Source organism: Thermobia domestica, chromosome 2, assembly GCF_964235325.1.
Source record: "Thermobia domestica chromosome 2, izTheDome1.hap1.1, whole genome shotgun sequence".
Lineage (NCBI taxonomy): Eukaryota > Metazoa > Arthropoda > Insecta > Zygentoma > Lepismatidae > Thermobia > Thermobia domestica.
This window is the reverse complement of record NC_137455.1, coordinates 79,834,284-79,906,372: the sequence shown is the minus strand read 5'-3', so window position 1 is coordinate 79,906,372 and position 72,089 is coordinate 79,834,284. Positions and strand designations below refer to the sequence as shown.

General features: G+C 33.5%; 1 protein-coding gene across 1 annotated transcript; it reads left to right on the top strand.

Annotated features, from left to right (window-relative positions):
• Nucleotides 1–22,011: 22,011 nt before the first annotated feature.
• On the top strand, nt 22,012–71,255 carry Miga (mitoguardin). Its single transcript, XM_081742864.1, has 7 exons — nt 22,012–22,201; nt 31,844–31,963; nt 43,518–43,630; nt 51,112–51,280; nt 59,435–59,668; nt 62,128–62,298; nt 65,022–71,255. The coding sequence occupies exons 1-7, from the start codon at nt 22,016–22,018 to the stop codon at nt 65,163–65,165; spliced, it is 1,137 nt and encodes a 378-aa protein (XP_081598990.1). The 5' UTR covers nt 22,012–22,015; the 3' UTR covers nt 65,166–71,255.
• Nucleotides 71,256–72,089: the final 834 nt, after the last annotated feature.

Below are 72,089 nucleotides of genomic sequence, written 5' to 3'. Positions count from 1 at the left end.
CGCAAAAGTGACTGCAAAAGAAGCAAAGAAAAAGTAAAAAAAATTAAAAAAATAAAGTAAGAAAACCCCTGTTGTATTTTATCAAATGACGAATGACGAAGACAATCAGTAATTTTCGTCTCGAAGAACTTATAACGAAATAAGTCACAAACCTTTAAGTACTTTGGAACTTCAAAACAGTTATTATTATTATAACATTTTGCGACTATCATTGGCGAAGATGAAGTCCATTTTCAGCACTGAGGATATTTGAGACGTACAATCCGAGCCACATGTACTCATACTGGATATCAAATTCGAATCTTTCATTGAAAGTCGAGAACGAAAATCATAATCACGATCATGATCCTGCTGTCATTTAAAAGTACGAAAAAGGTCCTATATGAAAAGCATGAAATACGTCAAAATATTTATTTGGATCAAGATATGCTTCATATAATCCATTGTTATATGTTAAACACGATAATTGTAGAAATTATACTTTTACTGCAGTTACGTTGTTATTCTAAATGAAAGTAATAAAAGTGCGCTAGAAAGTGTATCACTGAGTTGTGTAAGTGCATGCATCGATGATGTGAAGTAATTCTACTGTATCAAATATTACACTTTAGCAAAAATTGTTCCAAGAGCATAAATTAACACATCTCAAATTGTTGCAGAGAAGTTTTTGTATGTGATGTTTCCAATTCATATTTCCTTTATTCTAATTAAGTAGCAAATTTCTTAAACAAAATTATCTTTTGTGTGAAGTATCTCCTTACAGGAATTAAAGGTAATGTCACATTTATACAGATAAATTGATGAGGTGCGACTCAGTCCAGTCCACATTTTCAGTCCATTTTCTTTAGCAAAACTGAACTTGGCATCGCATTAATATGACACGACCCCTAGTAGACTCTTTAGGTTTTCAATGCTTATTTTGTAACAGTAGTTATGTTAATGTACAGTATATGCGAATAATTTCCGTATTTTCTGTAGTAAGTGGAATAACTTGTTGAATGTACAGATGGGATAGGATACGTGTTCTGCGGTGCTTACAATACATTGTATTGAGCTATTTTTTTCTAAAACTGTTGCCATACAGAAACTTCTTTTACTTTGCTTACTTTTCTTTTGTTAAGTTGACCGAGATCTCTGTTACTGATAAAAGAAATAGTAATATATTGTCTTCTGAGATGTTACTTCGTAGATATTCTGACATTTGTGGGCGGAGGCTTCAATGTCGAACGTTCACAAAAGCAGATTATGATGTAATCGGGGGTCATTGATGGTCTTGACTGTAAGCACACAAGTACCGCACATTCTCTATACTAATGTCCTTAGGGAATTGTTCATAATTTTAGTTTCGTATATCTGAAATGACCGTTTCAGCCCACTAACCTCAATATCTTGTAGGAATTGTTAATTCTCCAATGCTTCTCCTGACCTCTTTTTCGGAGCTTTTTTTTTCGGGGTTTGATTAATTTTTGGAAACACCAAGTGATATATGATATCTGGATAGTTAGAAACTTGTGCTTGTCCTGTCATGTTCATTTTCAATATCTGTAGGACATACCGAGTTCTTTTGTGGCGAACTTTTTAACTAGTATAATTATAATACTGAATCACCTATCAAAGTTGCAATACCAATGGTAACTATAAACAAAGTTAACTATAACCAATGGTAACTATAACTATTAACCTACAGGCCTCGTCGGAAATGGCTAAACATAATTTATTTGTTCTTTTTACATTTTAGTTACAACTACAACATTTTCATAAAAATGTAATATATTTGGGTTAAATATGCATTGGGTATTATTTGGATTGAAGATATTTACTTATCAAGTTATTAATGTTCGTGACCATGTCTGGTGAGCTGAAATTGGCTTGGGAGCGAATCCTCGAGGAATTTCTGAAACATTGCTAGAACGTCAGTCAAGAAGACTATACTTCGAACAATGTTTCCCTATCTTAATTAAACAGTTATTATACAGGATGGCCCAAAAGTAGATACACAGACCAGCATCGATCAAGTATGACATTTTACTGTATTTGCTTCGATTTTTTCCGAGCTTAAGATGCAAGTGAAAATAAATTAAGAACAGATAAGGAAGAAACTAAGTCAGTACCTATATGAATATCAATAAGTAAATGATATAAAATATCATGACCGATCAGTATGGGACTGTATACCTACTTTTGGGCCACTCTATATAAGTATAGTGTAATTTAGTTACATCTTGAGACGAAGCATTTGATTTCTGTCTCTGAAGGCATACAAATGAAAGAATAGACTTAATGATTCACACGGTGTGGTTTCATACAGACCAAATAAGGCATGTTTCATAAGGCAATAATTGAAATAACTATAATGAACACTGACAGTAAGAAAGGCGTTGCTTGTACCAGGTGTTTCGAAAAGAAAGAACATATATCAAGAATGTTTTTCATACTCCAAATGTGAATATATTTTTCAAGGAAACATTGAAAATTTACACTAAAAATCTGGTTTTTACTTTACAATTGTCATATATTTTACCATAAAAAGTCCTGTAGTTTGTAGACTGTATTTTGGTCGTAGAGATAGCCTGCCTGTTTACTCTGAAATAAATATATGGTATTCGGGGACTCAGGATATCGTTGTAAATGTTTAGTTTTTAACATCATTTAAATACTAATGATTTTACAGGAAGTTTTTAAACTGTATCAATTGAATTTATGTTATATTTAGTTTAACGTCCACGTTTATACACTAAAGCTAAAGGAGATAGTGATGAAATGGATGATAATGGTGGAACGATGAAAGAGGGAGGAAACGGGTAAACCCTAAGAAAACCTATGCACACGGTGTTTGTTCACCACAGATTCCTCTTGGTGGGAGCTTTAATCGAACTAGGTATCCGACGCTCCAGAGCTGAGCGCTGTATCCCGTAATAAGCCACCACGACCTTTGTAGAGAGTATCAGTTCCCGTGTATTATAACAGGTCGTATTTACGTCTCTCCTCGTCTTCACAAATACATAATCTTCATGAACCCTCTTTCAGATCTACGACCTATAACATAATTCAACAGTGGTGATTCAAGAGGTGGCTCAAGGAAAAATTCCCCCTCGAAGCTATGAAATCATCCCCGAGCTATATATCATGTTGTACTCAATGTTTTCCCATGGGGATACCTTCCGAAATCATCACGTTCAAAAATATAAATTAACTTTGAGTATATAAACACTAGTAGATTATTAAAATGAATCGTAAGTTAAATGTGTTAGGTTTCATAATAATCAAAACATTCTAGCGAAATAGTCTAACGGGATTGTTCAGACGTAGAAACACAATTACTTAGTTTGTATTTAAAACCCTGCAGGCTTTCAATGACAAGGTTACTTGTCAGTGTATGCATATTGAAATGTAGATTTCGAGAAGTGGAAACTGACAGCTTTTATGACAGTCAAATAATGAAGTTTTCTGCAAATGTTCTACTTATGACCGTTAGTATGAAGGTGAATTGAGGGAACGTCCAGATAAGCAATTTCTAATATTCTGTTGGGGTTGCTGAGTAGCACGAGCAGTTACAATGAAATGTTTATGTTAGTTACAAAACTGGGTCACCAGTTGCAAGGCCTTCTTTGAACAGCACGAGCGGAACATAAATAATGACGTAATTTTTCTTCTTTATGTCCAAAATTGTTGGACCCCTACCTCTCATTCCTATATTTTCAGCAGTGCAGTATTTTTCTCATTCTCATTTTCTCTCTCTCTCTCTCTCTCTCTAAGTTAAGATGCTATATATTGATTAATTATAGCATAAACAAACACTGTTGTTACTTTCATACATTCTGTGAAATGTCTAATTTACAGTACAAACTATTGTAACGCATAAACATCATCATCATCATAGGTATTCTGCCTTTATTGGCAGGTCACTTGCCGCAGCTGAGAAGCTTCCATGCTCCACGGTCCTCCGCTAACCTTTTCGTCTTCGCGTATGATCTTTCTGTTTTAATATCATCCATTAATTGTAGTCTCCTTCGCCCCCTCCCTCTCTTTCCAGCCACCATACCCTCTAGGACGTCCCTCATGATACAATCTCTTCTTAGGCAATGTCCCAACTAGTTTCTCTTCCTCTTCCTAATAATATCTAGAAGTGTTCTTTTCTCACCCACCATTTCTAACACTCTCTCATGCGTTTTCCGCTCGACCCAACTAATTCTTTCCATTCTTCTCCACACCCACATTTCGAAGGCTTCCAGTCGATTTTCGTCACCTTTACGTAATGTCCACGTTTCCGCCCCATACAGTACAACACTCCACACGAAGCATTTTATGAGTCTTTTTCTCAACTCTTTGTTCAAGGTCCCACAAAACAGACTTTTCTTTCTTTTAAAGGCTTCTTTCGCCATTCCTATCCTTGCTTTTATTTCACGTTCGCATTTCATGTCATTACTAAGAATACTACCCAGGTATCGAAAACTATTCACTTGTTCTATTTTCTCCTCTCCTACTTTTATATTTGACACAGACCCCTTCGTTCCAATCACCATGGCTTTTGTCTTTCTAACATTTATTTTCATCCCATATTCTTCAAAGCCCTTTCTCATTTTTTCTAACATTTTATTGATTTTCTTTTCAGATTCTGCAACAAGCGCCATATCGTCTGCAAATCTTATACATCTAATCATTCTACCTCCTACTGAAATGCCATCATCATCATATAGGCTCTTTTTCACTATCTCTTCTAGATTGACATTAAATAGTGTTGGCGAGAGGCAGCATCCTTGTCGAACTCCCCTTCCAATTGCACTCTCTTCCGTCAGTTCTTCCCCTATCCTAACACTTACTTCTTGGTTCATGTATAAGTTTCTTATTAGTCTTCTATCTTTCCATTCCAACCCTATCTTTGTTAGAACTCCCAACAACAATTCCCAATTCACGCGGTCAAAAGCCTTTTCTAGATCAATAAATACAACATACACCTCTTTGCCTTTTTCTATAAATCTTTCACCGATCACCCTTAATAATCCAATAGCATCTCTTGTGCCCTTGCCTCTTCTGAACCCGAACTGCTCTTCCTCCACATCTTTATTTGTTCTTCCATATAACCTTCTGTTCAGTATTCGGAGCAGAATTTTAGCTGCATGAGATATGAGACTAATAGTTCTATAATCCTCACATCTCTTTGGGTTCGATTTCTTAGCCATCGGTATCATGATCGTTTTCAGAAAGTCTCTTGGCCATTCTCCTGTTTCATATATTTCATTGCATAGTCGCCACAATTCTTTCTTTCCCTTGTCTCCTATATTTTTAATGAATTCGATTGGTATGTTATCTATTCCTGTTGCCTTTCCATTCCTAATCTCGGATATAGCCTTTTCAAACTCATCCCGAAGAATACTAAATCCTTTATCATCCTCGCCTACTTCATTTTCCACTTCAACTTTTAGGCTACACGGTCTATCCCTACTCTCATATAAGTCTTCAACGTATTCTTTCCACCTTCCTATGACCTCATTTCTCTCGCTGACTACCTTCCCATTCTTATTTTCTACTGCCATTATAATATTCCCTTGTTTCCTCCGAAATTCCATAGATTTCACCTCCTTGTACATTTCCTCATATTTTCCAACTCTTTCTAATTCTTCTATGTCCTCGCATTTTCTTTTGTAAAACTCTTCCCTCGCTCTGTCGGTTTCTCTTCGTAATTCATTATTTAACTTTCTGTACATCTTTCTGCCCTCTTCTGTATCAACCTGTTTCCACATCTTCCTCTCCCTCATTTTCTGCAACATCTGCTCTGTAACCCATGGTTTCTTAGCAGTTTTGTGTTCACGGTAACCTACTGCTTCTTCTGCAGCCTGCTGTAAGCAACGTTTAATATATTCCCACCGTGCGTTACTACCTGCGCCTATCCTTTCCTCGTTTGAACATTTTTCTTCGAATTTTTCAGCGAAAAGATTTCTTATTTCCTCGTTTTTCAACTTTTCAGTATTCAACACTTTGTTACCTACTTTTCTTCTGCCTACATTTTTCAGTTGAATATCTACTTCGGCCAGCACAAGATTATGATCAGAGAAAATATCAGCCCCGGGAAGGGTCTTCGCGTTCTTTAAGCTATTCCGATACCTGTCCTGAATCATAACGTAGTCTATCTGATATCTTCCGCCGTCTATTGGTGATTTCCATGTATATCTTCTTCTCTTGTGCTGATTGAACCAAGTGTTCCCAATTACTAGTGAATTCTGTCTACAGAAATTCACCAGTCCCTCTCCCCTTTCATTTCTTTCGCCTAAACCATATTTGCCTACGATACTACCTTCCTGTTTTTCTCCCACAACTGCATTGAAATCTCCCATTAGAATTATGCATGCACCCTTCTTCTCCCTATCTATAATTTCTTCTATTTTCTCATAATTTTCCTCAACTTCTTCATTTGCATGCGAAGTCGTCGGTCATATCTCCTCATATCTCCTTATAAACATTTAACAATAAAAAATTATATTACACTGCCATTTTTATGAGGGGTATCTAATAAGAGACCCGATTATTTGTCTAATATTAAAAGAGTTGTTTTATTAATACACCATTCAACACTGTCTTTAAGCCAAATCCTGTGATGGCTCAAAAATATAAAACGTTAAACTTTCAATCTAACTTACTTTCTTCAATTTTAAAATATACACGTTGTAAAAGTTTACACTTTTTGTGCGCATAAACTGCAACGATTTTTGATCACTTCTTTTAATGTTCAAATATGTACCAAATGAGAAGGAATGTGTCCAAAATGACAGTACAATGCCAACGATATCACTGGCTCTTTTACTGTGACTAAGTCTAAGAGACTACTTTGTGAATACAGAAATGTCGATACAAATGAGCTCCTAATATAAGACCCAATATTACTATACGGGTCACATTATGAGACCGATCTCATATATTGAACCCGTTAAGGGTCTCATAATAAGATATTCGACCGATAAACAAATGACTAACGTCATCTCAAATATAAGTGGAAGAAAATCGGTAACTGATTACATGTTACAATACGCATATTCACTGGTATAAAAGAAAGTAAAGATAGAATAAATATCAATTTACCTTCTCCATTTTCAGCGTCTGATGTGTGCACGTTAAGAAAACTTTATATGGCACAATTTCTTCTAGCCTCCACTAGGTGGTGAGCTATTTCCTCTTTTTTTAACTTGCTTCCACTAGATTGCAGCTCTTGCTTCCCGAGATAGATAGGGGTCTCCATTTAGGTGCCTGTCCTCATACTAGGGGTTCTTACCCTATATATATATATATATATATATATATATATATATATATATATATATATATATATATATATATATATATATATATATATATATCGTAATGACATAACGTTAAATTTTGAAGTTAATAATCGATTCCAAACCTAATTCTACATGCGACTTCCAAGCAAGATTCTCAAGCTAATTGGAAGCAAATTTAAAGTAACTCATAGGATGTTTCAGGAGTACCTGTTATGATCCGGAAATTACCCCTATTCTTTACTACTATAATAGACTGGGTTTAGGACTTAGGAATTAGATTTCTGAGCTTTCGGCATCTATGGCCATGTTAGCCCGTCAGGTGTGAGGGATGACGTCCCTCGGCGATCACACTATCCGAGGAAAGGGAAGGGAAAAAATAAATTGGACAAAGAAGCGGCCTGGTACCTGTATGTTAGGTACCATCCCGGCACTTGCCTGGTGTGAAACACCATGAAATAAACAGTTTTCAAGTATTAGGTAAAATAGTTATTTAATGACTTACTTCCAGTGGCGGATCTAGCCCGGGGCCGAGAGGCCTAGGCCCCCCAATTTTTTGAGGGACGATGATAATTTGAAGCTATGTTTTTCAAAGTTTATAGTAAACTCATGCTATGCCTATTATAGTCTGTGTTCTGGATGCACCCTCCAAGTTTTTACCTTCTAGATCCGCCACTGCTGCCTTCCATAATTTTAAGTGAAAAGTGCAGGATTACTTGTAGATTGTTACAATTAGTTCATACATATGCTCGTAAATAAATGTTTCCGCCTTTGTGAATAATTCATTGTGATTTCTGTTCCTATACACACATATATATACAATTGTAAATGACAGGTAGCAATAATCGTAAAGCTTATTGTAAAACGAAAGTTACTTCTGGGAGTCTCTGACAAGTGGATGTGATAAAAGGGGGTGGTCGTGATAAATGAATTGAACGCGTTACCACATTCACTGAGGTAGATGCGTAGCGTACATTCTGCTACACGAGACCACTCTTTAAACTTTATATACATTTTAAATAATATTGATGTACCGTTATCGCTAACGTTATGTTGAAATGTAATATGATGAAATGAGGAAAGTAAACACATTGTGGATTGTAACGCATCATATTTCTTACTGTGATTTATGATTTTTTTTCGTTGCCTACGTTTTCTTCTAATAAATATATATATTTATTTTGGCCTTATCGCTTCTCTGTAGTTATAAAACAGTTTATTTCAATAGAAAGTATTTTCCTTGTATAGAATACAATTATGTGACAGGCAAGAATAAAATATGTAGCACAATAAATTGAATTGTTTGCTCTGATATCTATACCGCAGAATATTTTTTTTTCTCGCAAGATCTAATAATCACACGAGCAATATTCGAGTTGTAAAATATCTACTGAAGTGGAAAACCGTGATAAGGCATGCTATTTGTTATATTTCGTGGTTTAAAGCATACCATGCTCATTCCTTAAAGCTAAAGTAAGTGGAAGGTTGCTGTATTAAAGAGGAAAAATGATAATTCAACAATGACGGGAAAAACGTAAGATTTAAACCATATAGCAAACTAATAGTAATTTAATTCACTAAATAATTTCCGATATTGTCATAGTTTTTTTTTTTATTTACTTATTTACTAAAATAAAGATCTGTGTGCATTCAGAGACGTGACTGAGGTTAAAGCTTCACCAAGGAGATAAAACGGGAAAGTAGGGTACACTTGAAGAAATTTAAACGAAAATTCAGAACATGGTTCATGTATGTTAGTCTCTTTAATATGATCTGAAACAAAACTTATTTTCTTTTTAAAGAAGTTGTAGAAATATTTAAGTTTAAATTATTTGCAGAAATTACTATTTGAAGAATGTAAATATACTAGCTGAACTTGCACTTTGTACACAGCGCATCATTCACATATGAGTATGAATCTTCTTGTCATTCCTCACAACATCTGGACATGTCTCTTTACAGATACAAGTGAAAGACATCTTGATAAAAATCGTAAAGACGTACCATAAAGGGGAGATTTTGTCGATTATTTTTTACAGTATCTCGCACCGTTTGCAAGATTTGAGCCTACTTCCGGTTGGAATTTCTAATTCATGTATGATCAGTGTTTTCTTTCTTCTTTGCATGCAGTATGTAATAAGCAAATACATTACACGCACAATTAATTATAATGTCAATGATATACGGTGTTCATTGGGCAAAACACTCCAAACAATAAAGATTCATCTTAGACTGGATAAATGGTTATCCTTCGTTTTTCATTACATTTGGACATGAAACAAACGCCTGAGAGAAATACTACTCCTGTATACAGTTATGTGGTGTTAGAATGTATAACTCGTAGGATATGATAATTATATAAAATGTATGTTTATATCTCATTTTCGTGTACTTTCGTCACTTGACTTTTAGTCAGTTTTTAAATGTTATTAATTATGAATGTAATCATTAGTTTAATTTGCACAGTAATGTCTGCTGTCCTCACGAAATGGCGTCTGCCTAACAACGATTAATAATAATGTCGAATTTTTCATTAGCTTTCTAGTTCTAAAATAAAATATTGTCGATCGTTCATTTTTCTTGTTTTCGGTTATTGCCATTCGAAGCATAGACTGGAAAACAAAATGCCGCTCTTCTCGAAGCATAATATATCATTGCGACGTTGGCCAAAGCGAAATAATGTTGTTCTCATTCTATAGGTCATTTCGTTAGATAACAAACAATACAGATACATTTAAGTAATGAATATGTGACGTTGATAACAGAGCCGGAATTCATCACATTCCCTTGGTCAGAGCGTGATAAATGCTTATTGATAAACCATATTTCAATTTTCTGCATAAGGTGCGATGACAGCTATAAACCCTTTTAACAAAAAAATACTATAATTTCTCTGTTTGGTTTTCAAGTAAATTCGATATGTACAGAGTATCTCAAATTAATGTACCCACTGTTCAGATGTGTAGGTTTTGAAAACATAATGCACATACAAACATTTTTTTTTTTTATTGTAAATCATAACCTTATAAATCATGAAAACACGGCCTCCAGTGTCAATGCATCATTGACAAACGGGAGGGACATGCAGACGTAATTTCGATGTAGCTAGTGCTAGTGTTGCTCACGAGACGGTAGTCTTAGTTGTAAAACTAAATATCGTCGTGTTGCTGCAAAATTCATTCCACGGTTGGTAACAATTGAACAAAAAAAAAAGTGGAAATATGTTTTTTTAATTGAAGGCAAACCAAAATGATAGCTTGTTGAAAAACATAACAGAAGACCAGATTGTGGGTCTATGGCTATGACGTTGAAACAAAATGACTATCATCCGAGTGAGTTGAAAAACCGTGCCCGAAAAGCACGTTGAAGTTCTCAAACGTTAAAGTGGTTATTCTTCTTTTCTTTGAATTTTGTGGTGATGTTTATTACGAATACGTCTACATACGTTATTGGGAAGTGATGAGACGATAGAGGGTAGCTGTGAGAAAAAAAGAGACGGAAGCTTCTTAGAAATATGGAACATGGATGCTGCAGCATGACAAGGCTCTCAGCCATTTGGCGCCTCTCATTAGGGAATGTTTGCCGAAAAACTACGACTGTCGCACTTCAACTACCCTATTCGCCTGATTTGGCACCCGCAGATTTCTTTCTACTCTCCAAGTTAAAATCCATCCTGAAAAATCGCCGTCTCCGATCCATAGAAGACATAACGAAAAATTCGCTACGAAACCTGGCTATTCCAAAAAGTGCGTTCCAGCAGTGAAAGACGCTCTGGAACGATATATTAATAGTGCAGGAAGCTATTTTGAAGAAGATAAAACTGAATAACTTCCATAATGGTGAATACCATTATATTTAGAAAGTTCACTTTCTTTCTTAGCAAACCTTGTAAATATTTGTATTCGTAAATTAAAATATGAAGATGTCTTTACGAGATTAGAATCTTAGACTCTTGTTGCGTTCCTTTCCTAAAATTAGATTATATAGTATAGTGCTTCGTACTTCAAATATTACATAAGCCCACAAAGTTTAGAAGAAAATCAAATATTTGAATATTATAAATTTATTTTAGGATTTCTTGGGGCGAACTAGAACGTAAAATGTAACGATGTGTGTGTGTGTATGCCACTGGTTTTAATTACATGTTTACGAACACTTGTAGGTCATCATTACATACGTATAGAACATTACTGCTTGCTCTGTACCATGGATTTTCGCTGTGATAAGAAAGATAAATTTCTGTGTATCTGAGTCAGGTATTAAGATATTGATGAATGCTTACTATTTAGGGTAATTATATTGATTAATTACCTTTTTTTATTCACATTCGGACTACTTACTAAAATTAAAACACAAAATAACTTGGGATCATTTATAAAATATTGAATTTATTAGACTTACAGGTTTATTTTTATTTTATATATTTGCAGTATATATATATAGTGGTGTATTTAGGGGGGCTTCCGGGCTTAAGCCCCCTCCCGAAATCTTACTTACTATAGTAAAGTATATGAAATATCTTGCAGAATTTTCACATTTTCAGGCAAAGCTCCCCCCCCCCCGAAACAAAATCGTAAGTAGGCCACACTCTATATATATATATATATATATATATATATTTCTTACCAGTGGCGGCAATAACGGTCCTGCAAACCCCGCGGTTCGGGGACGTCCAGCAATTAAGGCCCTCGTCAAGTGATTAATTTCATGTTATCCATTCGTAATTGTTATAGTTTTAAGGATAAGAATTTTTATAAAATGCTGATGATTTTTATAAGACTTCAAATACATGACAAAATTTTTTAACGCTTTCAAATCCAATGCAGAAAAGACTGTATAGATGCTCTTTTTGGTGTTAACCAGAAAAAAAAAAATAATGGATCATGATCAGCATTGCAATCAGGTTTAAAATTACACACTCACACACACACATATTCCCAGACATACATATCGGGATGTGTGGAAAGACCCCAGAAACATTTTATTTCAGGATTTTGCTTTCTGATTTTTATTGATCTAAAGCAGCTTTTCCCAACCTTTTTCAACTTGCGGCACACTACAGGTGTAGACCCCTAACTTGAATTCTTGTGGCACACTCATATAGATATTATTATTATTATTTGTAAATATAAAATTCAGTGGTATTTTTTCTCTGTGATTACTGATCTCTTCACAGAGAAGAAAGCTCGATCACTGGTTTCCCCCCGTGATAAATCATTATGCATATCTTCCATTTTAATTTAAAACTTGACAACAATTGCAATGAAATATAGGACTCAGGTTTCTAAAAATACAATTCCTTTTTCAAAAACTGTATCCAACCTTTCACGAAGAAGGAAGATCAGTAAATAATGAACGAACAAATAAATCTCTTTTACTTTTAAAACACAAATGTAGGTAATTTGTATGCGCGTTTGCTTTGTTAAAAGGATTGAATGATATTTTAAAATTTCAAGTTACGAAATTGTCTGCAACAATAAAGAAGCAATAACGGTCATAACAATGATAACAAATACTTTATTCAACATTAAAAATGTACAGAAAAGTAAGTCAGTATGAAACTTAAAATTGTAGATTCATAGTAGAGGTTCATAGTAATGTAAAATACAAATAAACATTTTTCCCTATGTCTTGCAATTTGATTGATATAGAATTAATAATTTTCTTTCAATTTCCTCGCGGCACACTGGTTGGGAAACGCTGATTTAAAGTATTAACAATTGACATTACTTGTATATATATACTTGTAACAAAGAGAGAATTTAAGCCGATGCTTATGAATTTATTGCCTCCATGGGCGTCAATCCCACTGGGAACGTGTTCCCCAATATTTATAAAACGGTTTTCGTCCTCTCCCCAAAATATTTCAAGTATCTTAGGTCAACTATGACCCAAAAGAGGCTCTACCATGTAGCAGTTTGCTACGTTCACAAAACAATGTTAGACAAAGTTGATAGGAAAAAGTAGCAAAATAATGTTTCCAATTGTGAAAAAAGGCAGTCAATTTTTGGCCCTATAAAGGTGAAAATGGAGTAAACTGTAAAGTAAAGTAACATACATATATATATATATATATATATATATATATATATATATATATATATATATATATATATATTAGATGGCGTGGCACTTTGATGATTATTACCGGTTGTTGATACTACAAATAACTAGTTTCTCAATATCAGAAAAGGGGGGCTGCGGCGACTCAGTGGTAGAGCGTCCACCTCTGGTGCATGGGGTCCCGGGTTTAAACCTTGCTCCCGCCAAGTGAACCTTGTGGTGGACAAACGTCGTGTGAGTGGGTTTCCTCGGGGTTCTCCCGTTTCCTCCTTCCACCATTTATTCATTTCCCATCATCACCGTCTCCTTTAGCCTAACCAGCATAATCGTGGAACGTAAAACTCAAAGCTTTCATTTCATTTCCAATATCAAAAAATTTAGTGTTCACTTTTTTCTTTCAGCGTACCAACAATTTCAATCGGCATTGGGAACGATTTTTTTCTCAGATCCCACTCCAATTGGACGTGATATTTTAAACAGTGTGGTTCTTCAGGTTTCCCAAATGCTTTCCATTTTCTGCCAAATACAGTCGAAACTGTCTCTCAATGATCTTACATATTCTTCAAAATCATCCATTTTCTTTTCGCAATAACTTACATTACGAATTTTCTTTTGTAACATACTGAACAATATTTCTAAGCTTGATAATGCAACAGAAGACAGATGAAATAGGAAATTGAAATTAAAACTTTGAAGATTTTAATTATATCCAGCTGCACAAACTCTGATTTCAGAATCCCATTCGACTGTGTTTTCCACTATGGATTTAAAGAGTAGAAAAGTCAGTTCTTGTTTTTTCGAATGTAGCCAAGGAACACATAGATACAATGTATTGTTTGGACTTTTCATAACGACTTCACATGACTCTAAAGTTATCTATGATCGACGCCATGAGAACGCCATGTATTTTTGTCACCACCAAATAATAATAATAATAATAATAATAATAATAATAATAATAATAATAATAATAATAATAATAATAATAATAATAATAATAATAATAATAATGATATAGAGTAATTTTTATTATCTTTACATACGCACTCAGCCCGATCTCACGTCTTCCGTCAAACCCAGGACCTTTTGACAAACTTTGGGTGGACTGTCATGCTCCACCCACTGTACAGTCCGGACCTCGCGCCTAGCGATTATTACTTGTTCCAGAAGTTAAAGGAACACTTGAGTAACCAACGCTTCCGGAGCGACGATGAAGTCAAAGACGAGGCAAAACGCTTCCTCAACGGGTTGGCGGTGGAGTTCTACGACATTGGGATACAGAAATTGGAGCATCGATTACAAAAATGCGTAGAAAAAGATGGCGATTGTCGAAAAATAGAGTAAAGTGTCTTCTTTCCAACGATGTACATTGCTACTTCAATAAACAATGTTGTCTATTTGTAAAATTGATGGGAACCTTATTTCTGGATCAACCCTCGTATATCATCACTGGCATAACTAATAGGCATATCTCAAATTTCATTACTGTGTTTTACTACGCCTCTTCGTGATGCACCAAATGTGCTTTCGCCTTGAGATGTGCCTTCTAATCAATTTGAAATCTGAAGAATGAAGCCTCCGTCGCCTATAGTTCTTACAGCGATCGCTAGATCTCGTAAAACCATACAAGATAACGGTGTTAACTCAGAAATACACTCCTTGGTTATTTCAACGACGATATGTGCTATTAAGGAAAAAGAGAAAAGGTGAAGGAATTTACATCGTTTTTTTTTAAAAAAAGATCTTGAAATCGGAAAATATGCAATATGTATGTCTTACATTATAATTCAAAGGACCCAAAGCCGGAGGAGTGGTGGCAAAACGTGTTTGTTCGCTACTGTCCTATGTAATGAAGAACGAACTATATTGGAAAAGTTTTTTTTTTTTTTTCCTTAAATGTTATGTCATTAGACTAGTGAAGAATTATGGTCATCTCTCCTTTAAACCAAACAAACGAAATTAACAAGCGTCTGTTGCGCAAGCTCCAAGCTGTAAGTTAAGACAATCTAATGATTGATAGCAGCCAAATATCTCACCGTGAACAAATGAAAGTTTACAAGGTGGCGCCATAGTATTTGTTAGTAAGTGGAAGACACTGCGAATGCTGGATGTTGCTGTAGACGTTAAGAGAAGAAAGCAACATCCTAGTGTGTTACTTATATTACACAACGAATATTAAAATAGACTATTATTTAAGTAACAACCCCATATAACTTCATAATTTTGAATTCAATTAAAAATATTTCTTCATGATCATTGTGGTTTTCTGCTCTGTTATATAGCCCTAAAGATTGATGAAATTTTGTAAAAATAATTAAATCATCTAAATGATACACGCTGTGATATATATAGATAGATATAGATATTGATTATGCATTTTAAAACAATTAATTTATAAATATACTCTTTTTGATTGTTTTGCTTTGATTTTCGTGAAATCGTCAGACCAGGAACAAGTAGGTATAAACACAAAATTTAATCAATGTATAATTGTTTCATTTTTCAATATGTATACTGCTCCTTCTAATTAATGAACTCACTCTCTGTGGCTTAAGTTCCCCTTCGTAGTTAGTTGGCCAGTATGATTGCTTCCTATGTTCATAATCTCTGGTTCTTTCCACGGCTGGGCTACTTGCCTCGGATAAAAGCTGAAACAGTGAGTTGGATCCTACTTTAAGCATCTCATATAGTTTTGATGCTGAGAAAGATCATTGAACTTCTGCCTATCAATCAAATTATCTATACAGCATAATCTGTCGCGACCCCCTGTGGTCGTTGACAATAGCCAGATTGACGCGGGTAGTCATTTCCAAGTTATCACATATTGAAACGTATAGGGTCTATTGGACTTCCTTAAGATTTAATTCGGAGTCCAAATGACAAAAATCCGGTCGGGCAGAAATTAAGTAAATTAATAATAATAATAATAATAATAATAATAATAATAATAATAATAATAATAATAATAATAATAATAATAATAATAATAATAATAATAATAATAAATACTGATACCTCGTTGCAGTTTCCAAAATGTATCTGAATGAACATGTTTATTAATCTCGTGTTTCGTTTCATATATTCATGTATTTAGCTACAATACCATTCCTACAATTAATTTCGACATACACCGAAAGATGAATAAGGCATACACACGTAGATAGACACATAGATAGAGGTTATTTGAATTTTCAAATTAAGATGGAAAATAAAACAGCATAATGTTGCAACATGAACATAAAAGATGTAAATGCAATCAATAAAAAAGAATCAATTATGCATAGACAGTTGGAAATCATACAGTAATGCTAATAATCCTTCATTGAGAACATTCAAACTACAGACACATGATCCTTCTTTAAGAACATTTGGCATCCAGCTTTCAATCTGCCGTTGCTTATAGACTCTAAACATATAATATTCATTCATCGAATCGCAGCATATAATCGTCGTACTACCGTGTAATATAATCAGTATTTTTTTTTCATAATTCTCGTTGCATAGTTATTTCATTCACGAAGTAAATATACTCAATTAAAATAACATTTTTAAAATATAAGCTAGATCTTAATGAACAGAGAATAATGCTCACATAATAACTTTCAAAACTCTATATTATGTTAAAAGTAAAATTTTACTAGTTCTCATTAAACTCGATATTGCTGCTGAATCTATAATTATCGTTTTCATCATATTGCATGACGTATAATTCAGAAGTAGAAGCATTAACATATAACTTAGAATTTCACATAGAAGTAGTTGTACGTTCTGAGGATCATTTTACAAGAATGTTGCTTTTGGAGTAATGAATTTGTTTGCATTTCCTATCCGTGAATTGTCACTTAAAAACGATATTTAACTTTATACTGTTTAGAATGCCAACTTGATATCTCAGTTGTTTTCGTATAACCAACCATACTTTTTATTACATTTTTATGACGTCTTGCATGGGTATATCATATTCTTTCATTTGTTTAACTACCTACAAACCTTTCCAAATTAACGTATGTTACTAAGGCTGCCATGTACTAGAACCTTAATAAAATCGGGGTTTTTGCACTTAGAAGCCCAAAGACGTGAAATGACTCATAGTTTTCGTATAGGGCCTAAATGTAATAAAGTTTTAAGATACTTTTTCCTTTTCTTTGACCTGAATTAATTTTTATCGCGTTGTCTGAAAAGAGATGAAATTATCGGTTAGCTGAATAAATTACGTACACAGTTCTAGAACTGATCCCTGGTACCTCGAACCTTATCTTAATAACAATAGCAAAAATAGGGGGAGGTCATTCGTATAATATGTAGTTTTTGTTTCAGTCTAATATTTCATGGTTGTGTTCCGAGGCTAAGGAAGATAGTGATGGTAATGATAATGAGCGAAATAGTGAAATGAAGAAAGTGGGAGAAAACAGGAGAATCCCAAGAAAACCTACATACACAGTGTTTGTCCAACAATAACCTTTGGTTCCTGAGTCATTAGCCATGAAATTTTGTGTTAGGACTTTTTCAAATTTTATCAGGAAAAAATCATTAATTTGTATTTAGAAGAAGAATTAGAGGAAAATTAATAGAAACAGTGGCATACGCAGAGGAGTCGTTACTGACTTCTGTAAAACACTATGGAAGAATAAAAGTTTATCATACTAAAATATGAATACAAAACTCGCTTGTTCCGTGAAGCGACATGAACAAGCGATTTGAAAGCTTGAATGCTTACCTCTTGATGGAATTTTTTGTACGCCACTGTATTGAAGAAATGTGTTAAACATTACCTTGTTATAAACTTTAAGTAAGTAATTGTGTGTAATTACAATCACTGTGTGTAAAGGTTTGCTAAAATCAATGAAGGACGAATCTTTCTTCCGCAGTTGAAAACTCGTTATTAATATATCCTCTGTGCCGATAAGGAACTTAACTCTAATGTAGTAAAAGGGAACGCCAATCTAAGATGGTTAAAGGGCATAACATATCGGACAGAATGTCTCTAATAGGGATATCCATTGTAAATTTAACGTTCATTGGAACGAAAGAAACAGTAGCGTGATTTCAGATTTTGCCAGGAGAGGGGGATTTAACACCGACTTTTTATTAGTACATCAATTTATTAAATAGTATGCATTTCTGAATCTCAGGGAGTGGCAGTCCCCCCTGCCACCCAAAATAACGCCCCTGCAAAGGGAAAAGTGCTTAATATAACGGGCCTTATGCAGAGTCGTTCTGACGCGTGATTAGTGCCATACTAAAAAGTTCGACTTACGTGTTTCCTTCAGTAGTCAAGCCTTTAGTATGACGGTAATCAGGTGTCAAAACGACTCTGCATAAGGCTGAACATTACCTTAACGGAAGACGAGCTTGACATGTCCTCTACCATTTCTGACACTCTCGAACATTCCACTATTTCTTCAATACGTGGGGACCCAGAATAGCCATTGTAGTGGTTATCTTTTCCCTAAGATGATCAAGATCCCGGATTTTCAAACATACAACTCAAATGCCAGAATGCCTCATAAAGCAAAGTTCATAAAGATAAGGGAAGTCAAATGACCATACGGCCTACTTTACAGGCTACTTCTCCCAATATAGTGTCTGGAAAACATTCTTCTGACCAGTGACTTCTGAAGGAGCTTTGCAAAGAGCAATCATCACCTCGCTTTTGAGCTCGTCGTATTCTATCTGTGTACTGAATTTTATTGAAATTTCTTTCAGAAGGTTTTCATCGAAATTTGATTGATTCTCTATTTTTCAATAAACATAATCTTAAATTTCCCATGATTACAAACGTTATCCTTTTTTTGTGTACTTCAATTCTTCAGCGATTCTTCGTAATGTTCTTGCAACTTCTTTGTTTAAAAAAAAAAAATAAAAGAGAAAGAAAGAGAGAAAAAGAGTTCAGTGTAGATTTAGAGCAATCCTATTTGTGCGACCTTGGGCGGCGCCTTACGTGGTAATTATCTGACGTTATCTGATATTCATAGTAATTTAATCCTGTTTCTTGCTTCAGGCACTACTAAATGAATGTGCTTTATTAGGTGGTCATCTCGTTACTTGTTTTCTGAATCAGATTCGCGTTAATTAGTAGGTAATAGGTATGCAGTAATTATTACTTGTCTGTTGGGATGTGGCTTACTAAAACGGAAACTTATTTACATTTAACTTCGCTCGTATTTCTCGCTTAAAATACATGGTTTCTAAGACGAAAATATAATTAGTGCTATTTTGTAATAAATTCCTTCATTTTGCACCATTTGCCCTCAATTATCTCAATCATAAATATTGAATCCTACAATTTCTTAGTAATTGTTTAATGATGAATAGAAATCGTATAAATTTTGTTTTTAAACATCTTATCTTATTGTATGACGCAAAAATTATGAAAATGATCTTGCTAAATGTAGATAATGATGATTTGACTCAGAAGAAAATTTAGAGTATATCTCACCCTTAATATATTTAAATCCGAGATGGAATCAAGGTGGGACTCAGTCTCTTTTCTTTATTCACCTGTAGAATATAAACATTGGCCCATAAAATAGAAACTTTCCTTATTCTATTTTTTTTTTTTTTTTTAAGTAAACACAGAAATGTTTAGAGAAAATGTGTAAACAGTGCAAAAATTAAGTATAGTTTTCGTAACTTAAAAACCGAAAATTGTCTTTATATTGTAATTGTGCAAATCTTAAGGGAATATATCACCTGTTCATTTCAAGAGTGACATAACTCAAAATTCCTAGCTTCTCAGGAGAAGCGTTTGTAAGTTTTGAAACACATTGAAAAACATTTGGCGCAAGTAAGAAACAAGTGCTTTCTAACGCCCAGTTTTGGAAGCACATCTGTGAAATTTTGCCAGAGATAGACATCAAAATTAGCTTTCATTTTGTGCCCATAAGTAAATAAGGGCGATTTTTGAGTTATGTCACTCTTGAAGTATACAGATATTATCCACTGTTTCATTAAATAAGACAGCCTTTAAATACATTTGTTATTATAATGATAATTTATTTCACTATTAACTTTCGAAGCATTTTGTTTGAAATATTAAAACTCCTGGGATACTCCTTCGTTATTTGATAAGTATAAATTTTACTATAGATATGACTTACGAGGGCCGCGGTGGCTCAGTGGTAGAGCGTTCACCTCTGGTGCTTGGGGTCCCGGGTTCGATCCCAGCCCCGCCAAGTGAACTTTGTAGTGGACAAACACCGTGTGCGTGGGTTTTCTCGGGGTTCTTCCGTTTCCTCCCACCTTCTTCATTCCACCATTTTCATTCATTACTCATCATCACCATCTCTTTTAGCCTAACTGGCATAACTGTGAGACGTAAAACTCAAAAATTTCATTTCATTTCATTTCATTTCATTTTTTTTTTTTTTTTTTTTTTGTGACGAGTTCAAATTCGTTTTTTGTAGAAATAAATTATTTAGGAGAAATGGTAAAATTCAATATGTTTTGAGGGAAATAAGTTGTTTCTCCCGTGTTGTCAACAAGTTTATGAATTATTGCAGGATCGATATTCTTTAGATATTTAATATGCTATTAATTGAAATACTTTTTCCATCCATTCAATTACTGTACATACTATTCTCCGAAATATTCCGATTAAGATACTCTTGTGAATAATTATTTATTTTGAACTACTCTTATGAACAGTTATTATCGTGATATTATTAGATGACTCTTAAGAAAGTTGAAAAGGATACTTACAACTGGACTCTTTTGTGTCTGAACGACCAGAAGAGTGTTGACACGTGGTTGCAAGTCTGGAGGTAGTTTGAATTCTGGTTATAGTCCTAAACCAGTATGTTAACTGCCAAGTGATTTAAGAGCTCAGTCTTCAGTCCACATAGTAGGCCTAGATGTCAACGTGCGATGGCAAATCAAACTACTAATATGAATAATGTAGTACACATTACATTTTTCTTGCCTTGAATTAATTAATAACTTCATTGTTCTGGAAATAACTAAAGCAAAAGAGAGGGTTGTATCGTGAACTTCCCATTTACAGTTTTTTTTAAATAATCTCCTATGTTACTTCAAAGATATTCTTGCATCATATTCATCCCATTTTATGAAATTGTTAGCCTCCTTCAAATGGATTTTCTCGAAAGTCGCCAGTAAACAAGTTTTCCCAAAATCGAAGATTAAGTAAAATCGTTTTGTTCTTCCTAAAATTATAGACTCACCTCATTTCATAAATTAAAAGATTTCTCGCCTTTCAAAAGATAGATGATCGTGTAATCATCAGAATTACACGCTGTTTAAGTGCTATAACTTTTCTTCTTTCTTTTTTTTTTCTTTCAAATACGTTAATTTCCATTATTATATGAAACTATACGTTTGCTTTCATTGTATTTATCTAACTGTTTCTTCTGTATTAAAAAGATAAAAATAGAGACAGAGAGAAAGAGACGAAAGAGGAATAAGTAGTTTCCCTTTAAAACGTTAAAAATAAATAAAATAGTTACATTTATGTAACTTAGTTTCTTTTTTCAGAAAAAAATGAAATCAGTAGTTGAATATTTACATAAAAAAATTACTATCGAAAAATTTAATTTTCTTTATATTCACGCCCATTTGAATATGGAAAGCATCTCTTCTTATTAAATTCGTTGTTTATGTATTTATGTCTTGTGTTTGATGGCAAAATTAATTATATGTATGCATTCTTTTGTTTCTTAATAGGGATGGAAGCTTTGGAGACAGCAATCAACTACTGGGAAGATGCCTTAGCTTCGTATACATCACTCACTGGTTCCCCTGCTCTGGCAGTAACAACGACGGAAGAGGCTGAATTCTCCAATCAACTGCAGCAACTCCTTGACGCAGCCTACAGACTACAAGAAGAGAGCGAGCTTCTCTTCCTCGATCAGGTAAAAATGTGCTCATTATCTTTGTTAGATACAGAATATCGATGTGGATACGCTTCTTGCCTGGTACAGTCCAATGCAACTAGACGCAAACAGGGACAAACTAAACTTTCGGAACTACGTCTTATAGTATCTAAAAGTTTTCTTAAATAAACACTTCGGGAGAGAAGTCACTTGTGTTTAAATATCGCCGAGCTGTTGTAAGAAATTACTATAAAAGACAAAACAGTCAACGCTAGTGGAGTGATTATAAGCTTATATATATCCTATAAAATATAAGTTCTTTTCTAAATCTTAGAATTCAAGGCAAGTGTTGGCAAATAATAGAAAATATAAGAAAATGATAAATTTTCATTTTCTTCGTCTTTTTTTTCCTCGTACATTGGACAGTAATGGATATATTTTTCAATATGTGAACAAATAAGTTTCTCAAAAAGATGTAACTCATTTCTATAGCCTACGATATGTATTTAGCATTTCTATATGATCGTGTCAAGTAAAGAGTATTTTGTAGAGAAACTACCTCTACAGTCAGTGTTCAAGGAACTAAAATTCGTTCTCAAGTTATGTGAACAGTAAAATCAAAATGTTTAGAAGTGTTTTGTGTAGTTATGTGCCAGTTTCTCCACTAGTAACGTTTCGGTGGGTAAATCATGTTGGCAATGTTGTCAATGGACAAAATATTTCAGTTTTTTTTTTTTTTATTATTATTATTATTTATTTTGCTATTTCTTTTCTTTAGCCTAAGTCACATGGCAAATTAAGTCTTCGGTATGCTAATTTATAAACTATAATCTTTGGAAGTAGCTATTATGATTTTATAGTTAGAAGATTCAGGTAAAAATGATAATTAATTTGGTTTAGGTACTGAGAAATACTAGTTATCAAAATTTTTCACTACTTTGTTTTAGACTTTTCATGGTTCGGAGACTAAAGTTAATGATTGGTGTATGTGTCTAGCAAGATTGGCAGAGATTCGTGAAGTATCGAAATGTGCATAGGACAGTTATGGATTTCAATGGATTGGAGCAGTACCGCTATTTCAGACTTTGCCATGAAGGCAAAATTGTCCACCGACAGAAGAGTTTCACAATTTTTATTTCCGAGCTGCGAAAGGAGAAAAGAAAATATGGTGATCAAAAAAAAAAAAAAAAAAAAAAAAAAAAAAAAAAAAAATGGAATTCCAGATTTTCAACGGATTTACACGTTTCATTACCGATAGATACCGAAAGAGTGACTTTTTGACGTTTGTCTGTCAGTTGGTCCTCATACACACCCGCCTAGAGGCCATACCGTTCAACATATCTGAACCAAACATTAAACTTAAGGTTTTCGTGTGATTCTCCAGGGATGATTGAATTTTCTTCCTACCTCTAAAAATAAGGATAGTATACTGAAGGGTGACTCCACTTGAGAAAGGCATATATTCTTAATTACATTATAATAAGTTACAAGACGCTATCATTCTTTAGATTTAGCTTCTATGTTTGATAGAATATGTATTGCATGCTACATGTGCTTCATAAGCAGAAATAAAAGAATAAAGGAAGACAAAGTTTTCCAAATTTGTTTTTATTGGCAGCGTCGGTCAAAGATGATCGTCTTTCAAGAGTCAGGAATAGAGAACTGTTCATCATCAATAGGGTCACGAACAATAGGAAAAATTTAATAATATTGAATGCTAATTGGACTAATAAAGCTCAAATCGCACCGTTGACAGTCTTCAAGACTACTAATTCAAAGAGACCGGAACCTCTTTCACAGACATTTGTATCGAAAAACATTTCTGAAAAGTTGTTACTGAAAACATTTCCTGTTACTATGAAGTAGAAGAGGGAGATTTTTTTTATTAAGTTAATGGATTTGTTATGTGTATGAAAGATCAATAAATAAATAAATAAATGCAAAGTCAGTTTAAGACAATTTCTAAACTATTTTGGCCTTTGACAACACTGCCAGTTCAATTTGTTAACTAAAATTAGAAATAGTTGGACAAACTCATCTACAAATATTTACTCTTATCTTTTACATATCATGAAAGTGTGGTACAATCGTACCAACGGCACATTATATTTTCCCGGTAAAATAGAAAATTTTATAGACAAGTCATACGAAATTTCAAGTAATGAGTTACATCTTATTGAAATGTTCATTGGTCAAATATGTATAATACATATTCATTATGGTCACTGTGTGACAGGAAAGAAAGAAAGAAAATTAGAAATATATAAAGTTCTCCATTGCATGGCAACATTTATGTTGTTGGATTGGATAAAACAAAAATTTGCGATAAAATTTCGGTGGTTGCTTAAGCCCGAAAGCCACCCTTTAAATATACCACTGCATAGAATACAATATTAAATATCTTGCGTTGATTCAAATGAAGTTCCTTCTGGGCATTAATATTTCTAGTGAAGTCATTATTACGTGATGCATTAATTAAATGCAGTGTTGTACTTACTTTAAAGTGGGAGATGCAAGTAACAAACGGTTACCCAGGAAATTTGACAGCTTACTGTAAGAATGTATTTTCTTTTTCCTCTCCCTCCATTTTCAAATATGCAGGAAATGAAAACAGCATGTAAGGAGGAAATTTTTCTCACCCCCCCCCCCCCCGCAAATCCTAGACAGAGGAAAATATTAACTGCACTTTAAAATATTTGTAGTGGAGCTAAATAGGAATATTCGATTAATACACATTGTGTGTTTTCTTCGCGTAAATATTTGTTGAATAATAATAATAATAATAATAATAATAATAATAATAATAATAATAATAATAATAATAATAATAATAATAATAATAATAATAATAATAATAATAATAGACTACTTTCCGTCTACTTTTCTTATAAAATATTCATTTTTTCTTGTTAAATTAAAGAACAGCAAAAAACTATTATGTATACATGCACATAAATTTAACTCTAAACAGTGTTCGAAATACAACTAAGAAAGTTCTTTAAAATGAATAGATTTGGCAGTTTTTATTTTGTTTAACTCAATAAGAAAAATAGAATTTTGACCATAATTGTAAACATTTTATGGTACAGTAAAAGTTATTTGTGTTATTAGTTTATCGGGCCTACCCTACTTGTGAGATTACGCTTCGCCACTGAATATAAATAGTGGATAAATAAGTAACAGAAAGAAATCAAGAATAGAAAAATTCAGCCTGAAGTTGCTGTTATGTGCCAGACCAATAGAAATTCATCCACATCGATTACTGAGGAAGTTATGTCGGAAAGACGGAGAATATAGGAAAAAAAAAAAAAAAAAAAGAGAGAGATCATTGAGAGACAGAAGTAATGGCAGCTGCCGCAAAAATGAAGGTTGAGTCAATTCATTCTAAGTGATCAAGCATGTGCCGCTCGACTATCCCCAAAAATTCTAATTTTTTCATGACTGTTTATCCTATATCAGGGTACTTCAAAACCACAAATAATTATTTTTTGCAACACCCCATGGCGACGCAGCGGCTACTGCCATTTTACGTTTTTTTGATTTTAGGCGTTTACGTTGGTTTGAATATCTCAGTATGTATTTGTCCGACCAAATTAAAAATTGCTGACGTCTCCAACTCGTGCAGAGCTAAAACTTTGATTTCTTAACATTTTTGCCTAAACCACTTGAAGGGGTGAAAACAGGGCCTATAGTAGCAACATTTTTGGACATTGAAAACATGTTAGGGAAGGGGAAACAACTGACGTAGAGGTCTGAATTTATGTGTGCATGTAGTCCGGGGTCATAAGTTAATATTAAAAAATTTACAGACCTGTAGCTGCTCCCAAAGGCCTGGAAAAAAATCGCAAAGTTGGGAACTATGCCAATTTGACATGTTTCACTGTTCAATATCTCCAAAATGGAGCCTGGATGGAAAAATCTGAAATTTTGGGAATAGTTAGTCCTTTAGTATACCATAACACACAACAAAGCGTGTTTTGTGTTTTTGAGCAGATGGGGGTCAGAGTATTAAGTAATGATATCATACTCTAGGAGGTGTTTTGTTCTTAAATTCAACTGAAAATTTGTTGTAGTGAAGTAAAATAAAGTAGGATGAATGGTTAGTCCAATCAAGGCTCTCAAGTTCGTTTCTTTCCTCTAGTTGTAACATTGTCTTATCACACCCACAGCAGCACTGGTAAAGAATGCCGCTATCAGTAGAAGACAAGGAAAGTTAAAATGCACACTTGACAAAAAAAAAAAAAAGTCCTTAAGTACTCCTTGCTTTTGCTACTTGATATATCAATGACATTCAATCATGTTTATTCTTGTTTTAACTGTCAACTCATGCAGGGTACGTTGTCCTTTCATTTGATCTACATTCCGCAGTCAGTGTTTACAGCGAGTAAGTGTTTACTGACTTGGGAATGAAGATCAAACGATGCTATTCCCAAAATTTCAGATTTTTCCATCCAAACCCATTGGAGATATTGGACAGTGAAACATGTCAAATTGGATAGTTCCCCAACTTTACGATTTTTTCCCAGGCCTTTGGGAGCAGCTACAGGTCTGAAATTTTTGTGTATTAACTTATGGGACCCCGGACTACATGCACACATAAATTCAGACCTCTACACCAGTTGTTTCCTCTTCCCAAACATGTTTTCAATGTCCAAAAATATTGCTACTGTAGGCCATGATTTCACTCCTTCAAGTGGTTTTAGGCATAAATGTTAAGAGATCAAAGTTTTAGCTCTGCACGAGTTGGAGACGCCCAATAATTTTCAATTTGGTAGGACAAATACATGCCGAGATATTCAAAACAACGTAAACGCCTCAAATCGAAAAGACGCAAAATGGCGGCAGCCGCTGCATCGCCATGAGATGGTGTAAAAAATAATTAATTGTGGTTTTGAAGTACCCTGGTATAGGTTAAACATTCATGAAAAAAATATATTTTTTTGAAAAGGTCGAGCGGCAATTTTTCTTTTTTCTCGATCACTTTGCATGAATTGATCCGGGTATTGATAAGTAACAATAAATAAATAAATATATGAATTAATTAAGTTCGGAAAGCTTGTTCTTATCAATGTTCGGGTTCGACTCTTATTTTGCCTAATTGTACTGGACTAGTACATTTTTTTATTTTTATTTATTTTTTTTTTTTAAAGGTGAGGGCATATATGAATCTAAAATATTTCAAAATTAAGTACAGTAGGTAACATGTGTACATCGTATTAGCTCGAACTGAATGTAGTTCAAGATGGAACATAAACATTCTACCTGATCACCAATATGTTCTAGAGAAACTTAAGCGGTACTCTGATGGCCTGTGGTAGGGCAGTAAGTACATACTGAACTACTTTTCTAGAGCTGAAATCTTTTTAAAAGTGAATTTCCTTTTCATACGTATAAAAAATAGACCTTTAATTATGCAATTTAAAAAATGTTATTTTGCTTAAATTACAAATATTCCTCTACCCTTTAAATAAATCCATACTGAACCAGTTACCGAAATTGTACAACATAAGTTACTTTGATTATTTTTTCCCTTGAAACACTGAACATAAAGTAACCATTTGTTTTATTATTGAGATCATGTGTATATTTTTACTACTTGTGATCCTGATCTGCTCACAGTTCCTGCAATCTAGCTTCGTCTATCGCACTAGGACTTTCACTTATTAGCCGAGCACAAAAAGGGTTGATCTTATGACTTCTGGCAAATCTACACACACTGATTTAGTTTGTATTCACTTTCAGTTAATTGCAGCTGGACCAATCTGCCAGATTTTCCAGAATTAAAATTAAATTTTCAGTTAATTAATTTACACGTTCATCATGTATTAAAATGGTAGTGTCATCTTCAGAAAGAGTTTGTACAGGATGAAAGTTAGTAGAAAGATAATTTATTGTACAAAAGAAATGGCAAAGAATCAAGAATAGAGCCTTAAGAAATATCTATATTAGTTTGCTTGTAGCTTGATGGACGGATTTCAAGAGTACTATTATAAGTTAAAAATGTTTGATTTCTGTACAACCTTTCTATTATATAAATAAGTTTCTATTAAGTCATGACATGTCTTTCTTACATCATATAAATGCAGTGTGTTTAGTAATGGCTTATAATTTACTATATCAAAAGCTTTCCATAAAAAAATATACAATGAATTGCTTGTTTTTTAATAATAGTATGATATTCTATAGTAAGGGGAAGATAGTTGTTTCTGTATTCGAACCTTTTCTAAAACCGCATTGCAGGACACGAAATATCAGGCCTGATTCCAGAACACAGACCAAAGAGTTTGATCGCAATTTTTCGAAGCAAACTAAGTGAAGCCAAATTCCTATCGCCGAACTAAAATATTTTCCTCAAATTTCGACGCCTTGCCATAGTGGAAAGAACTTAATACAGAGTGCCAACCCAACCGTGAAACCACGAATAAGCTGTGGATTTCGAATACCGTGAATAAACCGAGAATAAGCCGTGAATTTCGTATACCGTGAACAAACCGGGAATAAGTCGCGAATTTCGTTCTGGAAAACTCAAAATAAAAGAAAAAACTTACCAGATGAAAATAAAAGTCGTTTTGAGTTGCAAAACTGTGCTTTGAAACTATTTAAAATTGTAAGCTGGGGGAGAGGGAAGGGCGGCGCAGACAACAGAAATTTTGGGTTTAAAAAGACCATAGCTAAGTTATATTTTGTTTAATATACTATTTGTAATTCAAGATACAATATGCAACGGAGCCGACTTTCCAAAATTTATGTGGGTGCATATCAATGGTGGGAAGTGTTATATGTTTTCAGGGGAGTCTCGATGTTTTTTGATTGAGTTCTTTTTAGTTAAAAACTTTTATGATCACTGTCATAAAGGGCTGTGCTCGATTCTATTCACAATATAGTTCCATTTTTTTAGTGTGGGGACTGCTTTTGACTATACCAGAGACAGGCAAGGAATGGGGGAGTGTGTTACTTGGTTGCCTTTGCACAAACACATTTGAAACAAATAATTATGTTTTAGACGTTATAAATTATAACTTCAATCTCAATGTTTTAATTGCTTATTATTTTTTTGATAATGAGAAGTGAGAAATATTTATTTTGTTTCTATCAAACTAAAAATCTTGTGGGTTTGGCGCAACCACAGGATTATTTGTATGAGTGCTGGAGCCCCGGAGCACCCACGTAGTCAGCGCGCATGCACCACTGATACAGACTCTTCTAGCTAAACTCATTAATAAATAGGAGCTATGATTGTAATCAGTATTTGACAGCGATAACTACTTTAATATCTTGTAGTGTGCCCTCCGTTTTGCCAACAATAAAATGAGTAATCGTGTTTATTTGATTATAACTGTCAACCTATACGCAATGAAACGGAACGTTGAAGTTTTTACTTATTAACTTTTAGATCTTCATTTAGCTAAATTGGTTTTGTGTTTTTAAATCTTAACTAGCTAAAGTGTTTCAGTTTACAACACGATTCAAAGTAACGGCGTAGTTGAAATGATCAAGACCCTTAAACTTTATCTTCCCTCATGTGTAATAAATAACTTCTCTGCCATAGAAATTTATTTTTCTTATCGTGTTAATAGTGGTATTTCAAGGTGATTATATTTCGTCAACTTTTAAACTGTGTACTAAGCAAAGTTATATACAGTATATACTATTCAGCCAAAACATTATGACTACTCGCTACTTGTTTGAACAAAGTCGTTGAGCTTTCGTAAGAGTCACGAGGCACAACACAACGACGACGGTGACAGAACTCTCGCTCGATCAGTCAGAGTTGTTCTTGTGGGTAGAATTAGGAAGGCCGGCGATATATAGGGGCCAGTTTGTGGTCAGACAGCTAGGAACAAGCATTTCGGAAACAGTGTGACTTGTCAGGTGATCACGAGCTTCTGTGGTTAGTGTCTTCCAAAGATGGGAAAAGGACGGTAAAACCGGCACCAAATGACAAGGCGCTGGGCGGTCATACATCATTAAACATGTCGACTATGGAGGTTGGTGCAACAGGATAGTGCCTAAACTGTGGCACAATTAATCCACAAAGCACGAGTGTGTCTGAGGACATATTCATGGTACACTGTTGGATATGGGCCTTCACCCCCAAGTCTTTCTATGTACCAATATTAACCACATGAAATCGTCGATTACAACTAGAGTGAGAACGTAGCCATGGACCACCGAAGAATGGTACAGCGTTGCGTGGTCTCATAAATGACGATACTGCCTTTATCAAATCGATGCCGGACCAGAACTCGTTTCTAGAACATCTATTCAAGACGTGCACAGTTGGACGACGACAGACTGTTGGTGACTCCACTATGATTTGAGGAATCTTCACATGGTCATTCGTGGGCCCAGTAGTGCTTGTGAAGGGCACCATGACTGCTTCTAACTATCAAGAGGTTATTACTGATCATTTACACCTGTTCATGTATCTTGGTATTTTTCAATTCATTCAGTCTTAACCCAGTTGAAAACTTTTGAGATGTCATTGAATGTCAGATCCAAGCTCATCGCGGAATTTACAGGAATTAAAGACTTGTGTGTGTAGATGCAGTGGGCCATGCCTCAAGCCACCTACCAAGGCCTCACCGCTTCCATGCCAAACCCCATTGCTGCTCTCCTGTGAGCTAAAGTGGACATACCAAATATTAGGTAGGTGATCATAATGTTTTGGCTGGTCAATATATATAATATGACAAATACCGTGTGCTTCGGTTTTCTTGAGGTACTTTCGTTTCCTCCCACTTTATTCCACCATTTGATTTATTTATTATCATATATATTTCACCAAGTATTAGTAAAGGAATAAATATATAAATTAATAAAACTTCATTGGCTCTGGAAAGAGTAGGCATAAGCTCCTTTCACTTTCTGTTTATATTTAAATTATTCTTGGATTAATCTTTCATAACTTGTCTGACGAAGGCGATGTTGCATCGCTGAAAGTGTTGCTCAAGTTTTTTAATACATGTTGAATATTTCCAAAGCTATCTTGACATTCTATCCCCGAAACATTTTGGTTCGTAACTATTATCAGATAAGGGAGATATAGGAAAGCTAATAATAAAACGGTTAGAAATATATTCTTAAGGAGGAAAAACCGTCTATCATCTAGAAACTTAGAATGACTGAATACTTTTTCCTGTGACTCTGGATACTTTGTTTAAACTTCCTGTTACTAGGAAACAAAGCCGCTTTACAATGCAGACTGAGCGGATATTTATATGCTGTAAAACTTAGAAAATCACACAGCAAAGAAAGAAAAAAATAAAAGGTAGTAAGTTTTTTAGACTACGAGGATTGTTTCTGTATTTCACCAAAATTAAAAATAAAAGAAAAAGAAATAAAAAAAAACAACTTATTTTGACATTAGCCTAAGATTTCATCTGTTATTAAAAAAAATTAATATCTGTACTGGATTAGTCATGTAAAAATATAATTTCGTATTAATTTAAGAATAAATTTAAAATATATGCTAAATGATTTAAACTAGTGATATAAGATGACTGCCAATCACTGCTTATTCCTATAGAAAAGAATTTAACACGATAGTTCAAAAACTTTTTACAAATTGTATTTTCAGATATCGAATACGTATCATATTGCTATAATTAGTAGTAGACAATAAATGTTATAGCTAACAATTAAAATAAACTGTACAAATCTTATACTTTTCCTTTTCAGCGCTCAGTCTTGTTCCGCACAGATAGCTCAGCCAAACTGTATGGTGACAACATAGAAACTGAGCATAGAACCATCACCAGTATATCTTCTCCTGAATCGTTTGTCTCTGCACAAGATGAGGTATGCCTAACTTTGAATTTTCATACACTAAAAAACTATCTTGTAGTATTATTATTTTACTTTAGTAATAGTTGTGTTAATAGTTATAGGACTGATGCCTTCCATCTACCTTCGAACTTCCAATATTATTATAATTACTAATTGATACTAAAGGGTACATTTAATATAAAAATTAAACCTACTTTGTATCCAGTCTTCGTCATCTCGTATGTGATTATACTCCTCGATATTTCAGCCCTTGCTGGGACCTTGAACACGAGTATCTTGGTGCAGGCCGGAAGTGGAATGATAGTGGAATGATATCAGCCGAAAAAAGGAAAAAAAAAAACGTTTTTTTTTCGGAATACGTGGGGTATTTTTTACTTTACAGGACAAGAAAACATTTTAAAATGGTAAATTAATTTTGTCTAGCCTGCAGCAAATAGACTCGCAGTCAAGGTTCCAGCGCGAAGGTTAGAACCGAGGAGAATTATCTCATAAGAGACGAAAATAATTAGATACAAAGTAGGTTTAGATTTCCAACATCGTTGTTCATTCTATACTCAGTTCTAGGTAAATGCCTTGATTGAAGAGAAAGATAATAAATACATTAAGTAGAATTTACAAGTATCGATCTTTATACAATATCTAAAATTAAAACTGAATATTGGATTTTAATAAAGTAAAATATTTATATCGCAGTGTTAATATCAATACAGAGATTGATTCAGTTATATTGAGCCGAATTCAATGTACAGCTGTATCGCACATATGGAATCCATCACTGTGAAATTGCCGTGAGGCAAGTAACGGTATCTCATTAATCACGCAATAGAGCAGTGTGTTCGAGTATAGTCTGATGCCGCCGAAATTAAACATATTCCGGGAGGGGCTCATTGTGGCCCTTTCTGACGTTAAATTCACGGCGTCAGAGATCTTAGAAATGTGCAAAGTGCGTAATTTTCGTGTAGGTCGTGGCACTGTAAATCTCATTATAGCCTACGGTGTAGTGGACCCACATAGTTTTGGGCCCACTACACCGACATGAGCAGCTAGAAATCAGCCTCCCGTGAAGAGGATCTCGCCGCTATTGTGTGTGGTTCGGCGTGTGGTGACCTCCGAAAATATCCCTACACAGCGTGCGATAACCAACAATTGCCGCATATCGCAGGTGACAATCAATCGCATCATTCACAAGTATTTACGCCTTGTATTCGTTCGCAAGAGGCGTGTGCACGCTCTGAAATCCTGTCATGTGGGTGATCAAAAAAGGACAGCAGGAGGCTGTATGGATCGATGGAAGTTTGTTTGTTATCCTTCATTAGACGGTCTTTGCCATTGCATACAGAGAGAGTTTACCAAAAGGATTCGTGACTGCGACCGTTTCTCGTACAGGGGAAAAATGCGTCGAAGAAAAGTGGAGCGAAACGTCAAATCAGTGCCGCTACTGCCAGACTCATGTCATGACTGAAATGTACTACGGATGTGGCATGAAATACCAGCTTTGTACGGACAAGACATGAAGCAGGTTGAACTATACCAAGGACAAGGCATCCAGCCACACGGTGAAAACATCGCTGGAATTCTATCGGCATATGGAACAGGAAACTGGGATTTCGGCTATTTCCTTCTCTGTCATCCCTGTCAAGAGTCATTCCAGCCCAATGGACTACTGTGCTTTCGGATTTGTCAAGTGGAGCCTGTTCCATCATCGAGTCCGCACTCTGTCCAGCCTGTGGAAAACCTGTAAAGAAGAGTGGAATGCACAGCTGCAACGCGTCTCCTGGAATGGAAACTTCAACTAGTCCAACTTGGAATGTGGGCAATAGTCAATAGAGGTGGCCTGCAGACTGAATACAACCGGTGGTGGGTATACAGCATTTCCTAGGTAAGTGGCACATTCAAATTCTGCTCAATATAACTAAATCAACTTCTGTATTGCAAATGAGTTAAAATCAATTTAGTTTAGCTGTATTCTATCTGAATTCACTGATATTCTTCTTATGAACCTTTGTGGCCTTTGGATCGCTTACAAAAACTTTAGCAGATAACTCCAATTGGGAAAGTATTCGTAACGATACGTTTAGTAGGGATTCGGATGTAGCCTTAGTAAAAATGAAAAACTTCCATCATATCTTTTTTTTTTTTTTTTTTTTTTCACTACGAGCGCAACCAAGTAGTGCTAGGAAATATATGTTAGGTCAAAACTTCATTAGGTATTTGAACAAAGAAGAAAAGTGATAAAATTTGTTAGATTACGCTACATGAAAAGTTCTTATTTATTTCTTTATTTAATTTCCTAGTGAGCAAAATTCTAGTAGGAATTTCACAATGGTAAAAAAAGGAGAGAGAGAGAGAGAGATCACTAAAAGAAAATAAAAACTTGTTTGAAATCTTATGTATCCACATCTACTCAAGAAAACTCTCTGAAAATTTATAGGGCAGCGTATAGCTTGTCCAACAATTCACTGCCTGCACCTTTGAATCACCAAGTAACTATACCTCACGTTACGTTAGACATGGCCTCGTTCCAAATTATTAGCTAAGCTATGCGGAAATCTATATAAATATGTTAAATATTACGAAATAGTTTCCGTTTATATAGTAATAATTGCTTTGATTTTTCACCGGCAAGATAGTTAAAATTTTTCACTCGCTAAAGCGAACTAATAATCAATTTTCGTTCATTTTATTCTTTTCAATTCATCTAGGCCTGTGCCATGGGTAATGGCAAGTCGCGTCTAAAGAAATGCAGAATAATTTAATTTGTTTTTGTGTTAATCCTACAGAATGCAAACTAGTGGAGACTGAATTATCGTCGAAGATCAAACCTGAAATCATGATTACCAAGTGTAAGCACACTAACTACTCGCCTGTTCAGAATCAGTTGCAGCCCTTCTTCAGAATGTAATGATAATTAATGGAAGCTTTCCCGTTAGTATTTACCATGCATTTTATGATCTCATTCTCCATCCTACACCATCAAAATAAAGGATGTTGACAATAAATCAACTAATATTTTTAGTACGAAACGTCTTTTTTTTTTTTTTTTTTTTTTGTTAGTGGTATAATTTCAGTATTTTCAGCAAGTAGTAATTATCATAATATATTCTAAAAGGCCTTTTCTGTACCTGTAAGTTTTCCGGTTACCGCAAGACGTACCTTCATGTCTGAAAGTTATTCTGCCTTTCTTGAAATAACCTAGAGTGACTCAAAATAAACTTGGTTATTGATGATCACTAGGAATTCATAGCTAGGTAGTAGTTATATAAATATTGCTGTTATATGTTATCTTCATTAGCGTGTAAAATATAGATCTGAAGCTCAGTATGTTTTGATTTGATTCCTAGAATTAGTAATATTAATTTAGTTCTTCGTAAGTTCATTATCAAATCCTTTTATCCATTTTTACCTTCCCGTATCCTTTCAGGTGAAAGCTGATTCCGTAAGTCAATCCACGAACCTTTCCCAGCTGTCCTCTACTGAATCTACCATCCTCAATCTTGCTGAGATGTTAAGTTCATTCTCTCTCCATAATTTGAAACCTCTAATATTATCCGAAGGGTTCGAAGAAAAAGTAAATATTATGAATACCTAATTTCTGTTACTGTGTAGTATATTGTTTTCATAGTATTTGCTTTCTTATCGGGTGCTTTTTAAGTTATGTTGTATTCGGAAATCTGATGAATTCCAAACAAAGAGTCGCATCAACATGAAATAACAAAACATTTCTTAAACGTGAGACCTCTATCTGTGCTTTACCTTCGTTTAAGCACTCACATGTCGTTTCCGAAATCCTAAAATTACTTGTTGATTATTTTCATTTATATTGTCGTGAATAATCAAACTAATTTTCTCTTTAGTCATTTAAATTTAATATTTGCTCACATGCACTCTTCTCACAACAGGAATTCACAGGGTATAAAATTGGAGACGTTGCGAATCAAAAAGGAATTCTTTTTGATTAATCTGTCTCCCGCCAAATTATTCGTCTCGATGTCTCACCTGAAGGGCGAAATATGGGATACACCGACTTGTAGAAAGTAAACTACCATTATATTCCTTGTCTTCCTAATTGTGGAACACTTACTTGCAGGAATGCATTTACAGGGACAATGTTCTTCTTGAAGACCAATGGCCTATTAAATGTTACATAAAAATGGCACACCACACAGAATCCTTTAGTCTGTCTTATTTCGTAGCTTCAAAGTCATGTGATTACTCTTGCTTCCAAAATTCTACAGTTACGTCTATTCATGTTATTCTACACATGATTTGAAAACATATTAAGCCAAGAATAGCGGCATAATTTTTTTTAAAATCCAGTTTTGCGGATTTTCGTGTGAATGTTGTAATTTTCTTCGTTTTTAAGTCTTGTACTATTCTTATCTAATATGGTTTAGTGCTAGGTAGTTGTATGCTGTACTAGCACTCACTCTTAATTCTGTAGCCTTCTTCTTTTTTTGAGGGGGGGGGGGATTCCTAGACATACCCTTCTTCACTGATTCAAGAATTTTCATGCTGGCTTCAAGTCTACCTCAACGTGGTAAATCATCAACATTTGCATTTTATTTGAAATTCTTGAACTAATTTTTAATGCTAACGTCACTCTGAGCTTTCCTTGTGTAAGCTTTTTGGAAGTCACTGCACACTGCAATATACAATTAGAATTCAGCAAACCGCAAAACATAGGCTCCGTATCCTTAGCCGTCGCCATCTTACAAATCAACTGACTACTTGTTCGTGAGACGCTGTTGTCACAATGTTGTTGATTCCAAAATTGTTAATTATCACTTTTTTTTTTTTTTTTTTTTTTGGTAAGTTATTTCATGTTGATACAATTCAAATCCATAAACCACTCAACTTCCATATTTGTGGGACTTTTAAAACACCTTGTATTCCACACATTCCTCTTATATTTTTGGTTAATCACAGAATCAAGTAGTCAAAAATATCTTTGTTTTTTATGTATTTGTTATTCTTGTGCTTATTTACAAAACCAGAGTTTGTCGCATATTTAACAATTGGGAGAATATGATGTATTATAGTCAGAATGGTGCATAGATATTGGAAAATATATTCCTAACATTGACTTGATTAAAAAATATATCAATATTCAGTATCAAGCTTTACATTTGATTTGTTTGTTTTCGCTTTAGAAGTTAATGGACTAATACATGATAAAACATTATTAGTTTCTTTATTTAAGAATTCCTGTAACAATTTATGCACTGTTCCTTTCAATGCTGCTATTCCACAGACACCCTCAAGAGAATTATAAAGAAAAATAGAAAACTCTGTGAAATGCAACCAAAGTTTAGAAAGAAATAACTGGATCTCTATACCCATGTCTTTCATTATTATTATTATTATTAAAAAAAAAATTGGAATCATTATGTTTCCTTTTTAAATTTAGTAGTATTTCATCAATTTTTCTTCTGCACAGTAGCAGTTTCTTCATGTTACATACTATCGTTCTGTACTATAATGAAAATGTTTATTATATTCACGTATTAATAATAATAATAATAATAATAATAATAATAATAATAATAATAATAATAATAATAATAATAATAATAATAATAATAATAATAATAATAATAATAATAATAAGAAGAAGAAGAAGAAGAAGAAGAAGAAGAAGAAGAAAATAGCATGCACAAATATTGACAAATATAAGCTAAAATATAAACTTGAATTAGCTTAATCTCCAAGTGAGAAACATCCTACAATTGAATATTAGGAATGATTGTCAGTACTTTCTGCGTTTCAGTATTCCTCCTACAGATTTTTCTAGAGTAAATCCTTACATGAATTGAATGAAGACTGTCATTCTCTTTTGCTGGAAGTGATAAGCGCCCTGCTATTCTTTCTGTAACAAGGACCAGATGGGAAAATCGACTATAACCGGAACTGAGTTAAGGAAAACAAAGATAATCTTCTGGACTGTTGCCCCATTACATCGATTATCTATACAAAATGAAATTTATTTTCTACCTGCAAGAGTTACGTATTTTGCTTGTTCATAATAAGGAATTACATTCATTTATGTAATTCATAGTAGTTAAAAATTATAGATGTGTGCATATTTGAGTAGTGATAATACTTTTTTTTTTTTTTTTTTTTTTTTTTTGGAGTAATCAACTAACCGATTAAATTTTTTCCGGAATTCATTTTACGAAATGATAAGTTTTGTGTGTTGTCTGTATATGGTAGTTGGATGCTCACCTAGTGATATAACTTTTTGTGCTCAATTTCACATATACTTTAGTGAATGTATAGTGTTTTCACTAGATTGTGAATTCGTGCCACGGAAATGAGTTCGTATTTTTGTTTCTTGCGTCTAAAAGAACTGTGTTGACAAGACTGCAATCAAAGAATTTGGTCGATCAGGCCTATACTTGAATATATTTCAAAACGCAAAAAGTAACAGAGGTTTAAATATAGTACGAAATTGAGCAGAAAACGTGAACGATAATAATAATTGTGCATATGGTTTGAAGTAAGAAAAAAATGTTTATTTTGTTCTCCATGTCATTTACTCTCTGTTAATGGTTCACGATCTTGATTAGGCTACTTGCATGACTTATCTGAAAGTACTGACTATGCCAGATTCATATGGACATTGTGTTGAATCTCAGCCGGTCTATGTATTCCAAATATTGCAACTAAATTTAGTCATGCTTATCTTTACCCCAGAAAACACAATAAGCAATCGTTATATTCTGTTCAAAATACTAGACCATACGTATAAAGTTTTGAGGCACTTTTGAACTGACATGGATATTTAGGACATGACGAAAGAGAGTCAACTGAAAACCTCGGCGTATTCCTAGAACTTGCAAATTTCGTGAGCATTTTATCAATGCTGTAACTTACAAATTGATGTGCATAACTGTTAGGAGTATTTGTGTCATTGTTAGGGGTATGAGCGTTGGCGTCCGGAGAACACAAGCAAAAATAGATACAATCTGTTGGTTTTAACAGTCTATTTTCTTTTTTTCTTTTCTTTCTTTTTTTCACATTTGTACAGTACACAAATAAATAATCAACATTTTATAACAGAATAAACACTTGCAATTAATATTGGCAACGAACGACATAATTTTTAGCGACATAAAAATTAGTTTTTCTCGATTTTCTCCAAAACTATTCGTGGGAATTTAATCTCAAGCATGTAATGTTGTTCTGGTTGATGTCATCTTTCGACTGATCAACTTTGGACACTATTTTACTTGAACAGAAATTAAAGTTTAAGAGTTAATCATAATTTTGAGTTATATCTCATTAACCATATAATATATTGTCATTTTGTTAGTATCACAATGAAGAGCTTTATGATGCTGTATTTCAGTATCATTTTCACGTTAATAGGTAACATAGTTCTCGTACAGCATCAATTTCTAGCTTTACAAACAAATTCGATTATCTCAAAAACTACGCATTAGGTTTTCACACTCGCCCATATCATTTTCTTCAGCTTAATGAGATCTGTCGATTGCTGTGTGTTTCATGTTTGGGCTTTCTTTAATTGTAAAGGCTAATATTACAAAGGCATTTGACCGATTTTGTGTTTGGCAAAAACAATACAGAACAAATCGTTAGGCTCAATTTTTGAAATATGCCAACAGTAAGCTTAAACGGAAATGAATAATGCTCATTCGATTAGTGGAAAGATGTTTGTGAACTGTGAATGACGATATGAACTATGAAGTTAATAGCAGCACCTATGAAAAATTTTGAGGATTCTTTAGTCCAGAAAATAATGAAGACACAACTTCAGGTTAAATATTGTATGTAATGAATGTTATCTTAAAGAATGTACCTGAGGAAGAAATTAGCCAGATTTGTGAAGTTTGTATCGCTGATAAGTGGTTCAGTTAATGAGAAAGTATATGTTAAAGTGAAGTAGAATTACCAGTACTGTAATTACGTATATGGATACGCACGTTACATATGATACGTGCGTATATACAGTGATGTAAACTCATTATATTAGTGCAATTTTAATGTAAAGATCACCACAGTGGCTATCTTTATTGGAAGCAAAAGTTTCTCGTGAACTCTGATTGGCTCAGCAAGAATATGGAGTTTGAAATTTCAAATGATGAACACTGTCTGGGCAAGTCCTTGAGAAAATAGAGAAATCTCTCTCTCCTAAAATAGTCCAAGAATCACGAGGCTTACGCTATTCTTTGAAAGATGTGGAATCTCATTTTTCCACAAAACGATGCCTCATATATGTATTTTTTTGTTGCAATCAAGGCAATTAGAAGGACTAAAAGTGAATAAAGCTGGTGGTGATTTTGTTACAACAGAGTAAGTATGCGAGACTTGTCACTACTAAAGACAGGAGATTAGCGCTACTATGCTGGCAACAAACATCGTAAAGAGTCACATAGAGTAGCAGGTTGAATCACAAAAGAAGACCGAGAGAAAGTGCTATCTTCTCGCTTTCTGAACATCTTAATACCATAAAACTCTTAAATTTGTGAAGAGAAGGGCGTAATGTATCAAAAATTGCAACGTTAAAGTAGTAAGCGTCTTCAAAAAAAAAAATAAATAAATAAAATAAAATAAAATAAAATAAAATAAAAAATAAAATAAAATAAAATAAAAATAAAAATAATAAAAAAATCAATGCATGGATGCCAGTTTTTGAAATTAGGCAAATCATTTTTCTTTTGACGACTTCACAAATCTTGTTTTCCATATTGTCTACCAGGAATAAAAATGTGTCATTCATAGAAAGTAAATTTTGATAATTTTCTTATACGGATTTGTACTCCTACTATGAATTCGAGGGAAAGATTTTTATAAAAACCTAATAATGTCGAATAATATCGAAATAATCCTGTAATTCCATATCACGATGCAGAGATTTTGAACTTTTCTTTTTCTGCTGGTATCTGCTGAACAGAATAGATGAAACCTACAGTATATAAGCAATTGCAGGAATTCTAAATAAAGTAAGCGACTTATTTTCACAGTTTCTGTGCGTAATGAATCAGAGTTAATATATAGACAATTCTAGCAATATTGTATAACTTTTAAATCGTGATTTAACTTAAGGTTAGCGTTAACTAGGTAGATTTCAGTTAATGTAAATATATAGTAAACTTTTCATTTCTAATTCACATGCAAGTTATTTATAGAAACAATTACTTTACAGGTCAAGGAACTCTTGCTTGTACAGAGATCCGAATCTGTCAGAAGTTTCTAAAATATGGTTCTTTGGTTTACATTTCACTTGTATCTACTTCAGATAAAATTATCTAAATTTCATTCAAAATGTATATTTAAAACTGATTTAAATTCATGAATATTTCTTAGTCATATATGTATATGTATTTTTTACTCTCTCAAGATTTTTGTAAGATCTGTACTACAACCAAATTTTGATTTGCATGTTTATGCATAAGTAACTAAATAAAGATGTAACATCCAAATTAATCTTGTCATTTTGCTAACATATACGTTCATCGCAGTATCAAGTAAGTATTTTTTATCAATAAATTCTTATATGTTTTATAATTAATTCTATTTTTTTAGTAGCAAAGAGAGAGTCTCAGCAAGAACAAAAATTTCTGTTTAACATTTAGTTTATTAAACTAAGTTTTAATGTGCATGCATACTGTAAAAGCTCTTAACTGTGCAATGTGTATTGAATTGTTAATGGCATATTGATGAGGATAGAGAATCTGTGGAAACTAAGAACTCACTTTATCAGTATGGTTCAACCTTTCTTTAAAATAACTTCTTTAATTTTTCATCTTGCAGCTAAAAATTGTTAAACAAACGAAATTAAAACTCTTGGAATTTTTATCCATGATGATCTCAAAATTAATTATACATTTCAAATAAATATGTATAAAATAAATTTTATCTGTAGGGTTGATTCACTAAAATCAACAGAATGCTCAGACACGTACCGGAGATAGTAACTTGATAGTTAAAAACATAACCAAGGATTATAAGTCGAAACTAGAGAAAAATGATGATAATAATTGCACTTATTATAATTATTTTTAAACAACGAAGTCGAAGAAATTGTAATTTCTTTATATATATATATTGCGGAGAATTTGTATTGATCTTTATTTTCTATTTAATCTTTTATTATTTTAAGTATTCACTTAATCAGTCCAAGCAGAACCTATTTCATTTTACTTTCTAATGAGCTTAGAAATTATATATATATATAGCACTTATATTTAATTTTGTGAATAGCTCTTACAAATCGTGCAATTTGAATTACACTTAATTATTATTTTCTTTTAGAATTGCGAAGTTTTGTTTTTAATCTCCGATATACCAATTTTCATTATAAAATAAAATAGGTTATACCTAGTAGATGAACAACATTTAGAGTTTATTTGGGGTGGAAAATAGGGATGAAGTAAAAAGATGTATGATACGAAAGATAATTATCGCGTAGTTGATTTATATTCATGATAAGTTATCAGTCATTACGAGTCAAGGGATTTAGCCGTTTCTTCAAGTTCAATTGTTTTTTTACGTATCAGAAGGATACTAATTTTTCATTTCATTCTTATATATTACAATACATTTTTTGAAAAGTATTTAGCATTAATTGTCTCTTTTCATTTAATTCCTTACTTGACATGCTTTTTCTTCTCTATTTTGCTTATATTAATGAAGATTTAGGACTTATTTGATATTTGAATTGATATGCATGCAGAATCAATTCATCTTCATTGACAGCTGCGTACAAGAATCAATAGAGGCCCAAGAATAAAGCTTTTTCGTTCTCTTACGTCAGTATGTTGTAGTTTATACATGTATTTACTATTAGATTTAAATATAAAATTAGGTAGATTTAAATATCTCCATTGCTACAACATTCGTCATTCTGAGCATAATAAAAATTATCGTACACAAACTTTTAGTCACTTCTTTTGTGTGTATCTTTTCTTACATAGGTATTCATTATTATACTTTAAAGAGGTGCAAAAGTTGTTAACTTTTTGTTAGTTAATTTCCTAAAAACAGCAAACGTTTACAGTATTGTTTCTCTCTGTCAAGAAGACAATTTCTTTTAACAGACGAGTTTCACCTTCTGTTTACGTTCTGCATTCTGCGAGATATATCCTTGCATTGAATTTTTAGAGCCAGTAAAAAATTTCTAGGAGCTTTTTTGAAGTTATGATTGAATGTACAAGAATATTCACGAAATATGCAATTTTTAATACTTCTTCGCTGTATGTTTTGCAATTTTCACTCTCCTGCTGTGCTCCTCATAGTTTCTTTTATGAAAGATAATTTACCGTAAGCAGTTCAGTCTGATGAGACGAGAAATATCAGACTGAAGCTTAAAGGATTGCAAATAATTTCATGAGAGTGCAAGAATATTAGAAGTTTTTCTTTATTTTTTATAAACTTTTGTAAATAAAGTATTTTTAGAATCCCAAATTGTATTCAGATTTCCCTAATTTTTAAACTGTGAGTCTGTGGAGAATGATTAGAAAAACATAATGATGAAATATATTTTGTATGATATTCCACATTTAATAAGATTATATATAGATCTCTAAAATTATGCTTGTTACAGATCGCTGACTTAAAAGAATTCGAAGAATTCTCGGAAATTTTTCCAGATGTCGATAGCTTGCCACTGTACCATTCAGCACTGCAACAATTTGAAGATGGTGGTATTCCTTGCAGGTAAAAATAATGTTTATGAGTGCAATGTAAAAAATTCAGTTAATTTTTTTTATCAATTATGTATTTCAATGTCATACATTGTTACTACTCTAATAACACAATAATGTTAAGTTGATTCGAAAAATAAGTTACAATTTAAATACTTATTTTTAAAAATTAATTCTCAGGTTGGCTTTTATTGACCTAAAAGTACTAAATTTATACTTTGATTCGAAAAATAAGTTACAATTTAAATACTTATTTTTAAAAACTAATTCTCAGGTTGGCTTTTATTGACCTAAAAGTACTAAATTTATACTAACTTCGTAGTTCAATGAAGATTAAAAACGTGAAAAATTATACTTCGTTTATCTGCTGTAAACTTTTTCAAAGTAGTATAGATAACAAGGATGATTGTGTGTTATCTGTAAGGTTTCCTTCTTTCCTAGTATCTTTTTTAAGCTGCCTTTTAAATAACAATCTTACCTTCATTACTCTTTAAAAGTCTACAATAGAGACAATACTTCGGAGTTAAATAACTTTGAAGGTAATAGGATAAAATGAAGCCCTTAGATACTAAATTCCTTTCAATTTGGCTTTAAAACATGGAAAGAAATAGCAACGATCTATTGCAGCCTATAGTAAAAGAAGTTCTCGGTAGTTACATTTCAACGGACATACGAAAAGCTTATTCCTGTATATAAAAGCACCCATTAACCACCAGCTGACTACCCATTAACCAACTCATAACTACTTATTTTATTCATTTCTAATAAATTTCTTTCTCTTCTAAACTTTTTATTGTTACCTATATGTTATTACTTCAAGGACCTAATTTCGTAACATAGAAAGTCAAAGTGCCTTATACTGGAGGAATATTAGTTGACGCGTATAAGTGAATGACTGTGTAATCCAGCCAGTGGCGTATTTAGGGAAGTGGCTATCGGGCTTAATCCCCCCCCCCCACACACACACCGAATTAAATTCCTGTCACCACGGCATGGCGCGTCCTCAGGTTGCGGATCGAGAAGAAGGCCTCTGGATATAGAGGTTAGCTGCGAATATGTTGAATAAGCAATCGCGGACAGACGACAAGGAGTGGTCCTTCAGCTTGGGGGTTTGGGTAAGGCTAAGTAAGAACCTCATCCTGTAAAAAAAAAAAAAAAAAAAAAAAAAAAAAAGCACTTGTTCAGAAACATTCACAAAAGTCTCGGACAAGGACTTGGCACGACCTCAACAAAAGAAAATGGACATGGGATTTGGAACATGGAATATAAGAGGTCTTTATAGGGCAGTCGCGTTAAAATCCTTAACGAGTGAGTTAGAGAAATACAGGATGAACCTAGTAGGAGTTCAGGAAGGAAATGGATCTATGGATTCCGGAAATTTTACATTCTTTTACGGGGAAGGAAATAAAAATCACTAATTAGGAAAAGGGTTTTTCGTTCATAAACGAATATTACAAACAATTAAGCGGGTTGAATTTGTTACCGACAGACTTTCTTTTATTACTTTTAAGGGTCGGGGGTGTGATATTATTATTTTAAATGTACATGCCCCAACAGAATATAAGGATGACGATATAAAAGACAGTTTTTACGAAGAAGTAGAACGGATATTTGACCAATTCCCGCGATACCATATGAAAATTCTATTATGGGATTTCAATGTGAAGGTAGGACGAGAGGATATTTCAAACCGATTATAGGAAACGAAAGTCTGCATAAGGAAAGTAATGGCAACAGTGTTAGACTCGTGAACTTTGGAACATCCAAAAACCTTATCGTGAAGAGTACAAAATTCCCACATCGCGACGTTCATAAATACACTTGGACATCACCAGACGGAAAAACAAACGATCAAATTGATCACGTTTTAGTAGATAGAAGAAGGCAGTCTAGCATAATTGATGTCCGGTCGTTTAGAGGGGCTGATTGTGACACTGGTCATTATCTGCTAGCAACTATAATAAGAGAGAGACTATCGTTGAATAAAGGAAATATTCAATGTCGAAAACGGAGAGATTTAATTTAAAGAAAATAGAAGAGAGCCAGGTAAGAGAAGAATACAATATTGAAGTTTCGAATAGAGTTTTGGTTTTAGAAGATTCGGATTGCAGTAGTGTTGAGGATACTTAGATTAAAATTAGAGATAGCATTAAAATTTCAGCAAAAGAAAAATTGGGACACTCGGAAATACGTAGGAACAAACCATGGTTCGACCAGAAATGCATTAAACTAACAGAGAAGAGAAAATAAGCAAAATAACGTTGCCTACAAAATCCGAATGAAATAACAACACTAAATTTCGTAGACTTCAGGCGGGAAACTTCCAAAACTTTTAGAACAAAGAAACGCGATTTTTTGAAAGCTAAGATTAAGGAACTTGAAGGTAATAGTAAAAATAAAAACATTCGGGACATATATAAGGGGATCAACGAATTTAAGAAAGGCTATCAACCTCGTGCTTATACGTATATTAAAGAAAGCTGACGGAACAGTTCTGACGGATACAGATAGCATCTTAAATAGATTGAAATATTTCTTTGACGATTTGCTGAACACGCAGCCAAAAACTAATGTGCGTGGAGAAAAGGAGATACACACCGCAGAACCGTATTCCAGAACCCAACCGAATAGAAGTAGAAACCGTTATAAAGAAATTAAAGAAACACAAATCTCCGGGTGTAGACGAAATTCCGGCTGAGTTAATTTTAGCTGGAGGCGAAAAATTGTGGAACAAGATACACAAACTCATCCTCCTTATCTGAAACAAGGAAGAATTGCCACAAGAGTGGAAAGAATCAATCATTTTTCCAATTCACAAAAAAGGCGACAAAACTGACGGTAATAATTATCGAAGCATTTCTCTTCTGTCAGCATCCTATAAAATCCCTTCAAATATTCTATTGGCAAGATTGACCCCATACACAGATGAAATTATTGGAGATTATCAGTGCGGATTTAGACGAAATCGATCAACTATCGACCAAATATTTACCATTCGCCAAATACTCGAAAAGAAGTGGGAATACAATACCCCAGTACATCAACTATTTGATTTTAGAAAGGCCTACGACTCGGTTAGGAGAGAAACATTATACAACGCTCTTACAGAACTTGGAATACCGAGATAGCTAATTAATCCCAAAGTAAAGTCTGGGTAGAAATTTTTTTGTCCACGAGCTTTCACGTCGAAAATGGCCAGAAACAAGGAGATACGTTGTCGCCATTATTATTCAACTTCGTTCTGGAATACGCTATAAGGAAAATCGAAGATAGCAACTAGGCCTAGAGTTGAACGGTATTCATCAGGTTACGGCATATGCTGATGATGTAAATTTAATAAGGGATGATAGAAGAACAATACCAAGAAATGCAAAGATCTTATTAAACGCTTGCACGGACATGGGTTTAGAAGTAAATCATTGAAAATTAAATACATGGAAGTGGGTCGGGACCGCAATATGGCAAATTATGAATGCGTTAAAATATCAAATATTACTTTTGATAAAGTGGATACTTTCAAATATCTAGGATCAATATTAACAGACGAAAATCATATTCAAGAAGAAATTAAATGTCGACTAAAAGCAGAGAATTCGTGTTACTATTCGGTTCAAAATCTCTTGTCATCGCGAATTGTCGAGGAATTTGAAGCTTAAAATATATAAAACGATAAATCATGCCTGTTGTTCTGTATGGTTGCGAAACATGGTCGCTTACTCTGAGGGAGGAACGTAGACTAAAAGTATTTGAGAACAAGATTCTGAGACGAATATTCGGACCCAAGAGGAACGGGAATGGGGAATGGCGGAAACTTCATAACAAGGAACTACATAATTTATATGGTTTACCAAACATTGTTAGGGTCATCAAGTCTAGGAGGCTTAGGTGATCAGTCATGTAGCTAGTATGGAAGAAAGTAGAAACGCTTTCAAAGTCTTGACTGGAAGATCAATCTGAAAACGACCATTAGGAAGACCTAGGCGCAGATGGGAGGACAGTATTAAGATGCATCTCGCAGAAATAGGAATACAAAGTAGAAACTGGATCCAGTTGGCTAAAGATATAAATCAGTGGAGAGCTTTTGTGAACGCGGCATTGAACCTCCGTGTTTCGTAGGCCATAGAATTAGTTAGTTAGTTATATGCAAAACTTCATTAAAATTTGCCGTACCCAAAAGGAGAAGTATAAGTGTTTGTTCGTGTGTTGTGCATAGCCCCCCTCCCTCGAAACAAAAATCTAAATACGCCGCTGGATCCAGCCTTAGGAATTCAGTCTTGTATAGTGCTATCTCTAATCCGTATACATAAACTGTCCTTCTACTAAGTTACTTAAGTTCCAGTTTACCATATTTTTTGGAACCATAATGGAAAAGAACTGGGCAGCCTTTGTCTGACCTAGTAATGGCCCTCGTAGCTATGTTAGATAAATTCCTTAGAACTTGCCTTTGAGCAGAGCATTGACACGATGATATGAAATGTTTTACACTTTGCGGATGGATGCAGATTTTCCAGTTAAATAATGTAGGTCGTGAAAAAGGACATTTAACTTCGCTACTTTTTGGTTCAAGAAGAATGTTTTCACTTTTACATGATTAGCTATGAACAGAAATAAAGTGGTGGAACTAAATATAGACTCTTGTATCTCAAGATTGAAAAGCCTGTCATCGGAGTATAGAAGAGGATAAATAAAAGAAAAAGATTGCTAGAGACAAAAAGTCCCATCGTGTATCACTATAAGCTATTAGTTGTGGTGGATGAACTTGTATTCAGATCTGAGTCTAATATTATCAAGAGAGGAGAAAACAGAAAGAGTGGGACACTGTCTGCAGAATATCTGTCAGAATAACAGTTGTGATATGAAACAATGAAATAGATTTTCATATCCGCGTTCCGATAGCTCTTCAAAAATATGGCATTATAGAGAGATAGATAGACAACTATCTCACGACGGACAAACCAAACACCAAATCGGTCCTTTAGTTTTTAAAAGTAAAAAGGCATATTTTGCACTTTTTTGTCACGCAGTATACCTCTGAAACGTAAATATTCGGAATTAATACAGTCGATTTACCAATATCATGATTTATATCTAACAGGTTTCATTTCGAAAAAGAAAAAGAAAAGAAAGCTATCAACAGATAGACTTAATATTCGGAATCAACATCGTCAGTTTAACCAGTCATTTTCGATATCATGATCTGTCCATCTTCTGCGTGTATGCAATATCCTATATTCGAGAATGAAAACAACTGTCGACAAACGGACTAAGCACTAAAAATCAGCAACCTCAATTTTAATGCCATGGCCTATTCGCTTTTCGTTTTTATGTAACAGCCTCGAGAACGAAAACACCGATCTACGAACTAATTTCAGATTCCGAATGAGTATCCTGGATTAACTCGGTCATTTTGTTTCAGTTGTATGTTCGCTTGTCTATCTGATGTAAGCGCTATCGAGAATAAACACTGTCGATAAATGGACATTACATTTGAAAGTAGCTTACTCGATTTACTCGACCAATTTTAATATAATGACTTTTTTTTCGTTCATCAATTCATCTGCATGTATATAGTGCACTGTATCCTACGGTTTTCATTGTTTTGACTTCTCTATCTTTCTGTAACGTCCTGTATCTGAAGAAGGAAAAGAGCTATCGGAAAACGAAGAATCAGCACTGATGATTAATCATGCCATTTTCAATGTCACAATCTGTTGCCCGTCTTTTTTTTTTTTTTTTTTTTTTTTTGTAGGGATTTTGTATCTCGAAAAAAAAAAACTATTAAGGAAAGGCTTAGCATTCGAGTATAGATAGAAAATAACCGAATTAACCAATATTTAAAACGCTGGAATTTTATTAAGTTGAGAGGCAACTTAATATATTTATACATGTGGCAATATATTATTTCAAGAATTGCAGGATTCTAAATATTTATGTGAATTATTTCTTTAGAGGATCTCCTGATGTTTGTTGAATCATTTTTTCCTTCTTTTTTACTACTTCTTTGTCTCTGCTTTCCTTTCTTATCGGTGCTTCCACGTTCTCGATTTCTTGACTTTATGTGTTGTTTCTGAATGTTTCCCCGAAATGGTTTCGGATCATGCCTCTTTCTCTGTACTATCTTCTTCTATTTTGATAACCTATTTAGACTTTGACCTTTATTTGCCTCAGTTCTCCCATCGTAATATTAATTTACTACATTCAGTGTTGCTGATAACAAGACTGATAACGACCCGTTCAGTCCTGAAAGCTAAGTGTCTATATGTAGCTTTTTCGGTATGTTTTTATTCATAAATATAATTTCATCTAAGTACTTTTTATTTTGACTTACATTTTCTATGCTGGGATTTCTTTATCTTTTCATTTTCTTTCTCTTTCCGAATTTATAGCTTTTCTCTCTGCAACTTTTCTTCGCATTCTGTTCCATATACACGTGTCACCAATACATTCTCCCTTCAAACCAATATACAGACTGATTATAAATGATTTATTGCGTTTGAAAATACTGTAATAAAAAAAAAAAAATATGTCGTATAATAATGAATGATATATGAAAATATACAGATACTGTTCAAGTTTCAGTCATACTGTTACATATGTTCGATATGACTTTAATGCAATCCTTTGAAACCAGATGAATCATTTATAATCACACTATACTTATATATCGTATGAAGAACCCTTTCTTAAATCTTACAGAAATACTGACTTTAAAATTACCAAAAGAGTACTTAAGATAACTGAGTAAAGAATACATTTTCTAAAAATTGATAATAATATTGAGTTGATAACATTAGTTATTTTGCAAAATATTTGATAAACTAGTATCTTGGAAATTTATGTGTTAAATATATGCATCCATATTGCACATCCGAGAATACTGAATAGAGCTCACCAATATGCAAAGATTTGAGTTGATTTTGAGTTTAACGTCCCTTTCAGCAGCGAGACTAGAATATGCAAAGAACAATGGCCTGTGGGAGATCCGGGTTCGATTCCCGGTGGTAGCTCATGTGGTTCAGATTCCACGTTAATCAGTAGGTCCACGTCTCATATAATCTCGCTGCTGAAAGGGGCGCTAAACTCAAACTCACTCAATTCAGCTCAATAATGGCCTGTCCAGTGATTCATGGAATGTTACTACTGTGATTTTAGATTTGTGCAAGGATCACAGATGATTTTCTTTGGCGTTTCTTTCAGAAAGTTAGAGCCCTATCAAAAATGTCATATTGCAGCAGATGCACTGCTTATTAATAAAGCAATATGCTGCTACTTTCAGGGATAATTTTTATCGCTAGAAACGTGCCACAATCCTCTCCCTCTACCAGTTGGCACTTTATATGGAAAAAGACGTGTTTTTCTTAGCTGACTTATAAATGCTCCTACAATGCATACCCAGTAACACGTCAACAAAATCGGAGTGTGCATAATAATTGAAATTAATGCGTCTCTTCTACATTACTATATATATTCATTTGCAATATATCGTACTTTCAGGTGCCTTAGAACTGAAATGGTTCGTTGTTCATCGGATGTCGAATACTTGGCCAAACTTCACTGCATACGGTTAGGTTTCCAGTACCTGTTTAAAGAGGACGCTACATGGGTGTGGTTTGCTGACGCAGGTCGACAGATTTTAACAGATATGATGCTATATGCTGACAAGGTGAGAGTTATGTGTGTGTGTTTGGAAAATATTAATGAAGTTAGAGAATCTAATTGCAATTAAGGCTTTTTTATACTTGGGTTTATTCCAAATATGAATACAGGACTGTAGACTTCCGTACTACAATTCATTAATTTTTGTTTATGCCTCTAATTTCCAGTTTCATTTGGTGTCTCTTCAGAGAGTAAATGACACCCTATATGTGAAGACTCAGTGTATCTTGTGACCCTATGTGTGAAGGCTTGGTGTATCCTGTGATATGCAGAGATCAATTCGCTAATTACCGTACTGATAAACTTTCATTGTCAATATGACATGATCCTATCTCTAAGTTAAGTGTTCTTAGGTGGATAGAGAATTTGAAGATGATATGTATTGTAAGTGGCCTGCTCTAGAGTGGACGACCAAGAGTGTCACAAGAGACTTAATAATATGCAAATTGAATTTCAACTTAACCCTAAAAGACGGTCTTGGCTCACCAGAATTAAAAGTAACAAAGACAACTGTTAATAAGACCCAGCATAAGCGGCTACATCTTCATGTTTATAAAATTAAAATCATCCAAGTAATCAAGCTGAATTACCTTTTGCGTGTTTAATTTGCCTGTTTCATGTTGAACAAAATCAGTGAAGACAGTGAACACGTACAAACAGTTTTGTTTTCCGATTAAGCTATTTTTCACGCGTCAAACAATCCCTTCTAACAACAGTCATTTTTCCCTCACCCAAAAAGTTACATGTACAATCAGAAAAATAAGGGAAGAAAAGCCAGATAATACTTTACTAGAGAAAAGGAATTGCAGTCATCTATATGTTACCCAAATTGGTCTATAAGTTCAGAATATTCGAACTCGATTTCTCGATTCCACCACAAGGGTTTTCTCCCAGTCCCTGTCTAGGTTGTTACTGTACTTCAGAGGCGTATCATTGACGCTGGTGGTGTTTACATGTTGCAGCGTGTATGAATAGAGGTAAAATATCGCTTTGACATTCTGATGCCGACACATGTCGATATTCACTAACGACAACCAGAAATTGGTGAGGCACCATTTGAAGTTAAGATTGGTTGTAATGTTAATGGGACTTTACGGGCATCCTATATATGTATAAAATTGCCTTGATTGCAAATTAAAACCTGATCAAGCAAATAACTTTTAATGAATAATACTGTTACAGTTTCAGCATTGTATTATTGCCGTAATCAGACATGTTTTAATTAAGCCAAAAAACTTCCAAAACTAGAATGAACGGCATTCATATAATATTGGGTGTCCCAAGTGGTTTGCGTTAAGTACTTTATTCTCATATAACACTTTCAAATTAAAAACGACCAAATTTAAATAGATGTCTTCATAGTATGACAGAGAAATTTAAAGTATCAACTTAATATCCAAGCTATACAAACTGGGAAAAATGTTTTTGCTTGATAGTTCATATTCAAGAATGATTAAAGTAATTTTCCCTGTAATATGGCATGCTCATTTTTAGCATGATTTTGTGCTGAAGTAAGATGAAAATCAATTTTAATGTTTGGCAAACATCCTATAAAATTCCTGTAGTGAAATTCAGTAAATATTAAGGCGTAAATATTCAAAATACTAGAAATATATTTAGAACAAAAATCACATGTTATTCTTTTAAAGCAGAAAAAAAAAAACTTTTAAAAAATTGTTTTACTCATACTAGTAATTCATTCCATTCCGCAACCAAGAGTTACGCGTATTTATAGATATGTTGACTTAGTCTTTTCTTCCATATAATTCACACTTTAGAATTTTTAATTTGAAATTCCTAAATGTATACAGTGGTTTTCAAATATTTCTTTTGCTTAGTATTTTATGGCTAGTACTTCGTTTCATGGATAAGCAACTACCTATTATGATGATAATTCATTAAAACCCATAGTTGCATCGTGTTGTCTTGTGATCAAATAAGTATGTTTTTACCTTTTCTTAAATAAAAAAAGCAATCGTATAATGGTAAATAAATAGCCTACTTACCGGTGCTGCACCTGCCGAATTTATTTTCCTTTTGCGTTACATGAATTCGTCGATACCAACTCCAAGTTACGTGAATTTTTCGACTCACGAAGAAGGTCGTAGATTGTTGAAATAATTTAAAAGATAAAATCTACAGCGCAGTATTGGTGAGTTCTTTATTCAATCACACTCCTTATTACGTGTGATGGTAGATTTAGCATAACTACCTCCTGAAAGCTGTGAATACCGGTTTTTGTCATATCTATTATTGTAAAATTCTCAGCTAATCAACATCTTATACTTGCGTTTCCAATAAATCTTTATTCTTAATCTGTGCCCAATGCACTCTTTAATTATCACAAATCCTCTTTACATTTCCACTACTAGAACACATATTCTATACTTTAATATCTTCTTTTAATTCATATCAAAACTCAACTCGAAACATCCATCATAATTCTATATCATAATCCCTAACTACGCACAAGACATTCTCATATTTGTGAGCACTTTTAACTCAATCGTATTTCCAACAATTCTCCCCCGTGTACAAAATTGAAACTTCATCAGAAACTAACCTAACATTAAAACAATATTCAAATAACATTCTGAATCCACATCCTATATCTAAACTCGCATTACTTTAAATTACTGGATATTTTCTTTCTTCTGCTCTATCCATCAAACAAAAATTCAATTTGTGCTTGCATTTTCTTTTGCTGTTCCATCATTTGACTAATAACTAATTCTAGGTTCGGTTGCATCCTATCCTTCTCAACATTTCCTGAATCCATTGACATGAAACGCTTCCCATCCTCACTTTGTTGTTTTACACACCTATTATGCCACCATTTTCTTATCGAATTTCTTCTTTTAGGGTTAATATCAAATTGATTTGTTCCAGAGAATATAGTATTCATGGTCCGCACCTCCATAGGATTACTCGAATTCCGATCTGACGTACTGCTTTCCCCTCCTTCAGCCTGTTGATAGTTCGATTTATGTCCTTTAACCTCTTCCGAAGATATTGCCTCTGAACACAGTTGATCTAAAAACAAAATATTTAAAATGTTGGGTTCTGAATTAATACTGGAGAACCGATCCTCTTTAACAAAATTATATGAAATTGAATCCAATCTCATCATATTTGCAAAATTTACAATTTCTTCCTGTTCTGTCGGTATTTGTACGTTATTAGAAACAAATACATTTTGCCCAGGTGAATCTTGCCTAACCTTGTTTGCACAAAATGTATTAAATCAAGCTAAGGCGAAATGATTCAACCTGCCACATTTAAAACATTTTTGTCCCCATGCTGGACGTGCACCTCTTCTATGTTTTAGCTTTAAAAATTTACAACTAGAGATAGACTTTGACGAAGAACGGTCAGATGAAGAATTGCACGAAGGTTGATCAGAACTTTTCCGAGAACTCTTACTCGAACATGAATTCAACTAACCTCGTTGCCTGAATGTGACTTAAACAAACGTAACTGTTCAGTAGCTTCCATTGTTAAGGCCATGTCAATAGCAGCTTGAAAAGTTAAATCCTTGGTATTTAAAAGTTTGCGCCTTAGAGCCTCATCCGCAATCCCAAAAATAAATTGATCACGTAAATTGTCTTCTAAACAGCATGAATAATCGCCAAAGGTAACCTGCTTTTTTAATTCTAAGACAAAGTTCGTGATATTCTGATACTGCTTTTGCTTTAGAGAATGAAAAATATTTTTTTTTTCATTCTCTTTTCTTCATCTCTTACGAATAAGTCTTATGAAGATGTAGTGGCAGCGTTGAAAAACTATTATGTAGCCATGGTTAATGTGATATCCGAAAGATATATTTTTCGGATATCACATTAACCTTGGCTGCATAATAGTTTTTCAACGCTGCCACTACCTCTCCATAAGACTTATTCGTAGGAGATGAAGGCCAACAAATAGAACATAACTGCTCATTCGCATCAGTTCCCATAATAGTAATTAAGATGGAACTTTTCTATCCTCTGGAATCTGCGTGGCAATACACAAATGTTCAAACCTTTCCAAATAACTTTGAATTTTATCTGTTTTACAATTAAAAGGAGGCAAATTAGGTAACATTGCCATCCTAAGAGCGAAACTTTCTTATGCTTTAAACCCTACCAACGACTGCGCCAGATTGTAAAATTCTCAGCTAATCAAAATCTTATACTTGCGTTTCCAATAAATCTTTACTCTTAATCTGTACCCAATGCACTCTTTAACTACCACAAATCCTCTTTACATTTCCACTACTAGAACACATATTCTATACTTCAATATCTTCTTATAACTCATATCATAAACTCAACTTGAAACATTCATCATAATTCTATATCTTATTTTAACATGCTACTTCCCTAACTACGTACAGGACATTCTCATATTTGTGAGCACTTTCAACCCAATCATATTTCAAACAATTATTTATCATTATATAAACTTACCCTTTCATCGTTTATATCATATATTTCTTTTTTAAGATTATAAAATGATGATTAAGAAAAACGTGCATGTAAGTGAGCAGAATAAATGTGTCACAGCCTTTGTAACTATAACAATACATTTATATATTTATTGTAAATTAAATATTTTGTGTTATCAAGTAGAGTTGACCAGAGGTTTGGACGATAAAAAGGACAGCATATGCTAATAAAATGATTCAATTGTATACTTTGACACCGAACATGACAAGAACAAGACATTATATTAAAATTAGATATCTATTTATAATACAAAATCATCTGAGTCTGTGAGTAATACTAATTCCTAATAGTTATCAATCGCCATTCCGCTGCTTTCGATACGTGCCTGCTCTTATTTGAAAATAGATAGTGATAATGCTGAATACCAACGTGCTTTGTTCTTTATTGTTAAAACAAGAGCCGTTTTAAGTGTAAATAAGATTGTATTTACTTATATAAAATCCAATGTTTATTCCATGTCAAACACAATATAATTTAGTAACTAAGCAAGATGAACGTTATATAAACTACAGACAGTTGTTACCTTTTATCTTTAGGACAGTGCAATATTTAACAAGCTTTAACGTTAAATTATATTAAGCAACTACCATTAACAAATCATAACTGTATTTAGATTTGAGCATTAATATTTGTGTAACCGCAAATTAGTTGGCAAACTAAAATAATAATAATAATTTATAATTACTAACTGCTGCTGCTACCTCACATGTTGGCATTCAGTCGCAATAAGGGAGATTTTTTAACCTTTGCGGAAAATCAGTACCTTTCACAAAAGCAGATACTGGACTCGAATGAGGTGATCTCCAGATGGAATGAGATGTATTAAAATAATAATAATTGGAAGCAGAATGGAAGCCATATCCATGAACACTTTCGAACTGTTTTATTTGTTTTATAGCTCAACCTATTCGTGTTTAGAGTATTTAACAAAATAGGATATACGAATAACAGTAGCAGTTGGAAACGGGAACGTCATTTAAATATATGGGTATAAATTTCTTGAACCATCAAAACCACGCAGGTAATACTACTACTACTACTACTACTACTACTACTACTACTACTACTACTACTACTACTACTACTACTACTACTACTACTACTACTACTACTACTACTACTACTACTACTACTACTACTACTACTACTACTACTACTACTACTACTACTACTACTACTACTACTACTACTACTACTACTACTACTACTACTACTACTACTACTACTACTACTACTACTACTACTACTACTACTACTACTACTACTACTACTACTACTACTACTACTACTACTACTACTACTACTACTACTACTACTACTACTACTACTACTACTACTACTACTACTACTACTACTACTACTACTAATAATAATAATAATAATAATAATAATAACTGTAACTGTTGTCTCAGTCACGCAAAAAAATAAATAAATAAAATAAAAAAGTTATATCTAGACGCAACAATTATATCATTTACATTAGTTTCCTTTGAACAAGATGATCATAACCTTACCCTCATTATCTTAGATGACTAACCTCGAAACATAATTGATAGATTTGTTTTAAAAATTTGCTGCTACTGTGGTGTTTGCATCGGTAAACTCTTCTTGTCAAATGCGAATAAACTGGTATAAGATAACAAAGGATAAGTACATACAATTACCGTATTCTTCAGATGATTCGATGTTAGGCAATGCTCCAAATTTACGGGGTCGATCCACTGTCTTCTAATGCTGCATCGTAGTTTGTGCAGTCATCCAATCAGAATCCTTTCTATACATAATTTTCATCAGATATAAGCGTTCTGTTGTAATTGTAATGTAACTTAAATATTGGAAAATGTCGTTACTGTGATGTATTGTTTGTAACAGAAGTTTCATGTATACTTTGTTACAAGAAATAAAAGAATTTCGAGAGCTCCGTCGTGGTTAAGCGGTTAGCGTACACGCCTCTGGCGTGGGAGACCCGGGTTCGATTCCCAGCAGAAGATCATGTGTTTCGGATTCTACGTTAATCAGTAGGTCCATGTCTCAGATATAGCTTCGCTGCTGAAAGGGACGCTAAACTCAAAATCCAATCCAAAAGAATTTGAATATGAAGACAAAAAAATACAGGCGATAAATTTTGTGTCTTTCGCTACCAATCATTTTTAGATGTTGCAAACACCGAAAATGACATTAGAAACTTCATTGTAAAGTTAATCAAATAATGAGAATAAATACAGAAAATAGTAAGGAACTTGATGAAAAGTACAAAATATATAACACTAAACGAAAAACAAATGAAATAACATTATTTACTTAAGAACTGGAATGGATTAGGAGTCCGTTACAATATTAAATACAAAATATATACAAGGAAATATATTTAAATACGTTAAGTAATTGTAGAAGTACTAATTAAAAATAGTCATTGTCAAAAATCTTAGCACACTACTGATTTTTCAATATTTTCCAATTGAAAGGCATTGTATCTATACAAAACGCAAAACCTTGTTTATTGGTATTGTTTTGCAAAATAATAAACATTGTTCATACAAGGATGTGACAATGCATGATCCTGATTACATTAAGACACATTTATTGAGGAAAATTATTTTGCAGTAAACAAATAAATAATGAACAGACAACTAACGTCACGTTTTGTCTGGTGATGCATCGTTTGAATACATCTGGTGCTGTTTGTATGAACCCTTATTAGTAGTTGTCTATTTATTGCCAAGAACAGTTTCGTGTGTACTATTCAGTCATGTTGTATATGGGTAAAATTGGGTGCGAATGTATATCATGTGATCTTGGAGGTGTTATTGCAGTAACAAAATCATTCCGAGCTGGAAACATTACAAAAAAAGTATTTTGGGGCAAAAACTTAAAGACTGGACCGATAAACAATGGAAAAGGATACTCTGTACCGACGAACCTAAATTTCAACTTTTCGGTTCTCAACGTCAGATGTTTGTGGTCGCCTTTCCGAAAAGTGTTTTGATCCCTACGGTAAAGCACGAAAAAAGGTAATGTCTTTGTGTGGGGTTGTTTTACGGGCAATCAAGTTGGTGATTTTAATCAAATCAACATAATAATTGACAAAAATGTATACCACAACATTTAAGTGAGGTATGCAATTCCATTAAGAAGGCGAATTTTGGGCTGTAACTTTGTACTTCAACAGGATAACAATCCCAAAATTCTCCCAAATTATGCAGCAATTATCTGGAAGAAAAAGGCTCATATCATCACAAAAATAGAAAGCCGCCACAGTCCCACAGTTTGTCACCCGCTGAGCTCTTGTGCAATGAACTTAACATGACAGTTGGTAAACACATGCCAACGGATACTGAATATCTCTGAAAGACTCTTCAAAGCTGGTGGAGTTGCAAAAGCTAGATAAATGTATCAAACATATTCTTGAGGTTTGTAAAGCTCTGGTCAAGGCTAAGGATCGGCACTTCGTATTTCAATCTTCATCAGTACATTTGTTGCAATTGAAACAGAACTGTATTTTCGTTTCATTATGTAAATAATAATGTTTATTTTGCAAAACTGGTGTTTGTATGGATACAGTGTATTTTGTCTAGAAAATTCTGAAAAATCAGTAGTGTTCAAACTTTTGACAGTGACTATATATACAATTCCGAGTTTTAATAATCATGTTGGTTTTATTAATATATTTTTAGGACCCAAAAGATTTCTTGATAGCCTATGAAGACATGCTAGAATTCCTTCACGACACAGGGCATTGGTCTGATATGGAACAAGAGCTAAGTTCCAAAGGCGTTAAGGCGATGACGTTTTTCGATGTGGTTTTAGATTATATTTTAATGGACGCCTTTGAAGATCTAGAAGCTCCGCCCTCCTCAGTTACCGCAGTTGTTCAGAATCGCTGGCTTTCTAACGGATTCAAAGAAACAGTAAGTAGACCAGAAGTTGCTTATGTATTAGCTGCATTGGAGTTTTAAGTTTATGTTGTCTATAGAGTGAATTTACTTACTTACTTATTTATTTAAGGATATCTACAGTTTGATTATTTTATATAGACATATACCATATTACAATCCCATACAAAACAAACCATGAGTAATAAACAATAACAAAGCAATAATACTGATAATAAATCTGACGATTGGTTTGTAACATATGAAGTTACAATGGTATGCTTTTACCTGAAAAGTAATAATTAAGGAGAGGACGACTATAAAAAGCTGTGCAAGGTAGCTAGTCTGTAATATATGGATGATATTTTTGCAAGATTAATACGAAGTGTGGGAATATAAATAAGTTTTCGGAGAGTTCTATCAAAGAATATGGATATTGATTAGAAGTAGGTCATTAGTTCTTGAACTACTGAAATGAAAATGAAATGAAGTATTTCAGTTTTACGTCCCACGTGTGCTGTGAAAGCTAAAGGAGACGGTGATGATGAGAATTGAATGAAATGGTGGAATGAAGAAAGTGGAAAGAAACGGGAGAACTCCGAGAAAACCCACGAACACGATGTTTGTCCACCGAAAAGTTCACTTGGCGCGAGCTGGGATCGAACCAGGAACCCCACGCACCAGAGGTGAACGCTCTACCACTGAGCCATCATGGTCCTTGAATTACTTTATGTAATTATTTGATATCCTCTATTTTCCCTCTGTGTATTTATGCCAATAAGATCTCAGTACTTAGTGAGGGCATTAAGAAATTAGAAACATACTTTGGAAGAACAAACTTTTTTCTTGTTCTTTTGGATTACGACGTGTTAATTACGTTAAATATGCAAGAGCAGATTAAGGGCGGAGCCAATGGAGCCCAGGCTCCAGGGGCCCCAAGCTCAGGGGGCCCCAAATCACTATGTTTAATACTAAAATATAGTAATCAACTTATTATATTATAGGCTTCAGACCAATGTCTTTTTTTTTTTTTTTTTTTTTTTTTTTTTTCACTCGCTTTGCTCGCCGTATTGCTAGAGTTAAGTCTTCTTCCTCCAGAGTCTTCGCGATACTTATTTTGTGAGGGAGTGAGCTATTTTGGGCCTCTGTTACAAACCAAATTATTAGCTTGTGGTGACTATTCCTTTGAAACATCTCTGTTATTACTTAGAGCAAATCTAGGAGGTTTTCCAAATCTCCTTAACAATAAAACGTTCCTATTCAAATCAATTTGGGTTCTCTGAGCTACAGCATAGTTCTCGGTATTTTAGTAAGCCTATGAGACTGTGGAAGGCAGCAAAGAAAATTTATACGCTGGAATTACTCGTAACATAGGGCCTCCTTGAAATAGTTGGCTCCAGGGCCCCAAAAGCTTTAATCTGCCCCTGTAAATATGCATCGGTCCACATACGAAGACCATCTCCAGACTTTCAAGGTTGGAAGACTAGTGAAATAGAATTTCCTTTTTCTTCGTCCTTGGAAATGTTTCGCAAATATGAAAATATAGCATTGCAAATAAATGAAGAAACCCAGATACTAAAACGAACATATACATATTTTGGTTGCATGATTATTATTATTATTATTAAAACAGCTGAACAATAATAGATTGGACTTGTCGGTAGAAAAATCATGAAGATTATGTGGTGAAAAACTTATTAGTAAAGTTTGTCAGATTGACGGTTTCGTCAACTTATTAGTGATGTATTTGTTTTTATACAGAAGGCCTTAATCGGAATTTAGAGTAGGTTTTTTAAATAGGTTTCTTAAATTTATAAAGAATGATTCATACGTGAGTGAATCTTTTTATTTGTTTTAAAATCCTGAACAACTTTTACTCTTCAATGTGACTAGATGTTTGAAAAACAATGAAATTGCAGTTTCATATTTTCTCATATTCTTTTATTCTAGTTTTGATTTTTTCTTTTCATCACTCCAATGTATTTGTCATTACATTTACGTGTAGCTTCACAAATGCTGGTGCTCATCTCGAAGCCTATATAATAGCTTTATTTCATTTTATTTTATTTTATTTATTTATTTTATTTAAAGGAGAATGCAGAAATTATACTTGTACAAATTGTGGAAATTATATTTCGAAGGGAGAGGTGGTATATTCCTATTATCAAGATAATGAAATTTAATGGTCCTTTTTACTGTATAGATTACAAGTATTTTTTCTCTTGCACGATTCTTTTGAACTGTTGGATATAAACATATGAAATTTAATAGTTTTCTTTCTTTCTTCAGAGAATTTAAATAAATTTATTATATAGAAATTACTTTATAGATCAGTTTCGATATGATAACCAGTTGTTATATAGGCCTACTCGTATGTTTATGCAACGAGCAGTTAAAGGTATATATGTCAGTATATATATGTCTTACTATATATGTCTTTTTTTATATTTTTCTATGATTTATTTGTAATGTGTGTTTCTTTTGTTTTATTTCAGGCGTTAACAACGGCCGTGTGGTCAGTTCTTAAGGCAAAGAGAAGAATGTTAAAATTTCCAAATGGCTTTATGGCCCACTTTTATGCTATTTCTGAGCAGATAAGTCCAATGATGGCTTGGGGTTTCTTAGGACCAGATGAAAGTCTTCGAGAAACATGCCATTTTTTTAAGGTACAATATTTATTTTAAATATTGTTTTTATATAAGAAATTGTAAAGAAAGTGAAAGTAACGTCCAACTAATATACATTGCAGGTTAAACAATGTGCTGATCAATGTGACCAGTGACTAAATACTAGATTCATGTCATAGTAAGAGGAAACTGGAGTACTTAGATAAACTTGACAAACACTATCTTTTTCATTATGAAATCCACATAATCAGTAACTGACCCTGTTTTTCTGTACATCAAAGGTGAACACTTTATTTCTAAGCTACTCCTATATCAGTAGAGTATAGCTAGTAGTCATAATGTGTGTCACACTTTCTTTCTGCCATGAATTAAGTTCAGTCTTTTCCAGTATATCAAAACATGGTCGCTAGTGAAAAGCAAACTTTTCATAACAGATGGACCTAAATAATCAATCTTCAGGAGAAAAATAAAATAATGTTCATATAAATAATATGCTTTCAGATATATTGTGTGAATGAATTTCCGTTGCGTCTTTAGTTAACGATAAATGTGAGCTATTCAAAGAAAAATAATAATCTATTCCAATCCCTTCATTCCATCAGATAATCCTCATTGACATTTTCATATCTGTTACTAACAGCGAATACCGCTTTGCGGGGCCGTAAAGTAAATTATTTGTAATGTTTAAAGGAGTTTATTTGAGGACTAACAATGTCACATTTGAGCGGCCAAAGAAGCCCATTGAGCCTGCATGATTTTTCAGTTGCTGGATGTTTTCAAGAAAATTGTATTTATTTTTATCGGAAGATATATTTCCAAATTCTTGTTATAGTCCAGTTTATCTTCCAGAAATTTCTGATGATGTTCCTGGTGCATGCCACGCATGTTTTTGCCCAACTTCCATGTGTCGTCCCGTAAAACACGACGACGGTTAGTTCTGTTTGAGTTTGGTTCGCTTCTTATTGATCTTAATTTATGCCAAAAAGTTGGAGTAGACGACATCTAAATCTTCTTTCCTGGAGCCAATACACATAAGTTACTGTTTAACTGAAAAAAAAAATATTATTGTTGCATCAGCCATAGCGCGCGCGACTGCCATGAACGTGATAATCTATATTGAAGTGATATAATAAAGTCCTACCTGGCTAATGATTATCTTCAGCAAGAAATTATAAAAATCTGTTAAGTAGTTTGTGTTGAGTGTTAACAAACAGACGTTGTTTTAATTTTCATTTATATAAATATAGGATAATGTTCTATTAATGTTTATCTTCTTGAATTTGTTACTCATATAACAGAATTAGATTGAGTTTCTAGGTCCAATGTTCATAGCTTACACATCGTATGCCCGTATCGGAAACCTATTTTGTGCAAATTAGAGCTTAACGAGTTACGGCCCTTATCCTTTTTTCAACGTTCTACCACTAATGATAATCCAGGACAACACCATTAAAGCGAAAATAAACCCAGTGATACATTTTTACATATTAAATAGAATTCAACTGCCTATCTTACAAGATGTGTACCATAAAAAGAAATAAAATAAAAGTTACAGTTCGGACATAGTAAGATTTCTAGTTAATCGAAATCCTGAATTTTCTGATGGATAATGCGTACCCAGTAACTTAAATTGTCGAATTGCATGCGTTAACATATTTTGGGTATGCAAAGAATGTAAAAAAAATTAAAAAATGGTGTGATACAGAATCGGTTCTTTCCGCGATTTATCATGTAAAAGATCTGTTTGTTCACCATTGCAGGCTAATGGTGACAATATTAGATGATCGTGTAGATCGGTACCAACTGATATCGAACAAGCTTCTTTTCATTCATTCATTCATTCATTCATTTTATTTCATCTTTATGATCATACATATTGCACGAATTCGTGCGTATAAATAAGACTCGTCAGGGTATAAAAATACATAAACATACATAGTTCTAACATATACATACGAATTAATTAAAATACTACACTACGTCTACTATATAAAAGAAATACAAAAAATAGACTTTTTAAATACTACCAATAATCAAATTCATTTACCTACCTAGGAATTCATTCACAGAATAAAAGCAGTGCTGTATAATAGGTAGGTTTTCAATAATCGCTTAAATTCTCCTCTTTGTTCTGTCCTTCGAAGATATAGAGGCAGCTTATTATATAGTATGGTACTCATATACGTTGTATTTCTTTCGTATAATTTAGTACAGTGCTGTTTGCTGAGGATTTTATCCTTACATCTGGTATCGTATTTATGGGTTGCTGGTGCGTTAAATGCCTGAATGTTGGTTTTAACAAACAGTAACATACGAAATACGTATAGCGAGGGTAAAGGCAATATTTCAAGTTCCTTAAATATTGGCCTACACGAGTCGTTTATTTTGGCCCCAGCCATAGTTCTTAAAACCCTTTTTTGAATAACGAACAACATATTACTTTTTTGGGAGTTTACCCAGAAGATTATACCATATGAAAGTAGTATTTTCACCCTAGTGACACTTTAATAGGACCCTAGTATTTTCACCATACTTACAACATTAGTTTATTAAAAGATTACACTACTAGTATATTCGATTAATCCTAATAGGTATTTTTACTATGTGTATGGAACTCTTAGTTGTTTAACTTCCATTCTTGCATAAATGTTTTGCTTTCTGTTGTGTCAAACGTTTTTTCTAATACCACGCTTAATACTTGTTCATTTACTTGTCCATTGTTCATTTATTTGTTCATGAATTTATTTTCTAATTCGTTTCAGGATCAAGTACTTGGATTTCTACAAGATATATTTAGTTTTAGCAAGACACGATTTGGAGCTGTTGATGACCTTGCTTTAGATATCTTCACGCATTTGAAGACTCGTGTGGACGCCATTAGTCGTAAACTAGCGTTACAGGAGTAGATTAGTTTCTTATGTTTATAATATAGTTGAAAGTAGACAGACATATTCCAAAAGTAGATTCCCATCCTCTGTTGGGGACCTTGGTAGTTGTTATTTAATTAATGGCAAGGGGCAATCAAGTTCTACCACTTGCGTAGAATATATAATATAAATGAAGATTTCCCATTCTATGTACTTATACTTATGCATTGAGTATTTTAGTAATGTGACTGATCGGATTGTGTATGTGAGTTACTATTATGCTCTAATTTTGATTTTCGGACAAATGTAATTACCGATTTCTTAGTCTTCTCAGAGGGGTTTTATTTATTTGAGGGAGTAGGTTCTTGCTTTTAGATAAATAATATAATGGATTCGTAAAAAATGAAACAATTACAAAGTCAAAGAAATTGAAGAAAAATGCAATTATATTTTGCATTTTTTTTAAAGGAGCACAATAATCGGAATTACTTTCCTAAGATTTAAAAATTAGATTGGAGCTTAGACATTTGTTTTCGGTCGTCTATTCTTGAACAAACGAGATTTGTGTTGGATGACTGTATAATATTTAATATATATGTTTGTTGTGTGTCTGTGTATGTATGTATATATATAGATATATATGTGTGTGTGAATGGAACAGACTGAGTGATTATACAAGAGAGGTACAGAAAAGTAAACTTACGAAGTTACTATGAGAGGGAACAAGTTAATCAGAGGAGCGGAAAATGTGATATTAAGGAGACAGCTTTACAAGTATTAAATCCAAAGTCAAGTTATGGTTGTGTATGCCATGAATTCCACTAATAAAAGGACTATTACTTGTATAAAATTCAAAGACCAAATGACGGGTATAGATGGTTGTTAAGATTGTCGCGAAGTTACCAATAAATATTGAAATAAGTTGAATGTTTATTTGTTATAAAAAATAATAATAATTCCATTGTTATTGTACGAGATAGTGTCAAATGAGTTGTTGACTTTTATTTTGCATTAATAGTGTTTTTAAATGCTTGCATTTACCTTCACTGTACGCTTTTGCTATTTAATTTAGTATTTACAGTTTTATTAACAATTAAAGGCTGTCTTAACCTTGTCTTAAATATGCGAATATTTTGAACTTCTTTTTAGTGAAACGATAGATAGACATTTTTTGTAGCATTTTTAAAAAAAGGAAAAGTCATAATATCTATTTTCATTGTATATTTTATGTTTTGCATAATAGCATATTTCCGTTGTTATTGTAGTTTCGTATTAGCTAAAATATGTACGAAAGTAGCTTTATTAAATAACTGCTATGACTACGTGTTTTTTTCTTTCATGTAGCGTAAGACATATTTCCTAAATCAGTAGAAGTTTTTCAGTAATTGCCTTGCTTGCACAATTGTGTGGGGACATATCTTAAAGTAAATTACCGTATTAATACAGATTGCTCGTAAACAACACCAAAAAGCTTTGGAAAATGAATCCTCACAAGAAAACATTTTTTAAAATTTATAGACAACGTGTGTACACAAGTGCATTGCTTCGGAATTAAAGCCTGTCAAAGACTGATCGGAAAAATGAAATGAAGGATCATAACTCGAGAAAAAAATGTCGGGTGAAGTTCGGGTTAAAGAACATAGTACTTATTTCAAGCTTAAATTCCATTAATATGCCAGTAAATATGGTATGTTTGTAAGTTTTCAGTTCTTGATTTATCAAATTTTCATTTGTAGACGATTTCATGAATCTCTCTCTATGTTTCTAACTCTATCATCGTTCCTTTTCCACATCCTTTCATTTGTAGAAGATCTCATGAATCTATCTCTATGTTTCTAACACTATCACCTTTCCTTTTCCACATCCACTCGTTTGTAGAAGATCTCTTGAATCTCTCTGTATGCTTCTAACTCTATCGCCGTTCCTTTTCGACGTCCATTCGTTTGTAGAAGATCTCATGAATCTCTCTCTATGCTTCTAACTCTATTACTGTTCCTTTTCCACATCCATTCGTTTGTAGATGATCTCGTGAATCTGTCTCTATGTTTAGGACACCATTCTACACGACATTTCAGTTCTCTCTGGAACTATGGTCAAGCGTAAGTATGACGCAAGCCACAATCTATTTATGATTTTATTAGTATAACATTCCAAAAACTTGTAAATAGAAAAGTTAGCATCGTGTGTTCTGTGGTACACTCGTGTAATTCTATTCTACACTTCTAGGTTATTATGCAAACAAACCTATTTCCATATGTCCAACTAGTGTTAGTTGCTTAAATCTGTTTGCAAAATTATAGAATAAATATAATTTATCCTATATTGGTCTCAGAGCAGTAAACGTGTCAATTGAATCACCTTTTTATGTTTTAAAACTTCTATATACAATACTCACATTTGAGCAGTTATACCTTTGCTCCAAAAAATAAACAGTTTTATTCCTCTTGATGTTAATATGCACTCTTGTTGTTTGTTTTAACTGTTTTATAATAGTTGCATTAAGTGTAATTTTCTTTTCTTTTTATTTCAGAAAACGTCTTTACAAACTATGACTTTCGTATTAGTTATAAAGATCAATGTTGCCATTTCTATACTGATGTTTGTTGCCTATGTAAAAACCATTTTTATCTTTGTGGAAATAAAATTGTGCTTTTGTTTAGTTGTACTTAACTATTTATTACGTTGTCCGACTGATGAACCAAGTTCTCGCTATCCAAGTTCAATTCAAATTCTGTTATTCTGATGAAGAGAGATTCAAAAACATTTCTACCAAGGTTCTTTGAGCACGTCTACCAAGAGCACGTCTGCAAGACTTCAAATCTGTCTGCTTCATGACATGTTTCTTGTAGATGTCTGGACAGTCCTGACGTTGGAGGAGCTCTTCACATCTCACCTCCCCTATGTGTTTTAATCCTCGTCTTGATGTTCCTTTTGGTTATGTCTATGTAGTATTTGTCGTAAGTGTAATAGGCTGCGTAAATCTCTGCGAAGGACAACTGATCTTTATAGTAATTTTTGTAAGCAAAAAACAAATTTTCAAAACTGGTCTCGGACTTGACTGAACGTTTGATATCAAAATTATTGCCTATTTTCCTCATCCTTTCAAAAATTCTTGGCCAAAAAGGTAAGGAAACCCACTTGCGTTCTCTTTGAATGTTGTTTCTCTCTTTTAATGTTGTTTCTTGGTCTTGTGTGGTTTACAAACAAGCTTTTTATTATTATTATTATTATTTGTTCAGAGTGTAATTTAGTGGAATAGCGGCAACTTGGATCATGGGTGGGACAACATAAATAGTTAACTACAATTAAACAAAATATATTTTTATTTTTAAAATTATGCTTACACAGACAAATATAAAAGTGATTTTTACACGCAGCAAACATCAGTATAGATATGGCAACATTGATCTTTATAACCAGTACGAAAGTCATAATTTGGAAAGACATTTTCTGAAATGTAGGAAAAGGAAGTGTTAATTAGTGCAACTATTATGAAAAAGACACAAAATTAAAACAAGCAACAAAAGTTAACATCAAGAGGGATAAGACTATGTATTTTTAGGAACAAAGGTGCAAGTGTGCAATTGTGAAGATTGTACATAGGGTTTTGAATGGGCAAAAAGCACAGTGACTTTTGCACAAGCAACAAACATCAGAATTGACATGGCAACATTGATCTTCATAGTCAGTACAGAAATCAGAGTTTAAACAGAATACATAATTAAAACAAAAGAACATTAATGTCAAACTTCAAACCAATTGGGTAAGACAAGTTAATTAAAGGAACAAAGGTGCTCAGATGTGAATATTGTACATAGAAGTTTTCAAACATCTTTAAAGAATAACTCAATTAAAACTTTTAATGCTTTGAGTGCAAAATGGGTAAATCATATTTATTCTATACTTTTGCAAACTCTAAAACAGGCTTAAGCAATTAACGTGGTTGGACATAAGGAAATAGTTAGAGGTGACGACAATAGGTTTGTTTACATAAGAACCCAGAAGAGTCATATAGAATTACAGGTACCAGAAAATAGTCGGTCAATTTGTGCATTTAAAAGTTTCCAGAGTGATATAGTAATGTAATCAGAATAGATCCCTGTTTGCGTCATACCTCGCTTGATTGTGGTTCCTGGGGGAACAGAAATATTGCGTAGAATGATGTCTTAAGCAGGAGTGGCAGTTGGAGATGCAAGGTGAGATTTTGAGTTTTGCACTATGTACCCGAAAGCATGTTTAATAACTATAACCATTATTTTCTTTTATCCGAACTTCATAGGACATTTCGTTCCCTAGTTATAACTCGTCATTTTATCATTCCGAGCGATTTTTGGTGAGCTATAATTCTGAAATGACGCATTTGTGGATTTATGTTGGGCTAAAAAATTTAATGTTCTAATGTGAAATTCATTTCCCGAATTTTTTTTTCTGTGTTAGTTTCAAACTTCCTGTTTAAGAAAGATATTGTGAATAGTGAAACCTGGACAACAACGTAGAATTTTTATAATAATAATAATAATAATAATAATAATAATAATAATAATAATAATAATAATAATAGGAATAATAAAGAGAAATGGACCCAGTTCTATCTTCCACATGAACCGATTTTATTGTACTCTCGCAACTTCAAAAGAGGAAATGTTAGTGTCTAAATTCGGGACTACTATAGTTAGGTAATGTAGTAAGTCAATTCAGTGACAAGTTTTTGATTGATATTTATGGTTTTTGTCAGTAGCGAGGTTATTTGGGTACCTACAGTGTAAAGCAGGTTCTGAACAAATATAGTGCATTCGATACTCTTTCGCTGATAATCGAACCCGGAACTTCATACATCAATGGCACGAAGTTTTTAACAAAAGAAATTAAGTAGTAGCCCAGTTCTTTGACCAGCTACTTGTATCTTAATTTCAACTAGCTCAGAGGCCATTTTTTATGAACCTCGAATGTCAACATAGAATGTAATAATATCCACGAAAACGGAATAGTATTTTCTTCAAGTATTACCGTCAGTTTAAGTAACTATTTAATATGTCTAGTATATATAGCAACATATATGATAATATCAATGTACAGTACACCTTGGGAAAACAAATATTATTGTTATAGCATTTTATGTTTCAGGTATGTCCCATCACAACTGCGCTTTTCGTTCTATTACTGCACCATTTTGTGGAATAAAGGGAAAATAAACAAATATAAAAGTAGCACTGAATAGAAATTTTCTTCATTCTTAGTAGAACATCCAAATGTATAAAAATATTTTTGTATACAATCTACCTGAACAAATGTAACAATTTTACATTTCCTTTGCCTTTTGTTCGCTGTTTCGAAAATTGTGAAAATGAGTTTGTTTAAATTTTGAACCGTAACATTCTACATCCATAATCAGACTTCCCTGATTATCGTGGTCTTGAGGAAAAGTGACACTGAAACTTCTTTGCTTACATATCATTGAAATTTTTAATAACGTACTAACATTCACCAGTGAGGAATTAATTATTATTTTCTTAAGTAATTATACTAGTTTTGTCTTATCCATTTTTTACTCTTGCCATCTAGCGGCAATAAATATGTGAAAGTTCACCAGAAAAATCTACCAGCATGCGGAGGAAAGAACTTCTTCCTATCACTGTGCCCTAGTCTGTTTACAGGGCACAATTTCTTCAATACTCTGGTTTACAGTAGGTTTCATCAATTCCGCTCAACATAATTGTGCATACTTAGAATTCATACTCAACATATGTTGTTGAGCTCGATAGCATATTTTAAGACCACGTTTCGAGAGCTTCTGTCTAAAGGAGAATTTTTCTTCTCCCTAGTATCAAAATAATATTCTGCGTATACATATAAACCTGTTACATTTACTCTTCTTGCTTGAAGGGAAATATGGAAATTTTCATATTATTATTATATCGTGTCTTAATATTTGTGTAGTTAGAGCACCAGGGTTTGTAGTTTTGTGCCGAAAACGATTAATATTGCTCGAAGTGATAAATCAGCCATTAAGCATTTGAGCATTTCTGTTCACTATGCAGTTACATCATCTCAATTTCACTCGTAAGTCAATGATTGGCTCTGTAAGACAACTCGACGTATATTTTCAAGAAAAGTGCAATCAGCAAAAAATAAATTTTACAAATTAATGTTATGTAAGTAAACAGCAAAATTTTAATCTTTCAATAATATATATATGTATACACGGGAAGTCATAAGTTTTGCAATATTCTGATACAAACATACCTATATTTATTATAGCACAATAAAAGCAGATTAATATTCAAAGTATTGCCCCTCGTGTTGGACTGTCTGCAGCCATCTTCCTGCTAGTTCATCGATTCTACGTCGATACTACATCTTGTGCTTAGAGGCAAAGAAGTCAATCACTGGTTGATAAAACATTGTGATTTCAGGAAGTGGGCCATGGATCGAAACAGGTACTAATCCGGTGTTCCAGAGCATACGTTGGGTGTGACATCAGTTCGATGTAATCAAGATCCTGAATTTTTTGTTACGGTTTTTAAGTCAAGTGTGGTTTTGCGGTTGCTTTTTTCAGCAGATTGTGCTTTCGGTTCACTAATACGGCTATTTTTGACGTAGTGCAGCATTCATCCTCCCCAACTGTTCAGAATAAAAATTGGCATTGATGATACGCCCTTTACGATCTCGGAGTGAATTTCCCCCTCGTAGTTCCACCATGCACAGAGATTGGCCTTATGCTCAATATAGCCTTGCTTGACGACCGGACCTAGAAGTTGGCCCTTGCTCAACCACTGTTTTAGCACATTTGGATTTCGGAAACACACCCACTTTACATCGCATGTGACAATTCTTTCAGGAAATGGATCACGTCACATGGATTTTACAGAAAATATCGATACGCATCCACTCTCCTCTGGGGCTGAGCTGAGGACAACTCCTGTGGCACAATGTAGCAGTTCCTAATGGTTTTCCCGAGTTCGT

Excerpts from the sequence above, each read along its gene's own strand:
- Miga (XM_081742864.1), top strand. The coding sequence starts at position 22,016 with ATGGAAGCTTTGGAGACAGCAATCAACTACTGGGAAGATGCCTTAGCT. Across the intron at positions 59,669-62,127 it reads CTAACGGATTCAAAGAAACA|GCGTTAACAACGGCCGTGTG; the intron begins GTAAGTAGACCA and ends GTTTTATTTCAG. Across the intron at positions 62,299-65,021 it reads AAACATGCCATTTTTTTAAG|GATCAAGTACTTGGATTTCT; the intron begins GTACAATATTTA and ends AATTCGTTTCAG.